Source organism: Thalassophryne amazonica, chromosome 4 (genome assembly GCF_902500255.1).
Source record: "Thalassophryne amazonica chromosome 4, fThaAma1.1, whole genome shotgun sequence".
NCBI lineage: Eukaryota > Metazoa > Chordata > Actinopteri > Batrachoidiformes > Batrachoididae > Thalassophryne > Thalassophryne amazonica.
The window spans coordinates 60,729,826-60,801,914 of NC_047106.1; the positions used below are offsets into that span (position 1 = coordinate 60,729,826).

General features: G+C 41.2%; 1 protein-coding gene across 2 annotated transcripts; it reads right to left on the bottom strand.

Annotated features, from left to right (window-relative positions):
- Positions 1 to 6,079: 6,079 nt before the first annotated feature.
- Positions 6,080 to 58,805, bottom strand: gucy2f (guanylate cyclase 2F, retinal). 2 transcript variants are annotated; one of them, XM_034167974.1, is made up of 19 exons: positions 58,708 to 58,805; positions 57,805 to 58,617; positions 49,762 to 50,063; positions 44,920 to 45,274; positions 44,718 to 44,802; positions 41,287 to 41,383; positions 38,553 to 38,678; positions 35,140 to 35,220; positions 31,459 to 31,635; positions 31,051 to 31,207; positions 30,680 to 30,829; positions 26,617 to 26,765; positions 26,362 to 26,525; positions 26,062 to 26,254; positions 20,628 to 20,802; positions 11,093 to 11,191; positions 10,905 to 10,999; positions 10,697 to 10,782; positions 7,078 to 7,162 (listed from the first exon to the last, which is right to left on the bottom strand). In XM_034167974.1, exons 2-19 carry the CDS (start codon positions 58,544 to 58,546, stop codon positions 7,078 to 7,080), a joined length of 3,318 nt encoding a protein of 1,105 aa, XP_034023865.1. In that variant the 5' UTR covers positions 58,547 to 58,617; positions 58,708 to 58,805. The 2 variants fall into 2 exon arrangements, with proteins under 2 accessions (XP_034023864.1, XP_034023865.1); XM_034167973.1 differs by lacking the exon at positions 58,708 to 58,805 and having other exon boundaries at positions 6,080 to 7,162; positions 57,805 to 58,546.
- Between the last annotated feature and the right edge of the window lie 13,284 nt (positions 58,806 to 72,089).

A 72,089-nucleotide genomic window follows, 5' to 3' on the forward strand; every position in this document is an offset into this window, starting at 1 on the left:
TGACCGAAATTAAACTCATCTGCACACAACGCATGTCTCTTGCTGCAGCCTTCACCCACTTTGCCTCAATTCGGATGACGGACTGCTTCAAGTTTAGTGCACATAAACAATGTCAAATGTACACTCAACAAAAATATGAACGCAACACTTTTGGTTTTGCTCCCATTTTGTATGAGATGAACTCAAAGATCTAAAACTTTTTCCACATACACAATATCACCATTTCCCTCAAATATTGTTCACAAACCAGTCTAAATCTGTGACAGTGAGCACTTCTCCTTTGCTGAGATAATCCATCCCACCTCACAGGTGTGCCATATCAAGATGCTGATTAGACACCATGATTAGTGCACAGGCGTGCCTTAGACTGCCCACAATAAAAGGCCACTCTGAAAGGTGCAGTTTTATCACACAGCACAATGCCATAGATGTTTCAAGATTTGAGGGAGCGTGCAATTGGCATGCTGACAGCAGGAATGTCAACCAGAGCTGTTGCTCGTGTATTGAATGTTCATTTCTCTACCATAAGCCGTCTCCAAAGGCGTTTCAGAGAATTTGGCAGTACATCCAACCAGCCTCACAACCGCAGACCACGTGTAACCAGCCCAGGACCTCCACATACGGGGTCTCGACCTGACTCCAGTTCGTCGTCGTAACCGACTTGAGTGGGCAAATGCTCACATTCGCTGGCGTTTGGCACGTTGGAGAGGTGTTCTCTTCACGGATGAATCCCGGTTCACACTGTCCAGGGCAGATGGCAGACAGCGTGTGTGGCGTCGTGTGGGTAAGCGGTTTCCTGATGTCAATGTTGTGGGTCGAGTGGCCCATGGTGGCGGTGGGGTTATGGTATGGGCAGGTGTCTGTTATGGATGAAGAACACAGGTGCATTTTATTGATGGCATTTTGAATGCACAGAGATACCGTGACGAGATCCTGAGGCCCATTGTTGTGCCATACATCCAAGAACATCACCTCATGTTGCAGCAGGATAATGCACGGCCCCATGTTGCAAGGATCTGTACACAATTCTTGGAAGCTGAAAATGTCCCAGTTCTTGCATGGCCGGCATACTCACCGGACATGTCACCCATTGAACATGTTTGGGATGCTCTGGACCGGCGTATACGACAGCGTGTACCAGTTCCTGCCAATATCCAGCAACTTCGCACAGCCATTGAAGAGGAGTGGACCAACATTCCACAGGCCACAATTGAAAACCTGATCAACTCTATGTGAAGGAGATGTGTTGCACTGCATGAGGCAAATGGTGGTCACACCAGATATTGACTGGTATCCCCCCCCAATAAAACAAAACTGCACCTTTCAGAGTGGCCTTTTATTGTGGACAGTCTAAGGCACACCTGTGCACTAATCATGGTGTCTAATCAGCATCTTGATATGGCACACCTGTGAGGTGAGATGGATTATCTCAGCAAAGGAGAAGTGCTCACTATCACAGATTTAGACTGGTTTGTGAACAATATTTGAGGGAAATGGTGATATTGTGTATGTGGAAAAAGTTTAGATCTTTGAGTTCATCTCATACAAAGTGGGAGCAAAACCAAAAGTGTTGCGTTTATATTTTTGTTGAGTGTGTATGTGTTGTCTTTAATTTTGATGTGTGCCATTATTACGGTAAACAAGTAATTGTGGATTAATTGCTGTATCTTGTCTGAGGTAATTGGAGTGTAAACGTAATTGCTCTTTTAAGGATCATAAAGTTGTCTGAAGTCTGAAGTATTAAATCCACAATAGAATGACCTAAACCTATGGATAATGTGTTTATGCTGCCATATAACATATATGATCCACTGTGCCCTTCAACCTACTGTTTATGTTTCCAATTCACCTAATGACGTGAACATGTGGAGAACATGCAAACTCCACACAGAAAGGCCCAGGTGGGAAGGACCTTTTTGCTGTGAGACAACAGTGCTAACCAGTGTTCTACAGTGTCGCCCAAAATCAACATGCAGATCCATATTGGACCTGCTGTGGTAATTCCAGACACAAAGGGAAAACCAAAACAATTTACAAACCAGGATTTTAATTTTCTGAAAAGCTGGCATGTTGGAAAAAAGCATATTAATTCAACATTCATTTACTCCAGTCATCTTTATGTCACATAATGCATATTATTTTATATTCTCTTACACCTCTGTAAGTAGTAAAGAAATACAGCAGGTTTGGCAGATGTATTACAGGCAGGATATTGTCAGTCATTATTTCGAAAACACCCCCACCTTTCAATTTAAAAAAAAAATTACTTCACAGCTGAAAAAAAATATCATATTGTACACAACTAAAATATAAATGCAAAATTGTCTTCATTCCCATTTTTCATGCATTGAAGTAAAAGATCTTATAGTTCAACTATGCACACAAAAGGCTTATTTAAATTTTTGCTGACAAATTTGTTAAAGTCTGATCAGTTGTGGCATATCAACAGCCGGAACACAGCAGTATATCGTGCCGTGAAGAGATATACAGTCCTCTACAGCCAGTATATGCAGGGGTACGCCTCAGAAGAGCAACGCTCCCCCTGCACACAAAGCGAATCCTTTCAATTTTCAACCAAATTTCTCCAAAGTAAATGGAAATTTAATGAATACATGAAAATCATCAACAGACGTGTTGAAGTAGATGTTAGTGCGCTGGACAAATGTTATCATTTGTAGTAGGCTACTGAGAAACATACTGGATGATAATCATCCTTTTTTATGCATAGTACAAAGGGTTATATCTTATTACTGAGGCATAGTATACAAATAATGTTTATGAGTTCAATGGTACGAATATTTCATGAGGTGAAAGATGGTTTGTTTCAGCTTTCACCAAATTAAAATATTCATTATTTGTTTTATATAATGGCTAAAATACGAGGTCTATTAGAAAAGTATCCGACCTTTTTATTTTTTTCAAAAACTATATGGATTTGAATCACGTGCAATTACATCAGCCAACCTTGAACCCTCGTGCGCATGCGTGAGTTTTTTCACGCCTGTCGGTTGCATCATTCGCCTGTGGGCAGGCTTTGAGTGAGGAGTGGTCCACCCCTCTCGTTGGATTTCTTTTGTCTGGGAACTTCCTGAGAGACTGGTGCTTTGCTTGATCAAAATTTTTTCAGAACCTGTGAGGCACATCGAAGTGGACACCATTCGAGAAATTTAGCTGGTTTTCGGTGAAAATTTTAACGGCTGATGAGAGATTATGGAGTGTTGCTGTCGCTTTAAGGACTTTCCACGGATTGGCGCACTGTAAGGCAGCCGGCGTGGCATGCCGCCACAGAAAAAACACCTCCGTTGGAAGCCTTAACGACAAGTTGGAACATGTCCAGCTGATAAACAATTTCTCAGATACTCAACTGAAAGCCATCAAAAGCCGCCTGGTTTTTACAAATGGTTATCAACATGGAAGTGTTTTTCCTGTGGCGGCGCGCCGCGCCGGCTGCCTGCCGACACGCCAATCCATCCGCATGACTTTCATTACAAAATCTCCTTTAACAGTGGAATGTCCGGATAAACTGCTGATCCCGACCTCTTCTGAAAGTTCTCTGTTCTCTCACGACGTCCTGGGTCAACAGAGGCTTAAATTTGGAGGTTTTGGAGGCCTGGGAGCGCTGCGCGACGTCCCGCTCCGTTCGGAAAAAATTTTGATCAAGCAAAGCGCCAGTCTCTCAGCAAGTTCCCAGACAAAAGAAATCCGACGAGGGGGGTGGACCACTCCTCACTCAAAGCCTGCCCACAGGCAAATGACGCAACCGACAGGCGTGAAAAAACTCACGCATGCGCACGAGGGTTCAAGGTTGGCTTATGTAATCGCATGTGATTCAAATCCATATAGTTTTTGAAAAAAATAAAAAGGTAGGATACTTTTCTAGTAGACCTCGTAGATCCTTGTCATTTGATATTTTATTAATTTATAAACAACAGAAAAGGGATTAATCACACAGGTGATTAACAGTCCAACATGAACTTTAAATTGGAGTCAAAAATTGTGACGTGTAGTCCGTGATGCTGTACACTTACTTTGTGTACTTCCAAAAAAAAACAAAAAAAAACAAAAAGACTTTGTGTAGTTCCTAAGTCCAGTGAAAAATCACATCAGAAAATGGGTCCAGCTTTTCATCCTAACAGCACTTCATGCCTCCAGATGGGTGACTGTAGTTGATTTGTTTGTTTGTTTGTGTGTGTTTGAAGAATTAGCAGCATCAGTTAGCTCCTTCAAATCGTTGTTTGCCAGCAAAACAACTCTGCAATGTTTAGCTAAATGCTGTCCCCACTGTTGCAGACTGAACAGTCCCCCCTAAAAAATGGTCCACCCTGCCTTCACTGCGTATGCGTCATTTCTGTGTGTCAGCCACGGTTCACCGATTATCACCTCGTTTCTGCTTCAAACTACACTCCAGTCATCATCTATCTCAGCGACAGACATCTGAAGCTTTTGTACAACAATCATTTCCACGTAAATTCAGCATTATTTCATCATAAAAGACGGAAGAAGCGATCAAAGCGCCGCAGTCAGACGAGCTGCTAGCTACTGCGTTCACTGTCCCTCCGTCATTTCAAAGCGTCAGTAGCGACTCACTGATTATCGCCTTGTTTTCTGCTTAAAATGGTCTCGTTCCTGTTTAAAACTGACTTTAAAATGATTTAAGAGGTTTTACCTTGTTATCTGATGGTTAATAATCACATTATTCCCTTTGATCGCTTTGGGTGTAGAGACTGAGTCTCAGACGAGCTGCTGTGGTCCCGAATGAGGCATGCACAGTGAAGGCAGGGCGGACCGTTCGGTCTGCGACACCGGTACATTTCACATAGCACCAAAATTGCATGCTAAAAACAAACTATTGCACGGTAAATGAAACACAATGTTGTGAAAGTGTAGGAACACGGACCCACAACAGGGGGCGCAATGAACGGACAATGGAGGAAGGTGAATAACAAGGTTTACTATTGTGAAACGAGCACAATGAATACAACAATCACAATTTGGGGTCGAATCCGCTGGTGTCGTGTGGGCAGGCTCGAAGGTAGGAGACGTCCGTCTCAGTCGAACCGAAACCACCCAGATCTCCTCTGCCACCGAACCCTGGAAATACTGGAACCGCCAAGTCCCAAATTCCCAGGTGGCCACTGCCTCCGCTCGTCGGATCCGGTACTGCTGGCGGGAGAGAGCAACAACACAGGCGTGGATGCGACAGCACCCAGCAACGGAGAGGGGAGAAGCCGCCTCCACCTCCAGTTACAGTATGACAGGCAGGTGAGTACTTATCTAAGCAATTCAGCTGTCCTGAAAAGGTTTAACAAATCTGTTAGCTATTTAGTCAGAATATAAATGCAGAGAACGTTACCTTCGTCTAAAGGCGATATCTCGGCACTGAGGTGGAGACGCTGTCCTCCTGATATACCTCTGTGCTGAGTGGAACAGCTGTGTCCGGTGATGGGTGACAGCTGTCACCCAGGCTGCTCCCATAAGGCGGCAGCGCCCTCTGGTGCCTGGAGCCCGCACTCCAGGCAGGGCGCCCTCTGATGGTGGTGGGCCAGCAGTACCTCCTCTTCAGCGGCCCACACAACACACAACAGCAAATGGTATGAATAATCCATGTCACGTGACATACAACCCACCAATCACATGACAAGGATCCACTCAGCCATTATATAATACCTTATAGTGTTTTCTCTGTTTGTGTTTGTCAAATAAAAAGCATCAGCAGGACCCTAGATGCAATAAAAAGCCTGCATTCTGTGCCACCAGCAGGTGGCAGTGCATTTTCCCTTTCTCTGTTATTTTCAGAAAAAGATATATTGTTGCATTGTTTAATGATGTTGAAGTATTCTGTTGTTGTTGTTCTGATGTTTGCACTTTACCTGAAAATAGATATTTTGTCATAAATTATGTTACGTGTAACGTCATACATCATCCACTTAATAACAGGCACAGAATTTAAGCATCTCAAAGTCACATAAGGGCAGACTTCAGTATCCTTAATATGATGCAAAAATGTTTTGAGTAGCAGTTCCTGCAAATATCTAATCTTACTTTCACCCCTGGATATCAAGATTAGGTTTAAACAGCATGACTGTTGCACAAATGTGCCTCGGACCACCGCATATGGCTTCTTCACCTAATAAAGGTCAACAAGGTCAACTGCACATTTTAGAGTGTGCTTTTATTGTGAGCAGTCCAAGGTGCACCTGTACAACAATCATGCTGTGTAATCAGCATTTTGATATGCAACATCTGTCAGGCGGATCGATGAACTTAGCAAAGATAACCTGCTCACCGACACATATTTAACAAATATGAGTGCAAAATTCAAGGATAATCAACCTTTTGTGTGCACAAAATTCTTCGCTCTTTTAGTTCAACTTGTGAAGAATGAACAAGAATAAAAGTGTTGCCCTTATTATTTTATTGGGTACAAATGGATTTCTGATGTAAAGGATTCTTTGCCGTTCTGCCATAACAATAGTTTAACTTTTATAAATACAGTAAACAGAATAGTGTCATGTTTCATTTGGTAATTATCATATACAGTAGCAGCTTTTAACTTTGGTGGGCTAAAAAAAAAAAAGCCACTAAATAGCAGCGTCAGTCCCACACACCTACTCTGCACATGCGGGAACTTAATGAGCTTTTATGGCAAAACTAAAAAAACAAACAAAAAAAAACCAGACAACATTTAGTACAACAAAAACACATTACATTTCATTTTGAAATAGGCATTCGGGGCATCCGATGGTCAGATGGGTCAATCCCTTGGATGCCTTGTTATAGGTGACCACTCAGTGGCCAGTGAGTGCAGAGAGGAGAGGATCATTAAGGAGCGCGGCATTTCCCTGTGCGCAGGCCGGTAATGCACCAGTGCATTGTGCTGTGCTGGCTGCAGCCAGATTAGACAGTCGATGAACAATCCTCTTAAAGGAGTCTACGTTAAGCCACGGCGAGAGGCCTCGTTACACTGCGCGCCCTCTGCCCACCTCTCCTAGCTCTCTCTGTCTTCGGTTTCCTTTTGACCTCCTTCCTCTGCTCAAGTTTTGTTTCTTTGACATCTCTCTCATCTTGTCTTCTCATTCAGACTTTTTGTTTGTCTATTTGTCTGTTGGCCTTGCCAAAAATAGTCTTGACCTCCTCTGTCACCATCTCCTGCCAGTTGTCCCTATAATGAATAGAGAGAGTGGCGTTAGGAGCATTGTGTTGTACAGTGAGCAATGTGGAAGCAGCCACAATTCAAGAAACACATAAAAGCTGTGAAAGAAGCACGGCACACCAAGGTTAATATAATATTATATATATATATATATATATATATATATATATATATATATATATATATATAATAGCCACACACAGAAATGGAATAAAGTAATGAATGTATGTCAGCAACAATAAAAACAAAATGAAATAAAAATAAGGCTTTCCAAATATCCTTAAAGGGGTCATTTTGTGCAATTTTCTTTTCTTTTTTTTCAATTTTCTTTTTTCAACCTGAGCATTATTATTATTATTATTATTATTATTATTATTATTATTATTATTATTATTATTATTATTATTATTATTATTATTTATTTTTTTTTATGTTTTTGGGCTCAGCATTTCTCTCGAGACAAAAATGTTCATAATTGGTCCAGTTTTGGGTAAAAACTTTAACACCATCAAAGACTAAACAGCACATACAATGGATGCCTATATGGCAAGTGGGAACTTCCCACTAGTCCTAGTATTAAGGAGAGCATGTTGAAGCTATTTTTACATTTATGGGCGGCTATATGTTGCACTAAAGTAGGTTAAGTAATGTTACAAAAGTGTAACAATGAAAAAAAAACATTTAATTGTGGTGGATAGTTCCCTACTGTTTATTCATCCGTCATACATTTTGTTTATTCCTTTGTACTTCCTGTTGGACACCGCCCTGCATCTTAGTTTGGTCTCTTATGATTCTCACCCTGGCACATCGCTTGTATGGATTGCTTTGGTTACTTCTTGATTATGATTGAAATCACAGTGGTTTTGGCAAGTACTTTTTTGTTTCTCTGCTGTCTGCATATTGGGGTTCCTTTTGATTTTGCTTTAGCTCAAATTGTAACATGAAACTTTTTTAAATGAGTCATTATTACAGGTAGAGCAGTACACAGATGTCATAGTTTGATTCACACCATGGTTTGGGCATCACAATTTGGTATGAGTTTGGTACAGTTAAAAAAAAAAGTTTTTTTTTTTCTGCCTAGCTGGCTGATGGTGTCAAATATGCGCTCATTTGTTCGATATGTCATAAGAGTAACATGGCTCCTCTAAGGGCAGTGTGTGTGTAGAACTTTGACGAATGACAGAGAGAACAAGAGAGAGAATGAGCGAGAGACAGCAAGAGAGAGAGAGAGAGAGAGAGAGAGAGAGAGAGAGAGAGAGAGAGAGAGAGAAACAGCGAATGTAGCAGGAAGATTGTGAGCGATGGAAACAACAAAAAGTGATAGATGATTTTGAGTGAGCACTCAAACCTCTACGATCTACCAGTCACTCACCACTGCTATTCTAGCTCACTGGAGACCCTACGTTTTCCTTTCCTGCTGATTTAAAAGAATCAAGCAGGTCTTCTCTAGCTCCTGTGGGTCATTAGTCAGTGAGTGTAACCAAGTCAGAGGTGTCAGAAAAGAACTGGCACGTACAAAATGTGGTTCCTCATTACATATACGAGGTCTGTTAGAAAACTATCCGACCTTTTTATTTTTTGCAAAAACCATATGGATTTGAATCACGTGTGATTGCATCAGCCAAGCTTGAACCTTTGTGCGCATGCGTGAGTTTTTTTTACGCCTGTCGGTTGCGTCATTCGCCTGTGAGCAGGCTTTGAGTGAGCACTGGTCCTCCCCCCTCATCAGATTTTCATTGTGAGGAAAATGTCTGAACGGCTGGAGCAGCAATGCATCAAATTTTTCCAGAAACTGTGAGAGACAGCCAAGTGGAAACCATTCGGAAAATTCAGATGGCTTTCAGGGACGATTTTATGGGCAGCACACAGATTAAGGAGTGTTACAGCCAGTTTAAAGACGGCGCACAATGGCGGAGGGCACGCCGCGCTCCGAGCGGCCATCGACAGGCTGAAACAACCAGATCATTTCCAAACTGAATGCTGTGTTGATCCGGGACGTCTTTAATCCGGTCGCTCAGCCATTTTCCTGACAATGAAAATCCGCCGAGGGGGCTGGATCACTCCTCCCACAAAGCGTGCTCACAGGCGAATTACACAACCGACAGGCGTGAAAAAACTCACGCATGCGCACAAAGGTTCAAGCTTGGCTGATGCAGTCACACGTGATTCAAATCCATATGTTTTTGCAAAAAATAAAAAGGTCGGATAGTTTTCTAACAGACCTCGTACATATATCATTCCACCCCTACAGGCAGCGACTTACCTTAGCCTTTTCATCCTTTGGTAGCTCACTCTCCATTAACTGCCTACAAGTTAATTGTTGATACTCTTATCAACAATTATTTCTTATTGTAAGAGAAACACCAAGTCCCTCATCAACTTGTATGGACCTAGTGGAGATTGGCTTTCATAATCATGTTCCCATCAAGCTCCACCAAGGCAAACTCATCCAGTGATGCCACTGTTTTTTTCTAAGCCAGATTTTATTTTTTATTTTTTTCTAAGATGGACCAGTATCTGATTGTCTATGGGATAATTTGAGTTTTAATATCTGTTTTACAACACTTGCTGACCTATATGAGGGTAGTTTGCTGAAAGGTGTATAACGACCCCTTTAAGAATCAGGTGATGAGTTCAAAACGTGTAGGTACACAGAAGTATGTGTGCATACGATCAAGAGGCACAACTGATCTAAAAGCCACAAGTCACGGTTCACATCAGACAGGAAACGTTTGCACCATTCTCTACCTCTGTCACGTGTACTAAGATCAAGCTTTTTTCTCATCTTTCTTTCGCCTGCATGCAGCTGTGTCCTCAGGGTTCAGCCCGTGATTGTGTTCCCTGAAGTTACATGTGGAGGATTGCAATTTGCATCAGTTGAACATATTTCAGGTACGAGTGGCATTTTGAAAAAGAACTTCATAAACCTGAAGTCTGCAACAAGTCTATACATTTCTTCTTAATGAAGCAGCAGGACCTTCATGGCCGGGACGATGGTGGGGATCGAACCCACGCGGCTCGCACAAAAGACCGTTCCTCTACCAGGTCAGCCAAAGGGGAACTCCCTGTTAGCCAAGCTAGCGGGAACGTCTTTTCAATTGGGACCCGGGACTTTCATCCCGCTACACATCTCCCCACCATTTTTGACTTCGTCCCGAAGTCACAGGTGCATGTTAGCATACTCTGTGACCCACATCCTGTTCATGACGCCAGATTGAAGCAGTAGGACCTTCGTGGCCGAGACAATGGTGGGGATCGAACCCACGTGGCTCGCACAAAAGACCGTTCCTCTACCAGGTCAGCCAAAGGGGAACTCCCCGTTAGCCAAGCTAGCGGGAACATCTTTTCAATTGGGACCCGGGACTTTCATCCCGCTACATTAAGATTTACACAATTACACATCAGGAGAAATGCTAATTTTTAATTTGTTCATTGTCAATTTCATTAATTAGGATAATATGTCAAATTATGTATCCAGAATAGTTCAGGTTTTCAAACCAAACACACCAAACAGTGGCACTAATGGTGGAACTAAGATCTTACCCGTGTTTGATCTCTGGCGGTTTTGGCAAAGGCTTTATGAAATTGTTTTTTCCAACAAGCCAGTATGTTTCTTCAATACCCTTACCCTAAAATAATAATAAAAAAACAACAACAAAAAAAAAAACAGTTGCTGTCATTTAATAGACATTACCAAATGTGGAGGACAAGAATCTTACATCATCTAAATGACTAATGAATGTAATATTACCTTGAGCTCTGTCTTGCCCCTGACCTCTATTTTATAACCTTCGTTAAGAGAATGGAGGATTTTCACCGTGCTCATGTTCACATGGATTCTATAAGCTATGAGATGAGATGAGAAAAGGAACAAAATATACAACACACCCATGAAAGAACACAATAAAACACAGTGAGAGATGTGTGTAGGACACCCACGCAGCCCAGTGGATTCCATACGAGAGGCAGTGTTGACAGTATCTCCAAAAAGGCAGTACCGAGGCATAGTCAGACCCACCACCCCAGCTACGCAAGGCCCTGCAAACATGCACGCACAACATGAAAACTCTTCAGTCAGTCACTTCATAAGCACAATAACAAATACAACAATAATGGTAACTCCCCCCATCCTCTCCATACATTTGACAGAGATTAATGCAAATTATTTGTGATTCAGTGGTACCATCATAAATGGTTCTGTGTGGTCTTGACTTTTCATCAGTTCTGTCCAAAAGTGAACCACTTTATCCTTGGTGAACACACACACCTTCCACCATGTTTAAAACATATTAGCTCCAGAGAGTTTGAGTTAAACAGGTATGACTTGGAGTTTGACAATTGAAAGTGACCCAAGGTCACAGGTCATGTGTCCAAGAGAAAGGTGACATATAACTTCATATTTGTGTTTCATAGTAACCAGAGGCATATCTTTAACAAATTCTTTGGAACAGCCATTCAGAATATACAGGGTGGGCCAATAAAATGTTACCACTTTTTGATCGTACACAAGTTTTTGAAATGAGAACTTATTCAAAAATTTTATTTACAGACTTGTAACAGAAGCATCAAATTAACATTTGATACCAAAGGTTTCCCACTTTGTCTCTTGTTTTCAGCACAGTTCAATAATTGATGACATGTTCAATCCACGCTCCTCTTCTTTGGATTACAGCTGCAACACGCACATTGGAGTTGGTGATGACATTGCCACACATCTCAAGGAGGATTCTCAGTTTCTTTTTCATTTTCAGGAATTGATATTCCTGAAAATGAAAAAGAAATATTTGTTATTTTGGAAATTGTACGAATTAAAAAAGTGGTAACAGTTTATTGGCCCACCCTGTACCTTATTGATCAGCATTGGGCATAAATTTTGACCTTGGCCAAAGGTGCATGACTTTTATCCCATTTATCTGTTGTGTGGGCCGCCAGAAGAGGAGGTACTGCTGGCCCACAACCAGAGGGCGCCCTGCCTGAAGTGCGGGCTTCAGGCACGAGAGGGCGCTGCCGCCACGGACACAACCGGGGGTGACAGCTGTCACTCATTATCTCTTGACAGCTGTCACCCATCTACTCTACATCATCTCACTCCATAAAGACCGGACGTCATCTCCACCTCATTGCCGAGATATCATCTACCTGTGAAGGTAATTCTCTGCTGTACTGAAAATTGTGTCATAGTCTGAACTCTTTTTGCAGCCGCTTTCCTGTTGTGTGCCTCATCTGCTGGATTGGCGTTTGGTGTGAACAGCGACGGCTTCGCTTCACACCCAAACCAGATAAGTGGTTAACAGGAGCTGCACGAGTGTGTGATTAGAGGTGGAGGTGACTTTCCACCTTCTGACTGTTTTTGTTACTGGGTGTGCACACACCCACATCTCACTGTTTGTGCTCCTCGCCAGCGGTACCAGATCCGACAGTCGGGGACGGTGATCACCTGGGAATTCGGGACTTGGCGGCTCCAGTATTCACCAGGTTCGGTGGCGGCGGAAATCGTGTGGTTCCGGCTCTTCTCAGGACAGACGTCTTCTATCCTCGAGCCTGCCCACACGTCACCTTTGTGTATTGACTGCTATCATATTCTGAGATTGTCTGTATAATCGTTGTGCACATTCACAACATTAAATTGTTACCTTTTGGCTCATCTATTGACCGTTCATTTGCGCCCCCTGTTGTGGGTCCGTGTCACTACACTTTCCCCAACAGGATATCTCGGCCAATGTCATGGATCCCGAGGGGCGTCAACCATCTGTTGGACAGCCAATGGAAGAGCAGGGTGCACCGGCGTCGGCTGGAGGCGTGATTGGTGGGTTGCAGCACATCCTCACCACCTTTACCGCTCGGATGGACCTGATGACCGAGCAGCACATCATCCTCAATCACAGGATGGAGGCTCTCACCGCCCAGGTGGAAGCGTGCGCTCAGGGCGCTGCTGCAGCTCCTCCTCCTGCCGACCCGGTGCCGAATACAGACGTTCCACTGGTCATTCAACGACCCCCCCCACCATCCCCTGAAGCATACATAAGCCCCCCAGAGCCGTACGGAGGTTGTGTGGAGACGTGCACGGACTTTCTTATGCAGTGTTCGCTCGTCTTTGCACAGCGTCCCGTGATGTACGCGTCTGATGCCAGCAAGGTGGCTTACGTGATTAATTTGCTTCGAGGTGAGGCACGCGCTTGGGCTACAGTGCTTTGGGAACAGAGTTCACGGCTCCTTGCCTCTTATACTGGGTTTGTGAGGGAGCTCAGAACTGTTTTTGATCACCCTAACAGAGGCGAAACCACGTCTACCGTGCTGCTGTCAATGAGACAGGGGCGCCGAAGCGCAGCCGAATATGCAGTCGACTTCCGCATCACGGCTGCGAGATCCGGCTGGAATATGACTGCGCTCCGCGCCGCCTTCATAAACGGACTGTCGTCGGTCCTGAAGGAGCACCTGGTGGCTAAGGAGGAACCGCGGGATTTGGCTGAGCTTATCGATTTGGTTATACGTTTGGACAATCGGTTAGAAGAACGCCGATGGGAGCGAGGCGAAGGGCGCGGTCAGGCACAAGCCGTCCCTCTTCCTCCCGGGTCCGAAAGGGAGCCGGCTTCCCCACGCTCCACAGCCACAGCACTCTGTGTGGCTACAGCACCCCCTGCTGACGTTGTTAGGGAAACGAGTAGGGCCAAAATTAGATCAGATGACAGATTGAGGAGGCTGGTCCACGGGGAGTGCTTTCTCTGCGGCTCGAGGGAGCATCAGCAGAGAGACTGCCCCAAACGGCCAAAACACAAACGCCCGCCCTTAGAAACTGGGCTGAGGGGGGGGGTCAAAACCTTCATGTGGGTCATACTCATCTTTCAACATGACTCCCAGTTACAATCCTGAGTGGGGATTTAACCCTTCAAGCCCCAGCACTGGTGTACATGGGGTCAGAAGGGAATCTGCTGGATAGCAGATGGGCAAGGGAGGTAGGGCTCCCTCTAGTGGCGCTTTCGTCCCCAGTGAAGGTGCGGGCACTAGATGGCACCCTTCTCCCTTTAATCACACACAAGACACTGCCTGTAACCCTGGTAGTGTCTGGGAATCACCGGGAGGAGATTGAGTTTTTTGTAACTCCCTTCCCATGGATGATCAAACACAATCCCCGGATTGATTGGCCGTCTGGGGTTGTGACTCAGTGGAAAGATGGCGGACTCCGTCCATGCATTGATTACAGGGGGCTGAATCAATCAATCAACTTTTTTCTTATATAGCGCCAAATCACAACAAACAGTTGCCCCAAGGCGCTCTATACTGCAAGGCAAGGCCATACAATAATTATGAAAACCCCAACGGTCAAAACGACCCCCTATGAGCAAGCACTTGGCTACAGTGGGAAGGAAAAACTCCCTTTTAACAGGAAGAAACCTCCAGCAGAACCAGGCTCAGGGAGGGGCAGTCTTCTGCTGAGACTGGTTGGGGCTGAGGGAAAGAACCAGGAAAAAGACATGCTGTGAAGGGGGGCAGAGATCGATCACTAATGATTAAATGCAGAGTGATGCATACGGAGCAAAAAGAGAAAGAAACAGTGCATCATGGGAACCCCCCCACAGTCTACGTCTAAAGCAGCATAACCAAGGGATGGTCCAGGGTCACCTGATCCAGCCCTAACTATAAGCCTTAGCGAAAAGGAAAGTTTTAAGCCTAATCTTAAAAGTAGAGAGGGTATCTGTCTCCCTGATCTGAATTGGGAGCTGGTTCCACAGGAGAGGAGCCTGAAAGCTGAAGGCTCTGCCTCCCATTCTACTCTTACAAACCCTAGGAACTACAAGTAAGCCTGCAGTCTGAGAGCGAAGCGCTCTAATGGGGTAATATGGTACTACGAGGTCCCTAAGATAAGATGGGACCTGATTATTCAAAACCTTATAAGTAAGAAGAAGAATTTTAAATTCTATTCTAGAATTAACAGGAAGCCAATGAAGAGAGGCCAACACGGGTGAGATATGCTCTCTCCTGCTAGTCCCCGTCAGTACTCTAGCTGCAGCATTCTGAACCAACTGAAGGCTTTTTAGGGAACTTTTAGGACAACCTGATAATAATGAATTACAATAGTCCAGCCTAGAGGAAATAAATGCATGAATTAATTTTTCAGCATCACTCTGAGACAAGACCTTTCTGATTTTAGAGATATTGCATAAATGCAAAAAGGCAGTCCTACATATTTGTTTAATATGCGCTTTGAATGACATATCCTGATCAAAAATGACTCCAAGATTTCTCACAGTATTACTAGAGATCAGGGAAATGCCATCCAGAGTAACGATCTGGTTAGACACCATGCTTCTAAGATTTGGGGGGCCAAGTACAATAACTTCAGTTTTATCTGAGTTTAAAAGCAGGAAATTAGAGGTCATCCATGTCTTTATGTCTGTAAGCTGTGTCCTCAGGGTTCAGCCCGTGATTGTGTTCCCTGAAGTTACATGTGGAGGATTGCAATTTGCATCAGTTGAACATATTTCAGGTACGAGTGGCATTTTGAAAAAGAACTTCATAAACCTGAAGTCTGCAACAAGTCTATACATTTCTTCTTAATGAAGCAGCAGGACCTTCATGGCCGGGACGATGGTGGGGATCGAACCCACGCGGCTCGCACAATGACATAACAGTTCGCAATCGATACCCTTTACCCCTGTTGGATTCAGTGTTCACGCCCCTGCATGGAGCCCAACTTTTCACCAAATTGGATCTTAGGAATGCGTATCACCTGGTTCGAATCTGGAAGGGAGACGAATGGAAGACGGCATTTAACACCCCATTAGGTCATTTTGAGTACCTGGTCATGCCGTTCGGCCTCACCAACGCCCCCGCGACGTTCCAAGCTTTGGTAAATGACGTCTTGCGGGACTTCCTGCACCGATTCGTCTTCGTATATCTGGATGACATACTCATCTTTTCCCCGGACCCTGAGACTCATGTCCAGCATGTACGTCAGGTCCTGCAGCGGTTGTTGGAGAACCGGCTGTTTGTGAAGGGCGAGAAGTGTGAGTTTCACCGCACCTCTTTGTCCTTCCTGGGTTCATCATCTCCTCCAACTCCGTCGCCCCTGATCCGGCTAAGGTTGCGGCGGTGAGAGACTGGCCCCAACCAACAAGCCGTAGGAAGCTGCAACAGTTCCTCGGCTTTGCAAATTTCTACAGGAGGTTCATTAAGGGCTACAGTCAGGTAGTTAGCCCCCTGACAGTGCTGACCTCTCCAAAAGTCCCCTTCACCTGGTCGGATCGGTGCAAAGCCGCGTTCAAGGAGTTGAAGCGCCGGTTCTCGTCTGCACCAGTTCTGGTGCAGCCCGACCCTAGCCGCCAGTTTGTGGTTGAAGTGGACGCCTCTGACTCAGGGATAGGAGCCGTGCTATCCCAGAGCGGGGAGACTGATAAGGTTCTTCACCCGTGTGCCTACTTTTCTCGCAGGTTGACCCCGGCTGAACGGAACTATGACGTCGGCAACCGAGAACTCCTTGCGGTGAAAGAGGCTCTTGAGGAGTGGAGACACCTGTTGGAGGGAACGTCTGTGCCGTTCACGGTTTTCACTGACCATCGGAACCTGGAGTATATCAGGACCGCCAAGCGGCTGAACCCCAGGCAAGCCCGCTGGTCACTGTTCTTCGGACGTTTTGACTTCCGGATCACCTATCGCCCCGGGACCAAGAACCAGAGATCGGATGCCTTGTCCCGGGTACACGAAGACGAAGTCAAAACTGTGCTGTCGGATCCACCGGAGCCCATCATTCCGGAGTCCGCTATCGTGGCCACCCTCACCTGGGACGTGGAGAAGACCGTCCAGAAGGCCCTGGCACGGAGCCCAGACCCTGGAACTGGTCCGAAGAATCGTCTGTATGTCCCACCAGAGGCCAGAGCTGCAGTCTTGGACTTCTGTCATGGTTCCAAGCTCTCCTGTCATCCGGGGGTGCGAAGGACCATGGCAGTTGTCCGGCAGCGCTTCTGGTGGGCGTCTATGGAAGCCGACGTCCGGGAGTATATCCAGGCCTGCACCACCTGTGCCAGGGGCAAGGCAGACCACAAAAGGTCCCAAGGACTTCTCCAGCCGCTTCCTGTGCCTCATCGCCCCTGGTCCCATATCGGCCTGGATTTCGTCACGGGCCTCCCGCCGTCCCAGGGCAACACCACCATCTTCACGATAGTGGACCGATTCTCCAAGGCGGCCCACTTCGTGGCCCTCCCGAAGCTCCCAACAGCCCAGGAGACAGCAGATCTCCTAGTCCACCATGTCGTCCGTCTGCATGGGATACCTACCGACATCGTCTCTGATCATGGTCCCCAGTTCTCCTCACATGTCTGGAGGAGCTTCTGCTGGGAACTGGGGGCCACTGTGAGCCTCTCGTCCGGGTATCACCCGCAGACCAATGGACAGGCAGAACGGGCCAATCAGGAATTGGAGCAAGCCCTGCGCTGTGTGACGTCTGCACACCCGATGGCCTGGAGTGAACATCTGGCCTGGATCGAGTATACGCATAACAGCCAGGTGTCCTCTGCCACCGGCCTCTCCCCGTTTGAGGTGTGTTTGGGGTATCAGCCCCCATTGTTTCCCGTGGTGGAGGGAGAGGTCGGTGTGCCCTCAGTCCAGGCCCACCTGCGGAAGTGCCGTCGGGTGTGGCGCTCTGCCCGTTCTGCCTTGTTGAAGGCCCGGACGAGGGCGAAGACCCATGCGGACCGCCGGCGATCCCCGGCCCCTGCTTACCAGCCCGGGCAGGAGGTGTGGCTATCCACGAAGGACATCCCCCTCCAGGTGGACTCCCCGAAACTCAAGGACAGGTATATTGGACCACACAGAATCCTCAAAATCCTCAGTCCTGCCGCAGTGAAGCTCCAACTCCCGGCTTGACTGCGGATCCACCCAGTCTTTCATGTGTCAAGGATCAAGCCTCACCACACCTCACCCCTCTGTGCTCCCGGACCGGCACCGCCTCCTGCCCGGATCATCGACGGGGAGCCGGCTTGGACGGTACGCCGGCTCCTGGACGTCCGTCGGATGGGCCAGGGGTTCCAGTATTTGGTGGACTGGGAGGGGTATGGACCCGAAGAACGCTCCTCGGTGAAGAGGAGCTTCATCCTGGATCCGGCCCTCCTGGCCAATTTCTACCGCCGTCACCCGGACAAGCCTGGTCGGGCGCCAGGAGGCGCCCGTTGAGGGGGGGGTCCTGTTGTGTGGGCCGCCAGAAGAGGAGGTACTGCTGGCCCACCACCAGAGGGCGCACTGCCTGAAGTGCGGGCTTCAGGCACGAGAGGGCGCTGCCGCCACGGACACAACCGGGGGTGACAGCTGTCACTCATTATCTCTTGACAGCTGTCACCCATCTACTCTACATCATCTCACTCCATAAAGACCGGACGTCATCTCCACCTCATTGCCGAGATATCATCTACCTGTGAAGGTAATTCTCTGCTGTACTGAAAATTGTGTCATAGTCTGAACTCTTTTTGCAGCCGCTTTCCTGTTGTGTGCCTCATCTGCTGGATTGGCGTTTGGTGTGAACAGCGACGGCTTCGCTTCACACCCAAACCAGATAAGTGGTTAACAGGAGCTGCACGAGTGTGTGATTAGAGGTGGAGGTGACTTCCCACCTTCTGACTGTTTTTGTTACTGGGTGTGCACACACCCACATCTCACTGTTTGTGCTCCTCACCAGCAGTACCAGATCCGACAGTCGGGGACGGTGATCACCTGGGAATTCGGGACTTGGCGGCTCCAGTATTCACCAGGTTCGGTGGCGGCGGAAATCGTGTGGTTCCGGCTCTTCTCAGGACAGACGTCTTCTATCCTCGAGCCTGCCCACACGTCACCTTTGTGTATTGACTGTTATCATATTCTGAGATTGTCTGTATAGTCGTTGTGCACATTCACAACATTAAATTGTTACCTTTTGGCTCATCTATTGACCGTTCATTTGCGCCCCCTGTTGTGGGTCCGTGTCACTACACTTTCCCCAACATTATCACCCCCCCCCCCCCCCCCAAAAAAAATCACTTAATTCTTGGCTGCCTCATAAACATTCCATCAGGTTTTGACAAATCAGATCAAAATTGTGCTTTTTTTAATGCACAGACAGATGGATGAATGAATGCACAGGACTAAAAAACTGTATGTGCCACTATCCACTGGTTTAACAAAAAAGGTAAAACCGCTCAAGGGCTACTGCGTCTGTCACAAATCTGTGTAAAGATGGTACACATTTTCCTCATCCATAAAGTGTTCTTCAGCATGTCTGTTTAGCTGTTATATGGGCAAAAATAAAATAAAATACTTCCTGGTATTGTCTGTTATAATCAATCGGTTTGTTGTTGCTGTGTCCCAAGGTTCTTGAAGTGGAGCAATACAAAATACCATTAATACCATTAATACAGATACAATTGAATAAATGCAGCTGCAACAAATTTTGAGCAAAAGCTCTATAGTGCTTAAATGTTTTTCATTGTCTTGGAAAAATGTCACACCTTTAAAAATGCTAAATACTTATGAAAAGTAGCTTAGGTAGCTTTGCAGTACTACCAAGCCAACCTACAAAAATAGACATTAAGTGAGAAGATCTGATGGAGATAATGTTTTCTGTGTAACGGGGTGTTTAATTAAGTTTGGCTACTCCTGCATCTCTCCTGGTCACTTCAAAGCACTGATTGCATGTAAATTCAGTAAGGTATGTCTTCTATAATACATTCCAAATCTAAGGTACTGTAGATTGGAAGAGTGGATGTGGAGATGTCCTCCGTGAGGAGTATATGGGATGTGGACAGGTCCTGTTGTTTGCAATCTGTCTGTGAGCAGAATGGACTTTATTTAACACAATCATGAGAGAATTTGAAGTGAGTGAGAAACTGCCTGCAGCCGCAGGCTGTAATGAGCATTTTTTCTTTTCTTTTAATTGTTCACATGTGCTGTTTGAGCGGTATAGTTTTACTGCATTGGTATAAAAAGTTCAACAATCCTGTGTAATTTAGCTCAGCAACAATGGAACATGGCAGGAATCATAAATTGGCATCGGGTGGCATCCAGTCATTTTAACTACCATTACGTTGCCTCAGTTTGTGAGAAAACTACTTCCTTTGCTCAATGCAGAAAAAAAATTAAATATGTTTAATTTTTGGCATCAGTTTCACTTCGCCCTTTGCATCCCTCACGGTGTTGTAGTGTTCAGCTGCATCATCTCGGCACTAGGTGGCATCAACGTGGCGTCGTCGTGACGCCACATGAAGCAACTCGAAGCAGGCCCAGTGTGAAAGGGGCTTTAAGGTCAAATTCCAGCAAATATCTGAAACATTTCTTTTAAAGGCTGAAATGCCACATTTGTGATTCATTTCAACTGAGAAATCTTTAGGCTTCAATGTCCTTTTGCACTTTTGACGTGGTTCATGTTAACTGAAAATATTTGTTCCATTTGATGTCATTAATTTGATATTTTTTGAATGATCATCTGCTCAGAATGAGGAAGACTTTGGCTCACCTGAGTGGATTCCTATTCGTATCCTGACGGGCACCTCTGGCATGTGTCTCATATGGAAGGTTCCCACTGAGCTGAGGATGTTCAGGGACATGTTGGCAATCTCAGCTGCGTGTTTGTTGCCGTTTCTCTTGGGAAGACCTGATGCTACCATGTAGGCATCACCAATGGTCTCCACCTGGACAGCATCAGCACATTCACGTCATTAGGGGTGAACCAGAGGGTGAAAACATACCAAGTCTCTTTGCAAATCTGTTTATTTACACTGAAAAAAAAAAAAAAATGCTACTTTGGATCAACTTGAAAAAATTGATGTAATTTGTTACAGCTAATTTTTTTTAGTTTCTCACAATGTATATTTATGATTTTGTAAAGTGATTCCAGCAGATTTAAACTGGAAACCACAATTCTCCATTAGACCAATGTAAATACTTACTTTGAGTCTCTTGCTTGCCTCTACTGGTGGTTGGCTCTCACTGCGGTATTGTATCACTTCCTGTTCTGGAGCACAGCGGTGTTTTGCTGTATCTGTTAGCTGTTTAATCTGCGTAGTTAGATTGATCTAGATAACTAGATAACGATTTGTTTCCCAGTGTAATCTTCACGTGCCTTAATTAAAGCACTCCCTCTGCTGAATCACCTCTAAATTATTTACACATTATTCACTTTGTGTGTTTTTAGGAATCCGCTAGCATAGCACAGCTACTAGCTCTTAGCCGGTTTAGCATGGCGGCTTCTCCTGTCTCTCCCGCACTTTTCTGCTCTGGGTGTGAAATGTTTAGTTATTCCTTGGCCTCCTATAGCAGTAATGGTACTTGTAATAAGTGTAGCTTATTCGTAGCTTTGGAGGCCAGGCTGGGCGAATTGGAGACTCGGCTCTGCACCTTGGAAAATCCTACAGCTAGCCAGGCCCCTGCAGTTGGTGCAGACCAAGGTAGCTTAGCCGCCGTTAGCTGTCCCCCAGCAGATCCCGGCTGCGTGACTGTGAGGAGGAAGCGTAGTCCTAAACAGAAGCCCCCTGTACACCACCAACCCGTTCACATCTCTGTTTTTCCCCACTCGGCGACACACCCGCCGAGGAACAAACTCTGGCGACTTTGTTTTGATAAATGTGAAGTTAGCGACACCAGCAACCATAGTCAATTGTCTTCCGGGGGCCAGAGCAGGCGACATTGAAGGAAATTTGAAACTGCTGGCTAAGGCTAAGCGTAAATTTGGTAAGATTGTAATTCACATCGGCAGTAATGACACCCGGTTACGCCTTTTACTTCAACTAAAATTAACATTGAATCGGTGTGTAACTTTGCAAAAATAATGTCGGACTCTGTAGCTTTCTCTGAGCCCCTCCCCAATCGGACCGGGAGTGACATGTTTAGCCGCATGTTCTCCCTGAATTGCTGGCTGTCTGAGTGGTGTCCAAAAAATGAGGTGGGCTTCATAGATAATTGGCAAAGCTTCTAGGGAAAACCTGGTCTTGTTAGGAGAGACGGCATCCATCCCACTTTGGATGGAGCAGCTCTCATCTCTAGAAATCTGGCCAATTTTATTAAACCCTCCAAATCATGACTATCCAGGGTTGGGACCAGGAAGCAGAGTTGTAGTCTTACACACCTCTCTGCAGCTTCTCTCCCCCTGCCATCACCCCAATACCCCATCCCCGTAGAGACGGTGCCTGCTCCCAGACCACCAACTACCAGTAAAAATCTATTTAAGCATAAAAATTCAAAAAGAAAAAATAATATAGCACCTTCAACTGCACCACAGACTAAAACAGTTAAATGTGGTTTATTAAACATTAGGTCTCTCTCTTCTAAGTCCCTGTTAGTAAATGATATAATAATTGATCAACATATTGATTTATTCTGCTTTACATAAACCTGGTTACAGCAGGATGAATATGTTAGTTTAAATGAGTCAACACCCCCGAGTCACACTAACTGTCAGAATGCTCGTAGCACGGGCCGAGGGGGAGGATTAGCAGCAATCTTCCCCTCCAGCTTATTAATTAATCAAAAACCCAGACAGAGCTTTAATTCATTTGAAAGCTTGACTCTTAGTCTTGTCCATCCAAATTGGAAGTCCCAAAAACCAGTTTTATTTGTTGTTATCTATCATTCACCTGGTCGTTACTGTGAGTTTCTCTGTGAATTTTCAGACCTTTTGTCTGACTTAGTGCTTAGCTCAGATAAGATAATTATAATGGGCAATTTTAACATCCACATAGATGCTGAGAATGACAGCCTCAACACTGCATTTAACCTATTATTAGACTTAATTGGCTTCGCTCAAAATGTAAATGAGTCCACCCACCACTTTAACCATACTTTAGATCTTGTTCTGACTTATGGTATGGAAATTGAAGACTTAACAGTATTCCCTGAAAGCCCCCTTCTGTCTGATCATTTCTTAATAACATTTACATTTACTTTAATGGACTACCCAGCAGTGGGGAATAAGTTTCATTACAGTAGAAGTCTTTCGGAAAGTGCTGTAACTAGGTTTAAGGATATGATTCCTTCTTTGTTATGTTCTCCAATGCCATATACCAACACAGTGCAGAGTAGCTACCTAAACTCTGTGAGTGAGATAGATTATCTCGTCAATAGTTTTACATCCTCACTGAGCACAACTTTGGATGCTGTAGCTCCTCTGAAAAAGAGAGCCTTAAATCAGAAGTGCCTGACTCCATGGTATAACTCACAAACGTGCAGCTTAAAGCAGATAACCCATAAGTTGGAGAGGAAATGGGGTCTCACTAATTTAGAAGATCTTCACTTAACCTGGAAAAAGAGTCTGTTGCTCTATAAAAAAGCTCTCCGTAAAGCTATGACATCTTACTACTCATCACTAATTGAAGAAAATAAGAACCCCAGGTTTCTTTTCAGCACTGTAGCCAGGCTGACAAAGAGTCAGAGCTCTATTGAGCCGAGTATTCCGTTATCTTTGGCTGCTTTCAGTAATGCTGGTATTTGGTTAGACTCTTTCTCTCCGATTGTTCTGTCTGAGTTATTTTCATTAGTTACTTCCTCCAAACCATCAACATGTCTATTAGACCCCATTCCTACCAGGCTGCTCAAGGAAGCCCTACCATTAATTAATACTTCGATCTTAAATATGATCAATCTATCTTTCTTAGTTGGCTATGTACCACAGGCTTTTAAGGTGGCAGTAATTAAACCATTACTTAAAAAGCCATCACTTGACCCAGCTATCTTAGCTAATTATAGGCCAATCTCCAACCTTCCTTTTCTCTCAAAAATTCTTGAAAGGGTAGTTGTAAAACAGCTAACTGATCATCTGCAGAGGAATGGTCTATTTGAAGAGTTTCAGTCAGGTTTTAGAATCCATCATAGTACAGAAACAGCATTAGTGAAGGTTACAAATGATCTTCTTATGGCCTCAGACAGTGGACTCATCTCTGTGCTTGTTCTGTTAGACCTCAGTGCTGTTTTTGGTACTGTTGACCATAACATTTTATTACAGAGTTTAGAGCATGCATAGGTATTAAAGGCACTGCACTGCGGTGGTTTGAATCATATTTATCTAATAGATTACGATTTGTTCATGTAAATGGGGAATCTTCTTCACAGACTAAGGTTAATTATGGAGTTCCACAAGGTTCTGTGCTAGGACCAATTTTATTCACTTTATACATGTTTCCCTTAGGCAGTATTATTAGACAGCATTGCTTAAATTTCTCCCAATTCAGATCAGGGAGACAGACACCCTCTCTACTTTTAAGATTAGGCTTAAAACGTTCCTTTTTGCTAAAGCTTATAGTTAGAGCTGGATCAGGTGACCCTGAACCATCCCTTAGTTATGCTGCTATAGACTTAGACTGCTGGGGGGTTCCCATGATGCACTGAGTGTTTCTTTCTCTTTTTGCTCTGTATGCACCACTCTGCATTTAATCATTAGTGATTGATCTCTGCTTCCCTCCACAGCATGTCTTTTTCCTGGTTCTCTCCCTCAGCCCCAACCAGTCCCAGCAGAAGACTGCCCCTCCCTGAGCCTGGTTCTGCTGGAGGTTTCTTCCTGTTAAAAGGGAGTTTTTCCTTCCCACTGTCGCCAAGTGCTTGCTCACAGGGGGTCGGTTTGACCGTTGGGGTTTTTCCGTAATTATTGTATGGCCTTGCCTTACAATATAAAGCGCCTTGGGGCAACTGTTTGTTGTGATTTGGCGCTATATAAATAAAATTGATTTGATTTGATTTAAATAAGTACTTTGAATGAAGTGTACTGTGTTTCACTTTTTTCAGTGTATAATAATAATAATAATAATAATAATAATAATAATAATAGCAATAAACACAGATCAACCTTTTTATTAAAGTATCACAGGCTTAATCACTGGCACATTTCTACAGTCACCTGTCAGTACTGTCTGTACCACTGCTTGCCTTGAATCAGATAGGATAAGATTAGGATAATCATTTTTTAAATATTTACTTGTACATAATGCACATGGTGAGGTCAGGTCTGGGAGCATGCACTGGTGCTGCTTGTCACAGCATCTACAACACTATGGAATCACCTTTGTTCCTGCATGACAGCCATACATCCCTACCTCTCAGAAATAAGCATCGATCCATCATAGCCAGGTGAAATGTGTATGCTTCCTTGTTTTTTTCCAATTGCTGGAGTCCTTTACACTGAGGCACCCGCATGATGGATCATGCCAAAAACAATGAGCCACATTTCCAAAATGTTGAAGTTGACTTTTGCTTACAATGCAGGTATTACTCCTGATTTTAGTCTCTTTCAGGGTTTGACACAAAGCCTTTTTAGTGGTACCCAAGAATTCTTTGACATGACATAGTACCAAAGTCATCATCACCTCAGCTCACTGGTTAGAGTCCAAGTATCACAACCATGCAATAAGACAAGATGCACCAAGACTCTAAAGACTTGGACTTTTGTTTCGCGATAACACTATGGCCAAATACCTTTGTCAAGTAACCTCATTACTCCATAAATTCTTCACAGATCTCAAAGGTTGAGAACCCAGTGGTCATTCACTCACCATGGCAGTGCTATTTATTTTTGTAATGCATCTCTATTTAATAACAAAGCACTCGAGTCCAAATCAATAGAGGTGAACAAACTTTCAGTGTCAACACATCAGAAATCTGTGTGTGGATAGAAGATCGATTGATCTACACTGAAAAAAGAAAATAGTTGAACCAACTCAAAAAAGCGTTACAATCGGTAAAAGCTGAATGAATTAAGTTGTTTGAATGCAAGTTTGTAAGTTAGAGTTGATCTTCCTTGCTAACTTAAATTCAAACAACTTAATTCATTCAGGTTTTACCGAATTGTAACACTTTTTTAAGTTGGTTCTTTTTTAATATCGCTCACACATTAACCCCACACAGTAAACTCCATTTCCAACCACAGTGATGAAAGTGAAAATGTTTAATGGGACGTGCACTCTGACCTTGTAGACATCGTGGCTACTTAGCACGGCATCAAACAGCGAGTAGAGGTCATTTAGAAGGTCAACCACCTCAATGGGATCACTGAGCGAGGAGATTGTTGTGAAACCCACAATGTCACTGAAGTAGATGGTCACCTGGTCAAAGTACTCCGGCTCCACTGTGGCACCAGTTTTCAGAGCTTCGGCCACAGAACTGAAGGACAGAAGACAGGATGAGAATCAAACAATAAAAGTAACCTGTTGCAGCAAAAAATAAGTCTCATGTTATTGTTAAAATGATATATGTGTGTTCTGACTCACGGCGGCAGCATCTCAGCAAGTAGCTTCTCTGTTCGTTGCTTCTCCACCTCCAGCTCCTCCGTCCTCTCTCTGATTAGGTCCTCCAGGTTGGAGCTGTACTGCTCCAGCATCCTCAGCATTGAATCAATGATGTTAGTCTTCTTTCCTTTGTTGATTATTTTAAACTGTTTTCAGAAAACACAAAGAACACTTTAAAAAAAGTGCCTTTTCTGTCTTCAACATGAGCTTGAAAACTCAGTGGTGTGTGAAATGTACCCTGTCAAAGATCTCGTCAAAGTCCGGTCTGCGTTCTGGTTGTTCGCTCCAGCACTGCTTCATTAGCTGGATGCATTCCAGAGGGGCCTGATCCGGGGCCACGGTGGGACGGCACATAGGAGGCGGCTTCTTCACCTTACGGATAATCTCTGGTGAGAGGGTGGGGCAGATGAGATATGGTAGTCTTGGATAAAACTAGAACAAGCACCAGCACCAGTGGTTAGAAGTAACATTTAAACAAGCTGTTCTTAATGAGCGATTCCCAGTGTTGCCAAATCCTCAGTACAAAAAGTAGCCATTGGCTGTCCTAAACGTCACTAGAAGTCACTATGATGTCAAGGTCTAATTTGCATATTGTTTTCATAATACAATGTCATAACAGATGCTGGATAAAAAAATAATTACGTCGTGGGAGAGACAAAAAAGTGAGTAAAAACACCATGTTTAGAACTACAAATAAACTTGATTCTTGGTTTGTTTATTTATTTTGCTATTAAAATTGGCCATCACTTGTTTTAGATCCCACTCTGAAACAGGGCAGGATCAACTGTGGTGGCATTGAGCGTGCGTGTTCAGAGGAGATTCATACTTTGCATGATTCACACTTTGTACAACCCCAATTCCAATGATGTTTGGACGTTGTGTAGTTCAAAAGCCAGCATCTGTGATGGTATGGGGGTGTGTTAGTGCCCATGGCATGGGCAACTTACACATCTGTGATGGCACCATCAATACTGAAAGGTACATCCAGGTTTTGGAGCAACACATGCTGCCATCCAAGCAACGTCTGTTTCAGGGACGTCCCTGCTTATTTCAGCAAGACAATGCCAAGCCACATTCTGCACATGTTACAACAGTGGCTTTGTAGTAAAAGAGTGCAGGTACTAGACTGACCTGCCTGCAGTCGAGACCTGTCACCCACTGAAAATGTGTGGCACATTATGAAGTGCAAAATACGACAACGGAGACCCCGGACTGTTGAGCAACTGAAGTCGTACATCAAGCAAGAATGGGAAAGAATTCCACCTACAAAGCTTCAACAATTAGTGTCCTCAGTTCCCAAACGCTTATTGAGTGTTGTTAGAAGGAAAGGTGATGTAACACTGTGGTAAACATACCACTGTCCCAGCTTTTTTGAAATGTGTTGCAGGCATCTATTTCAAAATGAGCAAATATTTGCACAAAAATAAAGTTTATCAGTTTGAACATTAAATATTTTGTCTTTGTGGTGTATTCAGTTTTATTTATATTTTACACAACATCCCAACTTCATTGGAATTGGGGTTGTAGATCTCCATCTGCTCTGCTCCCAGTGGTTTGTAGCTGGCGCGGCGCACACTGTGTACTGACCACTTGTGACTGCTTTGGGGTAGTGTTGCTGTGAGGTGAGAACAGAGACCATAGATCACTACGTGCTTTCACTTTTGTGTTGCCAAACACCAGAAATGTCTACGATGACGGCAGGAAAAGTAGCTAGATTTGTCACTTGTCGCTTCTGTGAAAATAAGTCGCCAAGAGGATTTGGAAAGTTGCCAAATTTAGCGAGAAAGTCGCCAAGTTTGCAAACACTAGCAATTCCAATTGTGCTCACGTCTAATCAACTGGATCACGTTTGAACATGTTTTAAATCAGTTGGTGATGTATTGAGGCCCCATTCAGCACAACTCATGATGTCTTCCTTTTGCGAAGCGCTAACAGCATGTCCACATGTCAAATAAACTACATGTGTGTTTCAACCAGAAATGTACATAATTTCTATTTATTTGGTGTCCACTAAACTGTCTATAACTTGTTCGGTGACCTTTGTGAAAGAATGTGCCTCTACTAAACATCCAGCAGGTGGCAGCACCTCTACGGGGTAGTATGATGATGATAGGATAGTGTTTTTGGTTCTGTTCACTTTGTACAGTTATAAAGCTTTGTTTTTAGTTCAACAATATTAAAACAACAATAACAACGGTGCGGCAATAGCTCAGCTGACAGAATGAACCATCTTATGACCGAAGGGTTGGAGGTTTGAATCCAGCTTCCAACCATTTAAAAATCTGCATATTGCCTTTGGGCAAGACACTTAACTCAGCTTGCCTGTGTATGAATGAGGTGGTGATCAGAATGGCAGCCACACTTCTGCAGTGTTGTATAAAATACCGGAAAATCACACTTAAGTAAAAGTACAGATACCCATTAAAAAAATGACTTTGGTAGAAGTTCAAGTCACTGATTGAAATGCTGCTCAACTAAAAGTCTTAAAGTATCTAATATTTATTGTACTTAAGTATGACAAGTAATGTACAACTAAATGTACTCAAGTACTGAAAGTAAAATTACAAGTAAATGTTAATAATCAAAAACGGACTGATTTTTTTTTTTTTTAATATATATTACAAAGTTTATCTAGGCTTGTAAATGACTGGTAGTATTAGTCAAAATACTGAAAATTATGCACATCACACAAAAACACTTCAGAAACAAGGTTTCAAAAACTAAACGAGAGTAGGCTACTCACTGGGTGTTCACAGGAAACAGTTATTTCTTTCTATAAGTATTTATTTATTTTCATTGTTACATGGTTTTATCTTTTCTGTTGTGTTTTGTTTCATTAGGTTCTTTTTGTCTCTTTCTCTAAAATTGTATTCTAACATTATTAGTCTATTATTATTGACTATTATTGTCATTGCTATTATTATTAATATATGAATAAAAAAAATAAAAAAAAATTACAATTGGACTCTTTTACGACAATGAACGCTGAGCCATTAATTATACAGAAAACAACACAAACGTGCTGATGCAAACAGCTTAATGCTAACTTTAACACTGAAAACCCATAGACATGCTAACGCATTAGCATTGCTCCCGTTTTTAACTTAGAAAATACATCTATCAACTGTTTCAGAAGACCATAACAGGTCGGTTTAACATAAAAATATTAAATATTATTCACAGACATATTCTCTTCAGGGTTTTAGCAGGGAAAAATTAGGATAAAGTGAAATAAAACAAACGATCCACGAATCGTAGATCAAAGCACTGCTTCGATCTGCGAATCACTGCTTCGATTGGTTCAAGGTTCAAAGCAAAGCCGTGCAGCAGAAAAGTTGATTACAGACCCGCTGCAGATCTGTAATCAATGTAGAGAAACTATCATTTTCCTGACAAACAAGTGGGCAAGTGTGCAACTGCAAAAAAGCCTACCGGACATGCCTCATGACAAATCGGCCTGACTTCGTTGCAGTCACTAGTAATTAGTGGCATCTCTGGGTGAAAACAGGACTTTTTTCGTGTGTGTGTGTTTTTTTTTTGTAACGAGTAACGGCAAATGTATCGGAGTAGAAGTATGCAATTAAGGTTGGAAATGTAGTGAAGTAAAAGTGAAAGTAAGCTGAATTAAAAAAAAAACTCAAGTAAAGTACAAAGTCTCCCAAAACGTACTTAAGTACAGTAGTGAAGTATTTTTACTTTGTTACTATACAACACTGCACTTCTGTCAGGTTGCCCCAGGGCAGCTGTGGCTACACTACTAGTTTACCACCACCAGTGTGTAAATGTGCGAGTGATTGAATAATGCAACTTGTAAAGCACTTTGGGGGTCTTGAAAAGCGCTCTATAAATCCAAGTCATTATTATTAAATACAGTCGGCAAAATAAAGTTGGTCATTTGATTGATTTGGTGCATCAAAGTTCAACAAATATAAAGAAGTTCATCGTCATTATATGTTCTTTGAATTTGGTGTCTGATACCATTCATTGTTTGTTAATTATGCTCCACACTAGCTGGCTAGAATGGACTCACTCACTCACTCACTCATCTACATTTTGGCACTACAAGGCCTATGCTGTTACCTGTGCTGGGAATAACAAGAAAGACAGTAAAAAAAACAAGTCCTTTCAGCTTCTCCCTTTTATACTCAGGTTCAGCACAGCAGATTCGAGCTGGATCTTGATTTGGCACAGATTTTACACCGGATGCCCTTCTTGACACAACCGCTTGATCACGGAAATTGAATGTGTGCGGGACAGATGGTCTCTGTTGTTGAGACTCTTTCTTGGTGATGGATCTTACCCTCTGGTGGCAGACCAAGCATGCAGTATGGTGGACCTCTGACCACTACTTCTTGGAGTATAATAGAAAAGCTGTACACATCTCCTTTGTAGGTCCCTTTGCGTGGATTTGCAGCATCTCTCAGGAATTCTGGAGCGGTCCAAAAAAGATCTGAGTGGGAAAAATCAAAAATTTTAATCAAGCTACAAACAACCATTATACATCTAAGCTATTCCTTCTCCATGTCACTGGATACTTTGAACAGCAACGAAATCTTTAATTTTTAACATTCATTTGTCAAATGTACGATATGTTTGACACTATTTGTGTGCTACCAACCTAAAATTTTAATTTAATTTCACTATAATTCAGTTTGTGAATTTTGATTTTACCTTCAGGTGGGAACTCTTCCACAGGAGCTTTCTGAGATTCCAACAACTCGTTAAATCCATAATCTGTAATCTTGAGGACAAAGCGCCCATCTACGACGCAGTTTCGAGATTTTAGTCTGCCGTGGGGGAATTCCCTGTGATGAAGGTACTTCATACCCTGGAAGCATCATGGTTTAGTTATTCTCAAAGCAAACGGACTGTATTTCTGCAGCACTTTTCAATCTGATGCACACACTCAATGCATTTTACAGTGATGCCTCACATTCACCAGTTCACATCCACATTCACGCAGCAATGTCTCGCCTCCTTCGCCTGGGCACCAGCAGAAAACATACAGTAAAAAGTTCCTCCACATTGATCATAAGTGGAGCAGGAAGGTTTCCTTAACCTCCTGAATGTCCTTGTTACCTTGATGAGGTCCAGCAAAAGTGAGGATTTGAACATCCAGTCTAATTTAACATCTTCATTCCTCAGCAGGTCCTGTAGGCTGCCCCGAGAGCAGTGCTCCGTCACCACAGCAAACACCCAGCTTTCTGAAAAGAAGCCCAGGAACGGGTTCACGTTCTCGTGTCTCAGGTCTTTCATCTGTGGAGCAGCCACATACAGATTTTAAGCACTTTATTACAGGAAAGACTACAAGAACTCATTATTTGATGTCCACACACAGCTGTAACTTTAAAGGTTTGCATGTTCATATTTTCATTTTCCTGCAAGAATAGTTTAGTTTTTCAGTTTCAAAAGGAAAAGCTCAACATCATCATTCTGAATTGCTCGGCTGCATTTGTGGAGAGAGACAAGATTTTTCTTATTTCATGAAAGAGTGAAAAGTTTAATTAATTTATTTAATTAACTATTTAATTCTTTTACATTTGTTTTTTTTATTTTCCTCTCTGCAGTGCCCTTTAAATGTAACTTCTCTTCACCCGTCCTCGCCCAGGTGAAGCGTAGTTACCAAGTTGTGAGCATCTTTTGTAAAAAACATTCACACCCACTCCCACACCTACGGACAATTTAAAGATTCCAATCCACCTAACCCACATGTCTTTGGATGTGGGAGGAAACCGGAGCACCCGACGGAAACCCACGCAAACACGGGGACAGTGGTGGGCACAGCTAACCAAAAGGTTAGCTTCGATAACTGGTAATCAGCTAACTGAAAAGTTATCTTTTTTAACGCTAAACCGATAAACTGCCTAAAAACTTATGGGAAGCTACAGATAACCGATAACTTTAAATTTTGCCTCCCATAGGCTCTCAGCTACTAAGAAGACTTTAAGAAGCAACCTGGGCTTCTTCTGGCATTTTTACATAAAACAAACACAGTAACATCTATAAACCCAGAGAATATATTAATGAGAGTTTTAGGTACAATATACAAATAGTTTAATGCTGTTGTCCATGTGGAGCCTGATCAGAGCATCTCAAATGCATTTCTTCTGTTGTGAATACCCATAATGCACTGGGCACAGCTGCATGTCCACACTAAAACCTTCAAAATTAGTGCATTACTTTAAAACTAAAACATACAGTAGTGTTCAGAATAATAGTAGTGCTATGTGACTAAAAAGATTAATCCAGGTTTTGAGTATATTTCTTATTGTTACATGGGAAACAAGATACCAGTAGATTCAGTAGATTCTCACAAATCCAACAACACCAAGCATTCATGATATGCACACTCTTAAGGCTATGAAATTGGGCTATTAATAAAAAAAAGTAGAAAAGGGGGTGTTCACAATAATAGTAGTGTGGCATTCAGTCAGTGAGTTCGTCAATTTTGTGGAACAAACAGGTGTGAATCAGGTGTCCCCTATATAAGGATGAAGCCAGCACCTGTTGAACATGCTTTTCTCTTTGAAAGTCTGAGGAAAATGAGACTTTCAAGACATTGTTCAGAAGAACAGAGTAGTTTGATTAAAAAGTTGATTGGAGAGGGGAAAACTTATACCTAGGTGCAAAAAATTATAGGCTGTTCATCTACAACGATCTCCAATGCTTTAAAATGGACAAGACAAAAAAAAAAAAAAAAAAAAAAAAAAAACAGAGATGCATGGAAGAAAATGGAAAACAACCATTAAAATGGATAGAAGAATAACCAGAATGGCAAAGGCTCACCCATTGATCAGATAAAATTGTTCTTTTTGGGTCCAAGGGCCGCAGACAGTTTGTGAGACAACCCCCAAACTCTGAATTCAAGCCACAGTTCACAGTGAAGACAGTGAATCATGGTGGTGTAAGCATCATGATATGGGCATGTTTCTCCTACTATGGTGTTGGGTCTATATATCGCATACCAGGTATCACAGATCAGTTTGGATATGTCAAAATACTTGAAGAGGTCATGTTGCCTTATGCTGAAGAGGACATGCCCTTGAAATGGATGTTTCAACAAGACAATGACCCCAACCACACTAGTAAATGAGCAAAATCTTGGTTCCAAACCAACAAAATTAATGCCTCGCAGATGTGAAGAAATCATGAAAAACTGTAGTTATACAACTAAATACTAGTTTAGTGATTCACAGGATTGCTAAAAAAGCAGTTTGAACATAATAGTTTTGAGTTTGTAGCATCAACAGCAGATGCTACTATTATTGTGAACACCCCCTTTTCTACTTTTTTAACTAATAGCCCAATTTCATAGCCTTAAGAGTGTGCATATCATGAATGCTTGGTCTTGTTGGATTTTTGACAATCTACTGAATCTACTGGTACCTTGTTTCCCATGTAACAATAAGAAATATACTCAAAACCTGGATTAATCTTTTTAGTCACATAGCACTACTATTATTCTGAACACTACTGTATATATCTGACATTTTCACTTTAGAAAACTTCAGACGTGACGTTAATTTAAATAACTTGTCCGAAATTAGTTTGGTTAAAATTTTAACCATAAGTTAAAACTGTATGCCTCTGGATGACTTGGGTGCTATTGGCAGGGTATTAGTACGGGGTCAAAAGAAATGAGTTTTTTTTCTTTTCTATGACCAGTTCTCCTTTGCCTGCAGAGGATAGAGCGGTTTCTTCTTGAACCAGCTCTTCTCTGTTTGTAGAGGATAGAACTGCGCATCTACTACAAAAAGTTACGTCTGCAAAAATGTTAGCAGTTTAAAAATTATCGGACCAAAACTTTCGGAAGATAATTTTGTCCGATGATGGCTTTCCAAGTTATCAGAAAAGCTAATCCGATAATGAAAACATTATCTTCGATAATTAGCGGATTAGCGGAACTGTGCCCACCACTGCACGGGGAGAACATGCAAACTCCACACAGAAAGGCCACAAGCAGGAACTGAACCCGTGACCTTCTCGCTGTGAGGCAACAGTGCTAACCACTAAGCCATCGTGCTGCCCTATTTCCAGATTATGCCTGATAATATGACCAAGGTGCACGCCTTAAAACACTGATTCATGGTGGATGCTAAGGGATAATGGTAACCACGACAGAATGGTGAGAGCATTTTATGGCAAATATTTGTAATATTATGGGTTGTTGCACTTTTTTTTTTTTTTGGATCCTGTGTAAGAAGCGTGCGCTGCAGTTTTTCTGTTGAGCGAGGTGACGTCAACCAAGACATGCAAAACAACTCTGAAGGATTGAGAAGCTTCTGTGGCCATGATGGGTCCAACTGTGCATTGTGCAACATTTATGACAGTGTATTACATTGTAAATTATAAATGTGTTTTTATGCTTGTTAAATGCTCTTGTGTATTACATTTTATGTCTGGGGACTACGGATGGAAACTAGCATTGCGCTAAATCTGGCATATTTACAGTACGCTAAATTGTGTGGCCCCCCCCCCCACACACACACATACATACATACATACATACATACATACATACATATATATATATATATATATATACCGTCTATAAACAATTGTACATTCATTAATATGCACTGTCCCTGTTAAATAAACCAATAATGAAATGAAATACAACTTTATGGTGACGTGCCACACAAATCCTGTTTGTCAGTCTGTCCAGGTACTTATGCACCTGACTGTCAGCATTAAAACAGCTTTTAAGAACAAGTGGAGTTTTTCAAACTACAGCAGCAGGATAAAGACATGTCGTTCTACCTTTGCAAAAATCCTTGTGGTGCTTTGCTTGATCTCCTTGAACTGTCTCTCCTCAAATTTCTTCAGCCACACCCAGTCACCCTGCAAACACAACCATTGGCTGTTATGCTTACATCAAATTTTGCCACTCAGTTTAATGCGTATTGCAAATTACAAACAAAACAAGAGTGCTCATTGAGCACAGTATCCTCCGCTGGCAAATGTCACTTTGGTACAAGTGCTTGCTACATTCTGATAACATTTCAAGGCATCTAATAACATTTGCTTTGTGAACACACCTCAGCTATTTGCACTTCTAGCAAAAAGTGTAAAATGAGATCATTTTAGTGAATAATTTATTTAATAAATCAAGAGAAACATTTTTTGCTAATGAATCACAGGGGAGGAGGAGTAGCAGGAAGACAGAGGTTGGGAATGAGAGGACCAGTAGTAGCCAGTAAACTAGTATTGATCAGTATGTCTGATATTTATATTGTGTATTTATATTGCAACTGTTTTTCTTTTTTACTTTCACCTTTGATACTCTGTGTGCTTCTTACCCTGTATGCTGCTATACAATGCTGTTGGAACCTCAATTACTTTGAGGGAGTCTTCCCAAGGGATCAATAAAGTTCTATCTAATCTAATCTGGTAACTATATCAAATAATAGTATAATAATAAAATAATCAACATATATCAAGGACTTGTACCAGGTTTCATGAAATTCCTCCTCCATGATTTTAGAATGCAGACATCCACTCATGAAACTGATGGAGTCTAGATTTGTTAATCAAGGGCCACAATGCTGGTAAAACGGGCCCAACCCAAATGAATGAATGAATTTATTTGGCACACAAATCAACAACAAAAACTCATAACAAAACAACTCTACAATGAACTTTTGTGACCGAAAGGGTGAGGGCAGAAGCAAAGCTTATAAATACCCAACCCTAAAAAAAAATAAAATAAAAAAAATAAAAAAATAAACTTCTGCCAGGGTATGTAAACTTTTGAGCACAACTGTATATGACATTTTTCAAGGGTGGTAATAAAGTAAGCAAAGTTTCTATAATGATTTTTAATTGAAAGTGCTGGAAATTAAAATGTGAATGTTTTGTGAATAATTGTATTTATTACTGGGCACATTTAGTTCATGTCATGTTTTACACCTGGCAAGGTTGAAATATTTCCTTTAGTCCTATCAACTTTCTGTTTTTGCGCCATTCATCCTTGATCCAGATCCTTAGACCAGACAGTATGTGCCAATTACAGGGTCATCACACCATTCAGCCTCCCTGGTAAAGTCTACTCCAGGGTGCTGGAAAGGAGGGTTCAGCCGGTAGTGGAACTTTTGATTGAAGAGGAACAATTTGCGTTCCGTCTTGGTTGTGGAAAACCAACCAGCTCTTCACTCTCAGAAGGATCCTGGAGGGTTCCTGGGAGTATGCCCACCCAGTCTACATGTGTTTTCTGGACTTGGAGAAGGTGTATGATCGGGTACCCCGGGAGATACTGTGGGAGGTGCTGCAGGAGTATTGAGTGAGGGGGTCTCTTCTCAGGGCCATCCAATCTCTATACTCACAAAGCGAGAGTGGCAGTAAGTCGGACTCTTTTCCGGTGGAGGTTGGCCTCTGCCAGGGCTGCGCCTTGTCACCAATCCTATGATATTCATGGACAAGATATCGAGGTGTAGTCGGGGGGATGAGGGTTTCCAGTTTGGTGGACTCAGGGTCTCATCACTGCTTTTTGCAGATGATGTGGTCCTGTTGGCTTCATCGCCCTATGACCTCCAGCACTCACTGGATCGGTTTGCAGCCGAGTATGAAGCGGCTGGGATGAGGTTCAGCACCTCTGAATCTGAGGCCATGGTTCTCAGCAGGAAACCGATGGATTGCCTACTCCGGGTAGGGAATGAGGTCTTGCCCCAAGTGAAGGAGTTCAACTACCTCAGAGTCTTGTTCATGAGTGAGGAGACAATGGAGCATGAGATTGCCCGGAGAATCGGTGCACCAGGGACGGTGTTGCATTCGCTCTGCCGTACTATTGTGACGAAAAGGGAGCTGAGCCAAAAGGTGAAGCTCTCGATCTAGTGGTTAATCTGCGTTCCTACTCTCAGGGTTGGGACATGACCAAGAGAACTAGACCGCGGGTACAAGCGGCCGAAATGGGCTTCCTTAGGAGGGTGGCTGATGTCTCCCTTAGAGATAAGGTGAGAAGCTTGGCCATCCGTGGGGAGCTTGGAGTAGAGCCGCTGCTCCTTCGTGTTGAAAGGAGCCAGCTGAGGTGGCTCGAGAATTTGGTAAGGATGCTCCCTTGGCGCCTTCCTAGGGAGCTGTTCCAGGCATGTCCATTTTGGAGGAGACCCAGGACTAGGTGGAGAGATTATATCTCACCACTGGCCTGGGAACGCCTTGGGATCCCCCAGTCAGAGGTGGTCAATGTGGCACGGGAAAGGGAAGTCTGGGGTCCCCTGCTGGAGCTGTGGCCCCCGTGACCCAATCCCGGATAAGTGGTTGAAGATGAGTGATGAGATGAGAGATGAGTCATCCTTGATCCAAAATACATAGGCATACCAAACGGCAAATTTCAGCTCTCTCCAGTTTCTCCATGATCAAAGTTACACACATGTATACTTGGGCTTTAATATATAGATGATTTAATGCCCTGGTGGAATGGCGTGTGAGTCCAGGATTTAATTATCAACATCCATTGTTCACTGTTGCCACTTAATATCCCTATTTCTCCAAAAATATTAGTCCTATCAACTTTCTGTTTTGCAGCATTCATCCTTGATCCAAAATACATAAGTATGCCAAACGGCAAACATCAGCTCTCAACAGTTTCTTCGTGATCAAAGTCACACACACACACACACACACACACACACACACACACACACACACACACACACACACACACACACACACACACACACACACACACACACACACACACACACACACACACAAAACATAGTTATGGTCAGCATGGTGGTTGTACTTTGATAATGTGGTGATGTGGGGAGGCTTTGCTACTTCACAATTCGGGGCCCCTTGAATTCTGTTGTGTACTTCAAAATCATGGAGGCAACATTTTGATCCAAAACATATCACAGAAGAGTTCAAAAGAACTACAATTAAAGTTTGTGAGTGGCCTAAATAAAATTGTGAGTGGAACCACTTTGAGATGCTGTGACAGGATCTTAAATGGGTGGCACATGTTTTATTTAGTCTGGCTGAACTCGAAGCAGTTCTGCAAAGATGTGTGGGCCAAAATTCCAAGTGGTGTGAAACACTGGTCTCCAATTATCAGATGGGTTTGATATATATTTGCTAAAAGTGATATATACAAAAATAGAAGAAAAAAAGCACAGGGAAAATAGATTGGGATAGCACCAAGGCTAAATGCCGAGGACTCTTTCATTGCAACATACCTCAAAAACAGCCACATTTGTGGTCTCATGAGTTGCCTCCTGCATGCTGTTCACAGAATGGGAGGGGTCTGTTGATTTTTCGTCCAGACCACATCTGGAGTCAGTCAGATCCTCTAAAGTGATTTTCTGTTGGATGGCAAACAAGCTCAGGATTAACCTCTTCAGCCTGTATAACAAATAGGTGGGTTACACCACAATTTAGCCACACATTTAAAGAAAATTAATATATGGTAGTGTTCAGAATAATAGTAGTGCTATGTGACTAAAAAGATTAATCCAGGTTTTGAGTATATTTCTTATTGTTACATGGGAAACAAGGTACCAGTAGATTTTCACCAATCCAACAAGACCAAGCATTCATGATATGCACACTCTTAAGGCTATGAAATTGGGCTATTATTTAAAAAAGTACAAAAGGGGGTGTTCACAATAATAGTAGCATCTGCTGTTGACGCTACAAACTCAAAACTATTATGTTCAAACTGCTTTTTTAGCAATCCTGTGAATCACTAAACTAGTATTTAGTTGTATAACCACAGTTTTTCATGATTTCTTCACATCTGCGAGGCATCAATTTTGTTGGTTTGGAACCAAGATTTTGCTCATTTACTAGTGTGCTTGGGGTCATTGTCTTGTTGAAACACCCATTTCAAGGGCATGTCCACTTCAGCATAAGGCAACATGACCTCTTCAAGTACTTTGACATATCCAAATTGATCCATGATACCTGGTATGCAATATATAGGCCCAACACCATAGTAGGAGAAACATGCCCATATCATGATGCTTGCACCACCATGCTTCACTGTCTTCACTGTGATCTGTGGCTTGAATTCAGAGTTTGGGAGTCATCTCACAAACTCTCTGCGGCCCTTGGACCCAAAAAGAACAATTTTACTCTCATCAGTCCAGAAAATATTCCTCCATTTCTCTTTAGGCCAGTTGATGTGTTCTTTGGCAAAATGTAACCTCTTCTGCATGTCTTTTATTTAACAGAGGGACTTTGTGGAGGATTCTTGCAAATAAATTAGCTTCACACAGGCATCTTCTAACTGTCACAGCACTTACAGGTAACTCCAGACTGTCTTTGATCATCCTGGAGGTGATCAGTGGGTGAGCCTTTGCCATTCTGGTTATTCTTCTATCCATTTTGATGGTTGTTTTCCTTTTTCTTCCACGCATCTCAGTTTTTTTTTTTGTCCATTTTAAAGCATTGGAGATCATTGTAGATGAACAGCCTATAATTTTTTGCACCTGCGTATAAGTTTTCCCCTCTCCAATCAACTTTTTAATCAAACTACGCTGTTCTTCTGAACAATGTCTTGAACGTCCCATTTTCCTCAGACTTTCAAAGAGAAAAGCATGTTCAACAGGTGCTGGCTTCATCCTTAAATAGGGGACACCTGATTCACACCTGTTTGTTCCACAAAATTGACGAACTCACAGACTGAATGCCACACTACTATTATTGTGAACACCCCCTTTTCTACCTTTTTTTTTTACTAATAGCCCAATTTCATAGCCTTAAGAGTGTGCATATCATGAATGCTTGGTCTTGTTGGATTTGTGAGAATCTACTGAATCTACTGGTACCTTGTTTCCCATGTAACAATAAGAAATATACTCAAAACCTGGATTAATCTTTTTAGTCACATAGCACTACTATTATTCTGAACTCTACTGTACGTATAAGCAGTATTAATCACATAAATGTGTTGATATCATGATACGTATCAGAGGTCCAACGATATGTATCGTATCATATCATACTGGGATTTGAGAAATGACACAAAGCCCTAGCTCCCTGAGGTGAAGCAGTTGAGCTCCTCGTTCCTACAATACCTCCTCCTCCCTTCATGTCCATTCACCCATTTTCTAGACAGCTTCTACCATGGCCAGTTTTGTGTTGGTGCTCCCTGACAGGGAACCCCAGAGAAAACCAATGTAAAAATATTGCTCAACCCAGAATTATTAAGGTTTTGCATTTTCCATTAATTTTACCTTTATTATTATTATTATTATTATTATTATTATTATTATTATTTTTTTTTTTTTTTTTTTTTACTGTTTGTTTTCATTGCAGTTTGAAGCATCATGAACTCTGTGCTCGACTTGAGACCATCTTTTTTTGGTGCTCGTTTTCTGCTGCCTCACAAAAATAAAACACTAGTACTGGGTCCAACCCCACGTTATTTTAAGTTCAACATAACCATGGGCACACAGAAGAATGCATGTACATTTGGTATTTAAAGAATATTGGAGCTAGACATGAAAATGAGAACTATGTTGGTTTGAAACGAGCAATGATGCTTAATTATTTGTGCTATGACCAAGGAACCCAGGCAATATATTTGCTGTGATTAGCAGCAGGGCATGCAGGATGAACCTCACAAAAATTATTATATTCAGATCTGAAATTTTGTGTTCTGATAGATACAAATGAGGACCAGGGTATCTCTTAATTTGGACCACGTTGATGTCTTTGAACATACAAAAACAATAAAGACAGACAAGCCCATCAAGTACTGATCACAGGGTCCTGGTGGCCACTAGATGCCACTTTTGTTTGCTTTACATTAACCGTTTCATCATATAAATTAATATATAACAAACTGGCCCTGTGACACACTGGTGTCCTGTCCAGGGTGCACCCTGCCTCATGCGCAATGACTTCTGGGATAAGCTCCAGAGTAAGTGGGTATATGGATGGATGTAATGGAGTAAAGCTGCCTACCTTCTTGCTAAGCTGAGGGTTAATAAAAGTGAGATCCTCTAGGGTCAGCAGGATACGATTGGGGCCTTTGACCAGTTGGATCTGCTGGAGTCTCCGCCTGCAACAAAATTATGATTCAGTCAGAGACACCTGTTGTTGATTATCTAAAATCAGTCGATATGCAGTTATAGTTGTTGGAAAGTACTTTCCTCTTATAGCATGTAGATTTTTAAAGATCTGTCAAAGAATCCATCAGGGATTCTGCTGAACTAGCTAAATGTTCATCCCACAAATAACTACACTAAAGCAAGGAGAGTCTTCGACCAATTTGGATTTGATAGTGTATCCATTTATGCCATTACTGATCATATGCACATTGAACAGAGAGCATCAATACATGTAATTGGAATTTGTCAATCAGCTGACCTTATAAAAATATGAATGAATTATTGATTTCTAATATAATTACAAAGTATACTCAACAAAAATATAAACGCAACACTTTTGGTTTTGCTCCCATTTTGTATGAGATGAACTCAAAGATCTAAAACTTTTTCCACATACACAATATCACCATTTCCCTCAAATATTGTTCACAAACCAGTCTAAATCTGTGATAGTGAGCACTTCTCCTTTGCTGAGATAATCCATCCCACCTCACAGGTGTGCCATATCAAGATGCTGATTAGACACCATGATTAGTGCACAGATGTGCCTTAGACTGCCCACAATAAAAGGCCACTCTGAAAGATGCAGTTTTGTTTTACTGGGGGGGGATACCAGTCAGTATCTGGTGTGACCACCATTTGCCTCATGCAGTGCAACACATCTCCTTCTCATCATCCATGAAGAGAACACCTCTCCAACGTGCCAAACGCCAGCGAATGTGAGCATTTTCCCACTCAAGTCGGTTGCGACGACGAACTGGAGTCAGGACGAGACCCCGATGAGGACGACAAGCATGCAGATGAGCTTCCCTGAGACGGTTTCTGACAGTTTGTGCAGAAATTCTTTGGTTATGCAAACCGATTGTTTCAGCAGCTGTCCGAGTGGCTGGTCTCAGACAATCTTGGAGGTGAACATGCTGGATGTGGAGGTCCTGGGCTGGTGTGGTTACACGTGGTCTGCGGTTGTGAGGCTGGTTGGATGTACTGCCAAATTCTCTGAAACGCCTTTGGAGACGGATTATGGTAGAGAAATGAACATTCAATACACGAGCAACAGCTCTGGTTGACATTCCTGCTGTCAGCATGCCAAATGCACGCTCCCTCAAATCTTGCGACATCTGTGGCATTGTGCTGTGTGATAAAACTGCACCTTTCAGAGTGGCCTTTTATTGTGGGCAGTCTAAGGCACACCTGTGCACTAATCATGGTGTCTAATCAGCATCTTGATATGGCACACCTGTGAGGTGGGATGGATTATCTCAACAAAGGAGAAGTGCTCACTATCAGAGATTTAGACTGGTTTGTGAACAATATTTGAGGGAAATGGTGATATTGTGTATGTGGAAAAAGTTTTAGATCTTTGAGTTCATCTCATACAAAATGGGAGCAAAACCAAAAGTGTTGCATTTATATTTTTGTTGAGTGTAGTTATTGTACCTGATTACGAATCATCTGGCCATGTCACCCCCTCCCTACACACACACCACCAGTAAATGAGCCCTTCCTCTAAACATATGTCCAAAACACCAGAATGACTGTTTTTTTTCAATATTTTATGTTCCCATTCTCTTAACAAAAGAAATAACAAAAAGGTTCTGCGTTCTGTTAATCTGTAATCTGTAGTGATCTTTATACCAAAAATGACATCTGTTATTCCTCAACCTTTTTTTTTTTGTCACATTCTTAGTGATTTCAGCAGTGCTACACAGGAAAATCACCAGTGTTAAATTAAGAGACCAGAGTAGGACCATATGTACACTGATAGTGATAATTTAACACTGTCAATGTTAGTTTTACACTGGTGATTTTACTGTGTACTGAGTAAATGCATCTTGGGTAACTCTTTGTATTAAGGTATTTCTAATACGCATTAGTTAATTAGTAATAAAGCCGTAATAAGTCATTATAAGATGCTTATTAACATTAGCATGTGTTAACAACAGTATAATAAATATCTTTATTCTTCCATAATAAGACACTCATATGCACATATTTACAACAGGCTTAAGCACATGATGACTTTCTTATAATTGTTTATAATACCATTATAAACATTTGTTTCTGTGTTATCAGTCCTATGGGCAAGCGATATCTAAAAGTTCAGAATTAATTTCTTGTTGGTCTTCAAGCCATTTTTCCACTTGGATGAGGTAATTATTGTTGAGTTATTATTAATTTAACCATTATGTAATATTTAGTTTAACTATGGCAGTTTAGTTTAACTTTTGGCAGCACGGTGGCTTAGTGGGTAGCACTGTTGCCTCACAGCAAGAAGGTCATGGGTTTGATTCCCACCTGTGGCTTTTCTGTGTGGAGTTTACATGTTCTCCCCATGCTTGCGTGGGTTTCCTCAGGGTGCTCCAGTTTCCTCCCACATTTGAAGACATGCAGGTTAGGTGAATTGGAAACTCTGTAATTGTCCAGGTCTCCCTTGCAAAAGAGGTTTTGAGCTCAGTAGGACTAACCTGGTTAAATAAAGTTTAAATCAAACTAATTTACCTGTTAAGTAATTGCTTTAATTCAATTTGAATTATTTTATTTATATAGCACCAAATCACAACAAAGCTGCCTCAAGGCACTTCACACGAGTTAGGTCTAACCTTACCTGACCCTTAGAACAACCGTACAGGTGACGCCGGTAAGGAAAAACTCCATCTGATGATGATGAGGAAGAAACCTCAAGCAGACCAGACTCAGAGGGGTGACCCACTGCTTAGGCCATTCTAACAGTTACAAGGCTTTTACAAAGTTTTTACCAAGCTGAAGAAACGGGAAATAGAAAAACCAGAATGGTATCAAAAACAAGGTTCATTATTGAGATGAGAACGCAGTCATTGACGCCACAGGCAGGGTGTCGTGAGTCCAGCACCATGGGATGCATGGCCAGTGTCTGCCCATCATGTCATCAGTCTGGCTCCAAGTTCAACTGTAGTTGTGGAGTCGATGTGTCTCAGTGGTGATTAATACCTAATTAATTACATATTTATTAGCAACGTATTATGCACTTGTTAACATTTGACTATGATTTTTACAGCTGTCAGACCTAAAGCAAAAGCAATGCCTTATGATCTAATAGCAAATGTATTTATGATGCTATTACTAGCACCTATATAGTCTTATTAACGCATAATCACTTTAATAAGTATTATATAAAACTTTTAAAGCCTTATTACCCATTAACCTACACTTATTACAAGAACCTTTACTTCAAGTGTTACTGCTCCTAGTCTAATATAAAACAGCAGTCTTTGTTGCCGGTAACATAGTTGTGTTTTCAGGTAGTACCTTACAAAAAGACTGACAGCAATCCCTCCGAGAGCCAGAGCAAAGACCACAGTGAACACCACTATGATGTAGGTGATCTCCACACCTGACGACAACAAGAGGAAATGGGGAAAGTGATGAAATGATAAATAAGAGGAAATGCTTTGGAACTAATCCAACAGACATGCATTAAGTATAGATATACCAAAGTGATGTATCTCACCACCAGTGCAGATGCTGTTATTTTCAAACCAGCAACTGGAGTCAGATGGTGGAGGGGACCCCCCTGGAAAGTGAATGGATCTCCCAGCAAAAAGCAGCCTTTCAGACATTAGATCCACTATAAAGGTCTGATAGAGTTGGCTTCCCCTCGTGTCAGAGTCCAGGATGACATAGTTGGTCTTGACATTGCCAGCAATATCCACCCTGACCTTCTGGTTGAAGCCATTGAAAGTCATATTCCTTGTGAAGTATGCCAGATTTGATCCTGAAAGCCTCATGCCTGCTCTCCTCGCATTGTTTATGGACTTAGCCAGCAAATATATACTGTTATAAATGGTCCCAAATAGAGGGTTAACCTGCAAGAAACATTCAGGGTTGTTATCAGGTCCACAAAAAGATGGCACAATTTAAAATGCATTCTGAGGCTTTGGCAAAAGCTGAGACATAACTCCTGTAAAATGCAATGAGTGAATGAATAAACAGACAAACAAAAGTCTCTACTCCAGTTTGGTATCATGATAATTTAAAAACAGTAAATGTTATTATGTTGTAAGTCTTCCAACTGAAAGGGCATATGGTAAACTGATTCAACTTTGGTTATTTGCAATGCCTAAATCACTAGAAAAAACAAGTTTGTTTTGTTAATTTAATATACCATACGGTATATGTGTCTTCACCAGGACATGTCTGGACTTCCTGCAGGGTATAACCTTGTCATTTCATGCAAGATGGAAACTAGGAGCAGATCGTGTTCCTATGTTTTCAACATATGTGCGCTTTTGAAGTTACATGCAGCTTGAAATGAGCTTGTCAGTTTCTTTCATTTCCAAAACCTAGGTCTAGTGGCCATGAGTGCATCTTCAAATATACCTTCCAGCATATGAGCATTAACTAAAAAGTAATGAATTTAAAATGTCTTATTTTATATGAGCAGCATCCACAAACAAATTTGTTTTTGTAGAAAGACAACATTCTGCAAAAAGTCTAAAGCTATCTAAATATATTTGGATATTGGCAAACATTTTGATATTAGAATTGACTATTGCAGCAAATTAAATCACAAATATTAGGGCCCCTTCACACATAGAACGAATAAGTACGAATCACGGCGAAACAGCCCGAATGAGTGAACCCCGGAAACATCGAGCCGACGTCGGGCAGGTGTGAATGATGCTGTGATGGCTTTGTGCATGCTTGTGCATGTGCACGAACACAGCGCGAGCAGCTGGAGCATGTGACACCACATCGTGCCGCTGCTGCATCTCATCGAGCAGACAATCCAAGTATGATCCCTCTGTTCCTCTGTATTTGACCCCGGGGTCATAGACATCAAGTCATGAAATGACATGAATGAAGCAGTGCGCTCTTATTATGTCTTATTTTATCTTATGCCACGTCACCCACACGTGAGCTTGACATTCAGATCACCAGCTGAGTGTACACATGATCTGACCGTCAGTTTCACCTGGCACAGCCTGTTGAGGTGCGCTCTGTGTACTCACTGCAGCCCGTCACAAAGCCGATATATGTTTTATGTATGTCCATGTGAGGACAGCAAGCACACACACGTGCCTCACGGAGGACAGTTGTAAGGTCATGTCCTTCAAAACACAATACGTGTTCTCAAGCTGTGACACGCCCATCTGTCCATTCAGCCCACAGAACAAAGTGTCACTCTCTTTCTGTGTTGTGTGATTATTTATTTTAGTTATTTCTTAAGTAATTATGTATGTACCTGTCCTGGCTGTGTTTTCTGTGTTTTTAATGTAACACGTCATGTGCACTGAGCTGTCATTTCCAGTTGTCAGTGTGTGGCTGGGCAGCGATCAGCTTTGAGGTGCCTTGCTGTGCTTTGTGCGCTCAGGCATGGCTGGTCGGTCCCCATGTGATCATTTGTCTGTACATACACATACAAATCAGCATTTCATGCAAGTGTGCCCTCCCCCTCCTCCACACACCTCATGTGTTGCAGGCGGGTGTGTGTGTGTGTGTGTGTGACACACGTGCACACTCATGATACACACATGTCTCATGTGTTGAGGGGGGGTTGCTGACACTCTGGCACGCCACATGTGTGTTGCTTGGAACAACTTTCATAGCCAGTTTGAAAGTGGTCGCCTGCTCTCTATTTTCGTGCTGGCTGTGCGAATGGCACCACATTTTCTAAGTGCTCTGCGAGTGGTACTGGATGTTCGTGTGTGGTACCTGGAATTTGGCTGACACCTGCCGAGAAAGGGATCTAATAGGCACTCACAGGGCACATTTTGTCTTTCGGCCGCTGGTGTGTGCAAATGGTTGTGGCGACAGGTGTACGAGGCGTAAGAGGTGGCTTTGATTTTTCATGAATGGCATACAATTCCTCCTTAGTGTGCCATTCGGCCTCATTCGTGCTATATGTGAAGGTGCCTTAAGCTTGTTCATTGTCAAATGGCATCAAAATTAAGTTCCATGACAGGGAGACTGTGTATATGACAACATTTGCCTCATTTTTTCCATTCATCACAGTTTCATTTTGTCTGCTTCTCCATTGATTTTGCAACTTCCCATATTGCACACTCAGTAATTCTGGGGCAGTGGTTTGATTGAAAAAACTTGAAACATGATTGTGCTATTTCTAACTGTGAAGGGGACATTCCTCGATTCACACGATTCCTCGAATTTCAGTGGCTAATGGGGATCTTAATAATAAACTAACTAACACCAAGAGCGGTTGACTGCTGACAAGTCCACACTGTTTACAGTGCAGAAATAGCCAGTTATTATGTCCTTCCAGTGTGAAAGAGCTAAGCAGGTGGAAAAAACACATCAGGGGAATACCTGGCCTGTTGTCCAGGGTGTACCCTGCCTCACGCCCTATGACTGCTGGGATAGCAGCTCCCCCATGACCCTTGATTGGAGTAAGTGGTTATAGGAAAGGAATGAATGAATGATACTGGACATGCAAAGGCCTACCTAATGGACAAGCCGCCAGTCTATCACAGGGCTGACGCATATAGATAAAGACATTTACACTTTCACTCACTGTCACTCGTCCTCTCTCACTCTTAGGGTCAATTTAGAGGAACCAATTCACCAAATCTGCATTGCTTTGGAAATGGGATGAAGCTGGAGCACCTGTAGGGAACCCATGTGAATATGTAGAAAACATCCAAGTTCCACACAGAAAGGACCCAAGACTTTATTCAGGACCGGTGAGGCAACAGTGCTAACTACTAAGACACAGTGGCGCCCTCTCTTTCAGTTTCATACACAATTAGACAAGAAATGTTGTTGAACATGTTGAACATGGTTTGAGATTATATCAAATTACACATATGTCAGTGTTATTTTTGCAACCCAGTCTCACGGCAGTTTGTGATGGCATTACGAAAAGTCAGTTAATCACTGGGTTTGTGATATCGTCCCACATATATGGGGCGCTTTTCATGACGGGGGCACAAATTTATTTTGTGACAGAGGCATGAAATGCAGGGTGGTTGGGGGGGTGGGGGAAGGGAAACACTTAAGTTGTGGTTAGAGTTAAGAGAAGGGGGGAGGATTATAAATAGTAAAATAAAATACTGTGTCATGAAAAGCACCCCATTTGGAAAAAAGAAGAGGAATAAGGTCAATATTATGAACATAACACTAACAAAGTGTTCACTATTGTCCCTCGAATGCTTTTGGGGAATCCAAGGTGTCCTTCCGGCCTCATTCCTGTGGATTACTTTTAAACCTCCAGGGTCCAGAAACATAAAGACCCATTGATTTGGACTCACTGACAAGTCCTTGGACCCCAGAGTATGAACCAAAGGTTGTTTTGATGCTCATTACTGCGAAATCTGTCGAACGTTACCTCCTTTTCTTGCACCAAACATTTCATTCATGAATTGCAGCACTGAGACACAGAACAAAACAAAAGCTGTGTCCCAAGCTTTTTTTACCTGATGTTTTCAGCAATTTATTTAGACTAACTCCAGTATTCTATTTATTATTTGCCATCGATTCTGCTATAAACAAACAAACCAATGAAAGAGTGTCTGCCGCACAGCAACTACTGTGTGTACAAGGCATTGTGGGATGTTGTGAAACACTGAGATTCTGTGAACTCCCCCACGGGCAGGACAGTCATCTGAAGCAAGGCCCAGTTATAGCTGGGTGGACTGGGACAATGCAGATGAAGTGTCTTGTTCAAGGACATAGGCAGGTAACCTGACCGGGAATTGAACACAGGTCTACATATTGATTGCCAAACTCCTGTCCCACTGAGCTCAACAATTAGTGACAAATTAATGAACTGGAATGATGTCATCAGGGGAGGTGATGGTCTAGTGGTTTAGGCGTTGGGCTTGAGACCAGAAAATCCTCGGTTCAAATCCCAGCCTGACTGGAAAATCACTAAGGGCCCTTGGGCAAGGTCTTTAATCCCCTATTGCTCTCAGTGTGTAGTGAGCACCTTGTATGGCAGCACCCTGACATCGGGGTGAATGTGAGGCATTATTGTAAAACCCTTTGAGAGTCTGATGCAGATGGAAAAGTGCTATATAAATGCAGTCCATTTACCATTTACCATTTATGTCTGGTGTCTCCTCAGCATAAAATGGATCTCTTCAGAAGATATTCTTTTGATATTTTGATAGTGCTGGGGACAGCATGCTGGGTTCAAATCTAATGCTCATTCTCATTCAGTGAACCTTCTTGCACTGCACGGAAAGAGTTATTCTCCTCACAGGTTCACCCTCGTTATTTGGGTATTTCAGTTTTCCTTTAAAAAAAATGTGTAATCTCAAATCAAAGCCCCACAAGCCGTCACCTAAAAGGCAAAAGGTGACATTAGAACAGGTGACATTAGAACAGGTGCTACCTTCTCTGGCTGCATAGGCAGCATCACTTCCTCGGCTCTCTTTGCGGCAGCGAACGCCTCGTTGAAGGACAAAGTCTCCGAGGCCACAGTAATGGTGAGCACGGCATCATAGGCCTCCCTCAGCCAGCTGTTGTTTTGCAGGGGGACGTAGGACACGTTGGCGTAGGGTACGCTGTAAAGGAGAGCATCGTAGGGCACAAACACATATTGCCCCCGAGTCAGGCCCATTTCCTGTGCTTTTAGAAGAAACGTCGCCTGTTGTTCCCCTCCAATCAGGAGAGAGTGCATGCACATGATGATGACTGAAAAAAAAAAAAAAAAAATAAGGAAATAGAAAAAACACAGTAAGAACTAAAATATCTCCTCATGAATAAAATCACTGTTATCATCATTCAGTTAGCATTATGTCAGTGGTTCCCAATTGTAGTCCTCAAGGACACCGAACCTACATTTTCTGTCTCTGCATGCTGTACTCACAGCTGATTGGTTCAGCCATAGTCAGGTGACTGGCAAACGCTTGACTGGCTGAGCACATGAGATAATCTGGCTTTGTCAGAGCAGGGAAAGTTGAACAGGACTGGAACCACTGTGTTTGATGACTATAAAACAGACACTCATTGGTGCGATGTAAGCAGTGCTAAGGTACAGTACATTTAATGAGTATAGCTGAAGTATTTCTTTATCTTAATTTTGTGGTAAACCTACAAAGATTAGATATAACTCTCAAAAAGTGGTATGATAGCAATTGAGTTTAGTTTAACAAAGAAGATAAACATACATAAAAAAGGTTTAAGTTCAGAATAGAGTAACAAAATCAGTGTTCAGTATTGTGAAGTTGTTTTTTTTATGATTAAAAAAAAAATCACAAACAAATGCTGAAAAAGAAAAACATGATTAAAATAATTTCTGAAAAAGAGTGTCCAGCAGAAAAGACAAAATAAAACAAATACATTAAAAAAACACTTTGGTTAAAATACTTCACACTTTTGCAAGAGCATTATATTGATTGTTATTAATTGAATATTATTCCCTGTTTATCTTAGTAGAATCACACGGTTCTCCTGAAAAGTCCTGGCCATTAAAATAAATAAATAAATAAATAACTAGGCAGATCTGTATTTATTTGGACATTGAGACATTTTTTGAAACTTTGCCTCTCTGCACCCCCACAATGGAGCTGAAATGAAATTTTGAACTTTAATTCAAGGGTTTCACAAAATAACTGCATTACTCATTTAGGAATTACAGCCACAGTTCTTCTATTTCAGAGGCCACAAGTAATTGGACAAACTAAATATGACAATTATTGTGAATAAACATCACTTTTACAGTCAACTTTCTTTACACAAGTCAGGAATGGATACATGATCATTTGTTAGTCATTGAATACATATTTGATTGGAGAAACTGCTTTGTGCAACTTTTGTCTATTGCACCACAAGTTACACGGTTTCATAGTTGAATGGAAGAGAAATAAAATATAAATTAAATATCCATTAAATTAAATCAAATTTAAAACCAATTTAAATATAATATAGTGCAACCAGAAAATATTCACAGCTCTTCACTTGTTATACATTTTGTTATATTACAGCCTTATTGCAAAATGGACTAAATTAATTTTCCCCCTCAAAATTCTACTCACAACACCCCATAATGACAACATGAAATTTTTTTAATGGCAAAGAAAAAAACAAATCCTGCCAGGGTATGTAAACTTTTGAGCATAACTGTATCTCTGTACATTGCCGTATTAATCTTTTCCTCAATCCTGACTAGTCTCTCAGTTCCTGCCACTGAAAAACATCTCCACAGCATGATGCTGCCAACATCAAGCTTCACTGTAGGGATGGTGCTTGGGAGCACTGACAGAGTGACCATTGGGTTCTTAATCACCTCCATGATGAAGACCCTTTTCTCCGATCGCTCAGTTTAGATGGGTGGCCAGCTGGTGGTTCAGATCCTGGTGGATCTGAACCTCTTCCATTTATGGATGATAGAGACCACTGTGCTCATTGGGACCTTCAAAACAGCATAAATGTTTCTGTACCCTTCCCCAGATGTGTGCCTTCAGACAATCCTGTCAGAGGTCTACAGATAATTCCTTTGACTTCATTCTTGGTTTGTGCTCTGACATTCACTATCAACTGTGGGACATTATATGTAGACAGGTGTGTGTCTTTCCAAATCATGTCCAATCAATTGAATTTACCCCAGGTGGACTTCAATTAAGTTGTAGAACCATCTCAAGGATGATCAGTGGAAACAGGATGCACCTGAGCTCAATTTTGAGCTTCACAGCAAAGGCTGTGAATACTTATGTACGAGGTCTATTAGAAAAGTATCCAACCTTATTATTTTTTTCAAAAACCATATGGATTTGAATCACGTGTGATTACATCAGATATGCTTGAACCCCCGTGGGCATGCAAGAGTTTTTTCACGCCTGTCGGTTACGTCATTCACCTGTGGGCAGTCTTTGAGTGAGGAGTCGCCCACCCTCTCGTCGATTTTTTCATTGTTTAGGAATGGCTCATAGACTGCTGCTTTGTTTGATCAAAATTTTTTCAAAGCTGTAAGGCACAACTGAGTGGACACCATTCGATAAATTCAGCTGGTTTTGGTCTGGTAGTGTCGCCTGACGGCGATCTGCGCTTCGAGGTGGCAGCGTCTCGCCGTTTCAAGATGAAAACTTCAACATTTCAGGCTCTGTTGACCCAGGAAGTCGTCAGAGAACAGAGAACTTTCAGAAGAAGTCGGCATGAGGAGTTTATTCGGACATTCCATTGTTAACGGACATTTTGTAATGAAAGAACGTGCGGGCAGAGTCGCATGTCGGGCCGGACCCGACCGCGGGGGGTCGCAACAGGAAAAACACCTCCGTTGGAAACCTTAACGGGCAAGTTGGAACATGCCCAAGCTGTTAAACAATTTCTCAGTTACTGACTTGTTGAAAGCCATCAAAAGCCGCCTGAATTTTACAAATGGTTTTCAACACGGAGGTGTTTTTCCTGTCGCAGCGCACACAGATTTGCCGAGTCGTCACGGAAACGACTCGGCGAATTTGCGTGCACGTCTTTCATTAAAAAATGTCCTTAAACAGTGGAATGTCTGCATAAAGTCCTCATGCCGGCCTCTTCTGAATCTTCTCTGTTCTCTCACGATGTCCTGGGTGAATTAAGCCTTAAATTAGGATGTTTTCAGGTTGAAACAGGCCGACGACGGCGCCTGGAAGCGCTGCAGGATGTCCCGCTCTGTGGGAAGTCCTTACAGTGACAGAAACACCCCATAATCTCTCATCAGCCATTAAACTTTTCACCGAAAACCAGCTTAATTTCTCGAATAGTATCCACTCGGATATTCCTCACAGGTCCAGAAAAAATTTTGATAAAGCAACGCGCGCCGTCTCAAGCAGCGTGTGAAACAAAGGAATTCAGCCAAGAGGGCGGGACCACATCTCACTCAAGGCCTGCCCACAGGGAAATGACATCACCGACACGTGTGAAAAAACTCACGCATGCGCACGAGGGTTCAAGCATGATTGGTGGAATCGCACATCATTCAAATCCATATAGTTAAAAAAAAAATAAAAGGGTCGGTTTATTGTCTAATAGACGTTGTATATGCGATTTCTTAGGTTTTTGTTTTTTGTTTTTTTAGAAATATGCAAAAATCTAAAAAAAACAAAAAAACAACTTTTTCACATTGTCATTATGGGGTATTGTGAGTAGAATTTTGGAATAAGAGTGTAACATAACAAAATGTGGAAAAAGTGAAGCGCTGTGAATACTTTCCAGATGCACCATATGACTACGAATTCATGCTTATTTTTGCCAAAAAGTAAAACCAATTATGCTCTTTCATGTCTCATTGAAATATAAAGATAAATTATAAAATAATGCACTGCATCAGAACTAATCTGTTACTTTTCCACAACAACAACCTGTTACAGCCTGGCAGCCCATCCAGGGTGTACACCGCATCTGGCCTGATGACCTCTGGGATAGGTTCCAGCCCCCCATGATCTTTAATTGGAATAAGCTGGTTTAGAAAATAGATGGATGGACAGACAACAGTAACAACAAAACATGCAAAAGCACAAATGTATTGTGCCCTCCAAATGTATTGTAACACTTGGTATTTCACACATTTTAATTTGTTTATGCCATTTCAAATACAAAAAATACAAATATATAAATTTGTAAAATGATCTTTCTTAAACAAGAACTGAAAACATATTTCTACAATGTGATATAAATTAATTAAAAATATCAAAGCCAAGATGATGGGTTGCACAAGTAATAGAATGCTTTGGTATAATACCTGTAAATAATAAACGATTATTAACTGAGTGCGAGGTCTGATATTCCTGTACAGACTGAACAAGCGAGGTTAATAATTTGTTTATTATATGGCACTCAACAAAAATATAAACGCAACACTTTTGGTTTTGCTCCTATTTTGTATGAGATGAACTCAAAGATCTAAAACTTTTTCCACATACACAATATCACCATTTCCCTCAAATATTGTTCACAAACCAGTCTAAATCTGTGATAGTGAGCACTTCTCCTTTGCTGAGATAATCCATCCCACCTCACAGGTGTGCCATATCAGGATGCTGATTAGACACCATGATTAGTGCACAGGTGTGCTTTAGACTGTCCACAATAAAAGGCCACTCTGAAAGGTGTACAGTACATCCAACCAGCCTCACAACCGCAGACCACGTGTAACCACACCAGCCCAGGACCTCCACATCCAGCATGTTCACCTCCAAGATCGTCTGAGACCAGCCACTCGGACAGCTGCTGAAACAATCAGTTTGCATAACCAAAGAATTTCTGCACAAACTGTCAGAAACCATCTCAGGGAAGCTCATCTGCATGCTTGTCGTCCTCATCGGGGTCTCGACCTGACTCCAGTTCATCGTCGTAACCGACTTGAGTGGGCAAATGCTCACATTCGCTGGCGTTTGGCACGTTGGAGAGGTGTTCTCTTCACGGATGAATCCCGGTTCACACTGTTCAGGGCAGATGGCAGACAGCGTGTGTGGCGTCGTGTGGGTGAGCGGTTTTCTGATGTCAATGTTGTGGATCGAGTGGCCCATGGTGGCGGTGGGGTTATGGTATGGGCAGGCGTCTGTTATGGACGAAGAACACAGGTGCATTTTATTGATGGCATTTTGAATGCACAGAGATACCGTGACGAGATCCTGAGGCCCATTGTTGTGCCATACATCCAAGAACATCACCTCATGTTGCAGCAGGATAATGCACGGCCCCATGTTGCAAGGATCTGTACACAATTCTTGGAAGCTGAAAATGTCCCAGTTCTTGCATGGCCGGCATACTCACCGGACATGTCACCCATTGAGCATGTTTGGGATGCTCTGGACCGGCGTATACAACAGCGTGTACCAGTTCCTGCCAATATCCAGCAACTTCGCACAGCCATTGAAGAGGAGTGGACCAACATTCCACAGGCCACAATTGACAACCTGATCAACTCTATGCGAAGGAGATATGTTGAACTGCATGAGGCAAATGGTGGTCACACCAGATACTGACTGGTATCCCCCCCAATAAAACAAAACTGCATCTTTCACACCTGTGCACTAATCATGGTGTCTAATCAGCATCCTGATATGGCACACCTGTGAGGTGGGATGGATTATCTCAGCAAAGGAGAAGTGCTCACTATCACAGATTTAGACTGGTTTGTGAACAATATTTGAGGGAAATGGTGATATTGTGTATGTGGGAAAAGTTTTAGATCTTTGAGTTCATCTCATACAAAATGGGAGCAAAACCAAAAGTGTTGCATTTATATTTTTGTTGAGTGTATAAACATGTAAACGTCTAGCATCGCCCAAATATGAAAGCTGCTGACAGTGTTGGGCTTGTAGTCAGAGCCGTTCGCTTTCTTCACCTCCATGAAAAACTTGCTAACAGATGGTCCGGTCGTTAGATGCTTTCAATCGGTGTGTTTTTTCCGATGCTGTTTAGATATTTATGGAGTATGTTCTTGTCTGACTTGGTTTTTCTGATTGTATTTTTAGCTTTCTGGTTTGTAATGAAGTTTTCAATCTGTTCTTGGCTGTTCAGAGCTGTGTTTTCATCTTATTGGTCTTCATTTCATTTTGCATGTCCACTCTGAGCTTGTTTGCTGTTAATTCCTCATTTTCTTTGTTCACTTTTTGTTTTGTTTTATTTTGTGCCATGAAAATGGTAAACAAAGTCAGTTTTCATCAGACAAGTCAGGGGATGGATACATGAACATTTCCAAGTCACTGAATATGTCTTGGATTTTATTGACATTAATTATGAAGAAATACAAACAGTATGACACTCTATGGTAAATCTGTGTGGAGTAGACAGTTCTCAAAAACTGACTGACTGTGCAAGAAGGAGAAGAGTGAGCAAAGACCCTAAAACACCCAGATAACCCAGAAGAATTTATAGGCTTCTCTGGCTGTGATTTGAAAAATTGTGCATAGTGCATGTTTCGCATTTTGCATCCCCAGTTATTCAGCTTCATGATGAAGTGGTACAGAGGAGGATTTTCTTAAAAAAAAAAGACCTGAAAGTTCAGCGACAATATGCCAGAAGGTACATCTGAGATGCAATCAGGGAGCAAATGTTATATATGGGAGGGACATATTCAGTGAAAGTATGACCAGAGGAAGATCCAGTGGGATTGAAATGTTGTCACATTAAAGGCAGTAACAAAGGAGTAAGTGTGCTGGTTTTTTTTATTATTATACAGTGAAGAAAATAAGTATTTGAACACCCTGCGATTTTGCAAGTTCTTCCACTTAGAAATCATGGAGGGGTCTGAAAATTTCATCTTAGGTGCATGTCCACTATGAGAGACATAATCTAAAAAAAAAAAAAAAATCCAGAAATCCCAATGTATGATTTTTTAAATAGTTTTTTGTATGTTACTGCTGCAAATAAGTATTTGAACACCTGTGCAAATCAATGTTAATATTTGGTACAGTAGCCTTTGCTTGCAATTACAGAGGTCAAATATTTCCTGTAGTTTTTCACCAGGTTTTCACTCACTGCAGCAAGGATTTTGGTCCACTCCTCCATACAGATCTTCTCTAGATCTTCCAGGTTTGGAGTTTCAGCTCCCTCCAAAGATTTTCTATTGGCTTCAGGTCTGGAGACTGGCCAGGCCACTCCAGGACCTTGAAATACTTCTTACGGAGCCCCTTCTTAGTTGTCCTGGCTGTGTGTTTGGGGTCATTGTCATGCTGGAAGACCCAGCCATGACCCATCTTCAATGCTTGGACAGTGAAGTTTTAAGTGCCATTTGTGAATGTACCTCTGTATTGCAGTGCTTGACAAAGTTTCCCCAAGGTTTCCCCTTGCCCATGTGGTTATATCAGCTATTGATGAATGAAGGTTCTTGCTGCAGTGTTGTCTGAGGGATTGGAGCTCACAGGTGGTCATTTTAGGATTGCACTCTTGTCCTTTATGCACTGAAATTCCTCTAGGTTATTTGAATCATTTAATGATATTATACATGGTACAGGGAGAAATATGCAAATCCTTTCAAATATTTCTTTGAGGAGCATTGTTTTAAAACATTTCAAAAATTTTCTCAGTCATCTGTTAAACTGGAGATCCTCTGCCCAGCTTTGCTTATCACAGACTCAGTTGTTTATGGGTACTGATTTTATACCAAATCATTACTTGTTGACATCTCCTGTTTGAAATGACATCACTATTTTTTCCTCATTAGCCATAAACTGCATCTGTCCCAACTTTTTGGCTCTAAATGCAGCAATGGATGTATATTAACAAATAAAACAAAGTTGATTGCACAAAACATGAAATATCTTTGATTCATAATGTCTGAAATGAAACATAAATCCAAGTAAATTTAATAATCTTTTTCCCCATTTTCTGAACTTTGCAGACTTTTTCTGATTTGGGGTTGTAATAGATTGTTATATGTTGCTCAGTGTTGGGTTTATGTGGAGCACTTTCAACCTTCTAGGGACTTTTCCTATTCAAGAATTTGAGTACTTACCTCTGATTTCTCCTGCAGCCTGGATTTTCCTCAGTGTTTTCATCATCTCAGTCTCATTTACACCAATAGATGAAACCACACTTATGGGAAGTCTCCTGTTCCTCAGAGCACTTGCCACCTTCCTGGCAGTTTCTATCCAGATGTCCTCATTTGATGAAACCACTGCAATATTGGCCCACCTAAAGTGTTTCAACACAGTGAACAACACATCTGAGGGAAATGGTAGAGTTCTTGCCAAAGTAGCATATCCTGTGATGCGATCCAGTTCATAGTTAACACACCCATAAGAGAAAATGACTTTATCCCAATTCTTGGCCAGCAGTGAAGCTGCAGTACAGTATCCTGGGTTGGTGGGGCCCACAAACACATCTGCACTTTTCTCATAGTAGATAAATGAGGTGAGTGCATTGGAGGTTTCACATGGCTCCTCAAGGATAATAAAGTCCATTTTCAGTCCCAGATCCAAATTCAGGTCTCCATTTATCCTGCTTACAGCCAGCCTTGCAGCTGCAGCAGGTATGGCCTTGTAGTACACAGGGTCGCAGTTCCAAGGCCCTAGGACCCCAACTTTGAATATTAAACACCGGACACAACAAGGGAACGCCAACACTCCAAGAAAAATCCATAATATGAAGTTGTACAAAGGCAGTGCTGTTAACGTCTGTCTGCTTTTAAATATGGGAATACATGGCTGGTTGGACTCCCATAGTGCCCCTCTATCATTTGGAGGAATATGTTGCATTGTCCTGCTTGAGTATCTGAGACGGTGAATCTTTATGCTCACCACTGCATTGTCAATCAGACCTGTGACACCTGTGAAACAAGTAAAACAAATAATATTTCTGACTACAAAATAAAAGTTACTGCAAGAAATGACTAAATTGGAGCAAGTGGATCACTTACCAGTTCTTAGATGTCATTTTAGGACACCTTCATGTTGCTAAGGAGAAAATCCTGTGTCCTGCATGCCTTTGCCTAAACTGCCAACCATACCAAAATCTCAGCGACTGTGTTGGCACGGTGAGGACACAGCCAAGTCATTGTGTTGGGATTTAGGCTGCAACTGACAATCGGAGCTGCATCTGCCGTGTTTGGAGACACGTTCAGCACCCTCGAGAGCTACTTACATCTCGCAATCAGCTCCTCTAACGGCTCCTCTACGTTTCCACAAAAAGGCTCTGTTTGCAGACATCATATCCAACCCAAGGCTTATAACAACAAAAAAACAAACCCACCAAAACAATAATAACAACAAAACCCTCCTAAGGGTCCTTGAAAAAACAAGACACAGTCTAATGCAGGTAATGGAACTTGTTTTCAATAAAACAAAACCTGCAAAAAAGGATCACTTGTAAACATGAAAAAACTAATTTAAAAAAATGATTTGATCTATTAGCAGGATAGGAGAAGAGTGTCAGCTGCAGGCCCATTGAATTAAATCCCTCCAAAGTGACCCGAGACCAAAACATAGGTGTTGCTTACTAATCCATTTTCAATGAGGCACAGTATAAGAGGATTGACAGCGAGCCTTAGTGTACGCTAAAAGCCTTGTTATCAGGCTGGTGTAGCACTTTGCCTTGTTTTTTCATCATCTTCTCACCAATTTTTATGAAGAAAATTTATTGTTGCATTGAATGATTGACATTTTGATTAGTGCATTAACTAGAGTTGAACTAGCAAAAACAACAGAAAAAAAGAGTCCAAGAGATATTTATAGAAATGCTGTGTAGAGCCATTTTTTTCCTCACCATAGTGACATTCGTATTGGACCTGAACACTGACTTGTGTCAGCAGGTCCCACAGATTAAATGAATTTGAACCTTAGTGGAGTGGGACTAATTAAAATAATGAAGCACTCTATCTTTGCATCCCCTGAGCTCATGTTGTGCCAACGTCAGTCATTTCAGACCTTTTTCTTTTTTTTATAACGCTCTACCAATGACATCAGTGCAGGTTAGAACAACATTTCTAAATGCACCGCACTGTACAGTGGCAGCGCAAAATTAAAACTTGATTATTATTATGACTTCAGCTAGGTGATTATCAAGGTGAACAGCAACCAAAATTATTAATGTAAAAAATAAAAAAGTTTAGTATAGGAAAAACCACCCCATTTATGAGACCTCTGTCATATACATTTTTTTGTGATTTAGTCTGCAAAGCTAATTTTTTAAGGCTTAGTCTCCATTGGTTTATTGATATTGTGGTTTGTTTGCATTAAATCTTAAATTGCACATCAAAATAACACTGTGTCTGCTGTAATTTGGCTGCCTTAACATGACCTTGAACATTTCAAAAGTCACCAACACTAAAATGTGTTATTATTACTGTTGTTATTATTATTGGTTTTTCAGTTAGCTTTATATTCAGTCTGTTTCAAATTTTCCCTGTGATTTGTAGGACATATGTCAACATAGTCATAGCATGTGAGTGAGTTCCCAAAATTTCCATCAGTAACACCATAAAACCTCCTGCATTTTCAGATCTGAAAATTTGGATTCTGATAGATATGGCTTTGGACGAGTACAGTTCCTATTTTGGGCCATGTTTGTATCGTTTAAGATTATAATTTGTGGTTATTCTTCTATATATTTATAAATCTAGGAACACTGCCTCAGTGGGACGTGTCTGGGCTTGTTCAGGCAGCCATGTGTAAAATAGGCCTTTTGTTTGCACACGATTTCTGAAGCCTCGTTGCTCATCACAGGACGCTATTGTCCATGAAGGCCACTGCTGCTTGTAACTAACCAGTTGTATATTAATCTGCTGAGCAGCATACTCTTGGACTTTTCCTTCACAGTAAGAAGGTTGTGGTTTGGTTCCACCAAAGTCCAGATCCTTTGATGTGTGGAGGTTACATGCACTACCAGTTTGTGTGTGTGTGTGTGTGTGTGTGTGTGTGTGTGTGTGTGTGTGTGTGTGTGTGTGTGTGTGTGTGTGTGTGTGTGTGTGTGTGTGTGTGTGTGTGTGTGTGTGTGTGTGTGTTTCCTATCGCCATCAAAAACATCCACCTTAGCGAATTCATTTCCCAGCAGAGGCTGGTGATGGAAAACCATCACCATCTAAAAAGCAACATGCACAATTGGAGCATGCAGTCTAAGAACTGAAACACAGGGGTTTTAAATGTAATTAATACTATTATTTTCAATATACTTGCAATTGTTAATTTTAGGGATTTAAGTAATAATGTTTCATTTGATTTAATTAATTTCAACTACAATATTGTTTTGCACTTAATTGACAATGTTTTGTGAAAAAAGGTAAATAACTTTATCAATTAAATTCAATGTTTTATTTCTTAGAGTGTGCACTCTCATAAATCTGAATATTAGTGTCATGATTATTACTATTTTACCCACACACCTGTGTGTGGGTGCATGGGCATGTGTGTGCGAGTGTGCATGCACGTGTGTGTGTGTCTGTGTGTGTTCACCTCTTCTGTCTGGTTCTGTTTGTTCAGAAAGTCTAATTCTGTCCTTCGAAACTAAACCCACTCTTTTCACCACTGAGACAAAAGGAAGCACAAAGGGACTCGACAGAAACACTGCCAGCATATTGCACTGTGGTACAGAGCTCGAGCCCGGCAGGAGGAGAAAGTGACTCCAGCTTTGTTGACCCGTATCCCACATAAGCCGATGAGCCTCTTAAATGTAACACCTTGACGCCGTTGTCCTGCATCCAGGAATAGAGGACAGAAGTGATGACCCAGCACGAGCTACGCAGTGAGCAGTGAGCACCGAACACCTCCTACCAAGACGAACTCAGTGAAGACTGAAATGAAACAAGTGGAAAGAGAAATTTGTCATCTCACCAGGAGCGCTCTCTCCATGCCAGATGACAAATACTGCAAACACAGCAGCACAGAGAGAAAATTAAAAATATAACGCAATGCTAAAATACCCTCGGCCATATGTGCATTAAAATAGGAAACAGAATGTGACTGTTTGACCTCTTAAAATAGGTCAAGGTTAGTCATCTTTAAACTTGTCAAAGGTCTGTGTCTCAAGAACATTCCCTGTGAATTTGAAGACTCTGGTAGTAATAGTCAGTGTTGCCACAGTTACTTTGAAAAAGTAATCCAATTACAGATTACTGATTACTCCTTGAAAAGGTAACTTAGTTACTTTAATGGTTAGTCAATTTTAAAAGTAACTAAGTTAGGTTACTAGTTAATTTATCAGTTACGTTCAGCAGCTGCAGACACCACCCCCCCCCCCCCCCCCCCCCCCTGCGCGCCACCTCAACATGAAAATGATAACACGTTTTGCCAATACTCACTTTATAGTCACCCTTTCTTGGCTTCAGTAAACCAAAATACTTGTTTTACGACAAACACATCTTTCGTGATCTTCTCATACAGAACTGTTGACAGCACTGTAATGGTAAAACTTGCAATTTCTAACCAACATTGTTTACAAATGTAACTATTTAATTATTTCTAACATTTTTCTAACATTTAAATTCTTTTTAAACATTTTAGTTGTTGAAATTATTATTATTGTTATTATTATTATTATTATTATTATTATTATTATTATTATTATTATTATTATAAGTAGTAGTAATAGTATGAAAAAATGTCTTCAAAAGTGGACCTTTAATCTCAGGCTGTTGTGGAGAACCGCATCCTCCCCTACCTATAAACATGGATTCGCCACTAGTTTGCTGTTTGAGCACACGAATGGATAACGTTTATTTATGCATAAAACATGACTAGACTGACAGGTAAGAACGTTTTATCAACATTTTTTACGTTATGTCATCCTCAGGAAGAGACGAGGTGCATTTGGGCGAAAAAAAAAAATCGCATTAGTATTTGCACGTCACAGATCAGCTGTTTTTAACAAGGGGATGCACAGAGTTTAAAGAAAAAAAAAGCGTAAGTGTCTTTGCAAAACCATAGCTCTAAGTGTCACCGCACATTGAGAGACAACTGTTTTTTAACTCGGAGCTGCTGCACAGTGGATATGGTTCTGTGCTCACAGTTCGCTGAAAGTGGGGAAGTGGACAGTAACCGAACCCCGACCTCCCCCTGCTCACAGGCCAGTATTAATGCTGCGATCGACCCGCTATACAAAAATAATAGTAATGCACAGTGACTTGGAGAAGTAACTTTAATCTGATTACTGATTTGGAAAGATTAACGTCACGTGTTAGATTACTCATTACTGAAAAAAGCGATCAGATTAGAGTAATGCGTTACTAAGTAATTACTAAGTAACGCAACACGGGCATCACTGGTAATAGGACTGGACTTATGCTGAGCACAGACAGGTGCACCCATGCAAGGCCTTTGCAATATCTGATGGCCATGTTTTGGCCTTGGGTAATCAGCAAAAATAAAATCACATCTACCGCAACAGCCCCAAAACAAAGAGCACTAAAAGGATGATCCCAAGTACATATGAATGAGCAAACAGACTTCACTTCACTGCCCTTAATTATCTAATAATAATTATTTAATATTAAAATTGTGATCATATAAATGCACTGTGTGTGGAGTTTGCATCTTCTCCCTGTGTTTGTGTGGGTTCTGTCCATGTGCTCCCACTTCCTCCTACTTCCAAAGACATGCAGGTTAGGTGAACTGGTGACTAAATTGACTGTAGGCTGTGAGTGAGAGTGTGAAAATCTTCGTCTGCTTATATGTGGCAAAATGAATGAATGAATCACATTTATAATTAATAACTGCTAATTACATGAAATTACATCAACTTCAACAACACTTTCATGGTCACTGTGAATGTAAGGCATCATTGTAAAGTGCTTTGAGCATTTGCTTCAGACAAAAAAGTCCAGTTACCACATGGTTTGCTCACGCCTCTGATAACTTTGTGACTTCTGCAACAAGCAATATTTCCTACATTTACATTTAGTTTATTCAGTTATTCATATGTAGAAATATTCACATTTAGAAGAAAGACTGCAGTGCATGTTTGTAAGGCTTTTATGTTGGTGACTTTGGGATTCTGCTGTCTGAACATTTATCAGCTGCATTTGTCAGTTTCCTGTTACAGACTGTCTTGGGTTTTGGCGCCATCTATGGGTAGGTAGTATTTATTGCAATTTGTGTGTGGTCAAAAGAGAATTTTATCCTTGATGGAATTTCACAGTTCAGACTCTAAACGCTTGACAAACGTATCATCACATTAAAATTATTAGTGAGATTATCATAATCCTGTTAATTTAATTCAATGCCACCAATCAAATAATTCAATTCAATTTCTATTCAATCCATTTATATAAAGACAAATCACAGGACAAGTTACACCAAAGCATGAGTAAGGTTTAAACCTTACCCACCCCACAGTTGTAAGGAAAAACATCCTCAGGTGTTTTTTTTTTTTTAATACAGGAAGAAGCCTCTAGTAGACCAGACTCAGTCGGGTGACCATCTGCATTGGCCATTCATTAATTTTCTATACCTGCATATGCCAATCAACGGTCACATAGGGGGGGGCAAAACAAACCCTGCAAGCGGTCTCACACACACACACACACACACACACACACACACACACACACACACACACACACACACACACACACACACACACACACACACACACACACACACATTGATGACATATCAGGACGTATGACAGAAATGTGGAAAAAAAGGGAACATGCCTTTCCCAAGGTCCTAGAGGCCTGGGAATCAAACTCATTCTGAACCATGCTTACAGGAATATGTCCATCTGTTGAGATTTTAGCTCAGGCTATATTTTGGCCAAACCTGATTTTTATGCTACATATGAGGACACTGTCAGGTTTATGCGATTTAGGAGTACAATAACATCACACTGAAAGTAGGTGAAAAGTGTGTTAAGTTCTAAAACTGGCTACTAGGCAGTGAAATTGAAGATGAACAAAAATGATAAACACACTTACACACTTATTTTCCAAAAATTGTGATATTTTAGGACATCAGAGATTTTTGGTCTGGGAGCATGTTGGGACAGGGGCTTCCAGAATGCTTATGAGTGCTTAGAAAAATGAGGATGTGGAAAATGTCCTTGTTTTTTTTCCAGTGGCCTGATATTGAAGGTGTGTTATAAAAATAAAAAAAAAAATGTCCTGAATTGTCATGATAACAAGTGCACAGATACACACAAGTGGGAGGAAGCCGGAGGACCCAGAGAGAACCCACATGAACATGGGAAGGACATGCCAAGTCCACCCAGAAAGGTCCAGGTGGGAAGTGATCCCACAAACGTATTGCTGTGAGGCAGCAGTGCAAACCACTAAACCACTGTACCGCCCCATACTACCAAAAACACAATAATAACACAAAACAAAAGCACCAGAAGGAATTTTTAACATTTTGTGCCAAAAATGTTGCAGCTAAGCAACCACTGATGTAGAGCCCAGTGATCACAATGACCAATGGCTCAAGGGACAGAGAAAAATGTCATGAGCAGTGTATTGTGCTATTGTGTATTGTACTGTAGAGTCAGTTTTCACCCAAAGTGGCCACGCCCCTAATGTGTTAGCATAACTGTTGTTACCAGTGTTGCCACAGTTACTTTGAAAAAGTAATCCAATTACTGATTACTCCTTGAAAAAGTAAGTTTCTGTACTGATTACTCAGTTTCACTCACTTCATCGTCACCCTTTATTGACTTCAATGAACATAAATACTTGTTTTATAAAAAATAAAATGAAAACATCTTTCTTGACCTCATATCTAACTGTTGACAGCACTGTAATGCTAAAACTTGCCATTTGTAACCACCATTGTTTATAAATGTAACTATTTAATTCTTTCTAACATTTTTCTAATATTTAAATTCTTTCTTAATTCTTTCTTTTAGTTGTTGAAATGATTAATATTATTATTAAGTAGCAATAGTAGTAGTAATAGTATAAAAAATGTATTCAAAAGTGGACCTTTAATCTACAGTAATCCCAATTCAAATGTGTGACCTAATAGCGGCACTAGAGGGAAGGTTCTAGGGTTGCCAAAATCAATAGACTCAGGGGGCCATGAATGTTTCCAGATAATATGAAAAGAATCAGATGAAAGCTCTTGGAGTTAATGCACTAATGTGAAAACTCTGCAGTGGCGGACACGGTGGCGGTCCACAAAAAACCATAATATCCCTCCCTGACTCACCGTTTGGGGACATAAATAGTACCACAGTTTCTCATCCTTAAAAAATGTAGGACTAGGCACCAGGATCAAGACCTTTAGAGCCTGAGCTACTAATAAAACAATGTTTGGCGGCCATCTTGGAAAATGGCCAACTCTGCGATGCCCCGATAGCCAAACATTATCTTTAGGGTATGCTTGAACACTGTGCCAAATTTCATGCTTTTACTGTCAAAGTCACAATTCATCCACATATCTGCTCCGCTAATGGTTCTCTCATGTCCTTATTTTTGTTCTCCAGATAATGGTAATAATGGTACAATGAGGCTGGATTCTAAGCGTTGTTTCGTCACCTGCCGATTAGGTCAAAATTGATGACTGGCTCATAGACTACAATTGAAAATAAAGTACTCAGGTAGGTGCTATAAAAGGCAGCAGTACACTGGCATTTGGGACAATGTATATTTCCATTGATCTGCTCTGGTTCCATGAGCACCCTGAATTTGAAGTCTTATACCTTCCACCATACTTCCCCTTCATTAATCCAACATAGATTTTTCTGCATGGCAGTGGAAGTTATACGACCTTCGGCCCTACGACTGTTTGCCCCTCATTCAGGTCATGGAGAAGGCCTGTGATCTTATTGAAGCAGGTTCTGTGCAGGGGTTGATTCGTCACACAAGGTGATTCTTCCAATGGTACCTTTCCAATGAAGACAGCCTGTGATGTGGATGAAATCCTATGGCCTGATCCAGCCAGATGGAGAGAGCAGTGTTATTGTTGCTTTAGTTTTTCTTCAGAGTTGCTGTAAGTGTATATTCTTCATGGAGTAATTTTTTTATTTGTGTACAGATTTTTATTTGTCTACACTTTACAGTAATAAGAAAAACTACTATTTTGTTCAGATTTTGATTGATATGTTACTGTAACTGTGTATAGTAAGAAATAAAAATTTTCAGTCTGCAGCATCAGTGTTGTGCAGTGCTTGGTTAGTTTATAGTACAACCCCAATTCCAATGAAGTTGGGACATTGTGTAAAATGTAAATAAAAACAGAATACAATGATTTGAAAATTCCTCTTCAACCTATATTCAATTGAATACGCCACAAAGACAAGATATTTAAATGTAGAAGAAATGACAACTGTGGATGACATCATAGAAATTGTAACAGTGGAACTTGTACATGAAACATCTAAAAATATTTTAATCAGTTGTGTATACAGAGCACCAGACACTTGTGTTGTGAAATTTACAGATAGAATAATAGAGCTATTCCATCAAATTCAAAACAAAACGCTTTTTATATGTGGAGACTTTAACATTAACATAAAGAGCTCCAGTTGCCAAAGAATAAGTGATTTTGGGAATTCAATGTATAGTTTGGGGTTATTCCCCTTGATAACAAAACCAACCAGAATCACATCGCAAAGTGCAACGGTAATCGACAATATATTTACAAATAGAACAGATGAAATTATCAGGAATGGGATCTTGATGACAGATGTTAGTGATCATTTACCAGTCTTTTCATATTTAAATATAAAAATAGGTACAAGAAAAAAACTGTTATAAAGTTTAAAAGAGACAAGTCAGTAAAAGCCTTAGAGGCATTAAAATATGATCTTAAAAATCAAAATTGGGAAGAAGTTTATGTCAGTGATGTTAATGTAGCATATAACTCATTTATGAAAATATTGATGAAATCATATAATAAAAACTGTAAATTAATAGAAATTAGTAAGAAAAGAGTAAATAAACCATGGCTGACAAAGGGAATAAAAAATGCTTGTGCAAAGAAAAACTATTTATACAGGTGCTTTTTAAAAATGCAAACAAAGGAAACAGAACACAGATACAAAAAATATAAAAATAAACTATTGACAATAATTAGGAAACAAAAAAAAGATTATTATAGTGAACAATTAAATAAGAATAAAGATAATATGAGGGCAACATGGGGAATTATAAAAAGTGTGATTAAAAGTGATGGAGCGAAAGCAACTTTTCCAAATTACTTTGTCAAAGAAAATAAAGAGATATATGACATAAAAGAAGTGGCAAATGGGTTTAATGATTATTTTTCAAATGTAGGATCAAGTCTGGTGGGAAATAAACCAATAGTAGAAGATAAATTACATACACTTGTAAATACGGTCAATAGTATTTTCCTGGACAATGTGGAAAAAGATGAAATAAGAAATATTGTAAAAAACTGTGTAAGCAAAAGATCAACTGACCATGAAGATTTAGACATGATGACTGTAAAAAGTATAATAGAAACTGTTATTGAACCATTTACTTATATTTGCAATCTGTCTCTGTCAACAGGGATTTTTCCAGATGAAATGAAAATTGCCAAGGTAGTCCCATTATATAAAAATGGAGACAAACATAAATTCTCTAATTACAGGCCAGTATCATTGCTTCCACAGTTTTCTAAAATTATGGAAAAAGTTTTTGTGACAAGGTTGGATAAATTCACTGAGAAACATCATATTTTAAAAAATGCTCAGTATGGATTCAGAACAAAACATTCGACAGCTATGGCAATTATGGAATTAATAGAGAAAATATCAACAACAATAGAAAATAAGGATTATTTTGTAAGTATTTTTATTGACTTGAAAAAAGCTTTTGATGTTATTGACCACTCAAGATTGCTTCACAAGTTACAACAATATGGAATAAGAGGTATTGCACATCAGTGGGTAAAAAGCTACTTAGAAAACAGAAAACAGTTTGTTCAGATAAATAATATCAAATCAGAATTGTGTAATATTGCTTATGGAGTACCACAAGGATCAGTACTTGGACCCAAACTGTTTATTTTGTATATCAATGATTTTGTGAATGTATCTAATGTGCTTGGTAGCATTTTATTTGCTGATGATACAACGCTGTTTTACTCTGGATCAGATATACAGGAAGTAGCACAAGTGATAAAAACAGAATTGGAAAAGGTTAAGCATTGGTTTGATATAAACAGACTGTCACTAAATATTAATAAGACAAATTTCATATTGTTTAATGACAGAGCAAAAAAAAATAACGTGTCATTACAAATAGATGGAATGGATATACAAAGGGTAAAAGAAATGAAATTTTTAGGAGTCATAATTGATGAAGATCTTACATGGAAGTCACATAAATTACATAAAAGGAAAAATAGCGAAAGCCATTGCTGTTTTGCATAAAGTAAAATATTCATTAAATAGTTATGGTTTATTAACATTGTACAATTCATTGATTTTCCCATATTTAACTTATTGTGTAGAAGTCTGGGGATCAACATATACAACTTATATACAACCTTTGTTTATTCTGCAGAAAAGGGCTTTAAGGGTGATTAGCAACAGTGGTTTTAGAGATCCATCTAATCCATTGTTCATTAAGTACAGGGTACTTAAATTTCGTGATTTGGTCGATTTGAAAATATTACAAACAATGTACCAAGCAAATAAAAATACTTTACCAACAAACATTCAAAATATGTTTGAGAAAAGAGTAAGTAGTTATAAACTGAAAGGAATAGAAGTCTTTAGAAAACCAAGATACAGAACCAGAGTAAAAGAACGGAGTATTGCAGTAAATGGTGTAAAATTATGGAACAATCTCAACAAAGAAATTAAAGAATTAAGGTCGCTTAAATTATTTTAAAAACGCATTAAACTAGATGTATTAAGTAAGTATGAAACTATAAAATAAGTTAGTGGGCTGTAAGGAAGTTAAAAAAAATGTAATTTGTTAATAATGTATAAAATGTTTTAAGTTTAAAAATGTAACCTGTCAGAGATGTAATCTATTTAATAATGGTCATAATTATGAAATAAGTCAGTGGTATGTGACAAGTTAAAGAAATACAATCTGTTAAATAATGTTGAAAAATGACGCTGGATATTGAAAGATTGTATTGTAAAAAGGGGCAGAAAATATAAGACTTGTTCTTCTCTCTGCTCCTTTTCATTCTGGTAATGGAGATGCTTTATTTCTGCTTTTCTGTTTTTTTCTTTTAAATGAATGAAATAAATAAATAAATGAAATGAAATGAAATGAAATGTTCAAACTGATAGACATTGTTGTTTTTGTGCAAATATTTGCTCATTTTGAAATGGATGCCTGCAACACATTTCAAAAAAGTTGGGACAAGGCACAAAAGACTGGAAAAGTTGATGAATGCTCAAAGAACACCTGTCTGGAAACAGGTGAGTGTCATGGCTGAGCATAAAAGGAGCATCCCCAAAAGTCTCAGCCGTTCACAAGCAAAGATGGGGTGAAGATCACCACTTTGTGAACAGCTGCATGAAAAAAATAGTCCAACAGTTTAAGAACAATGTTTCTCAACATTCAATTGCAAGGAATTTAGGGATTCCATCATCTACAGTCCATAATATAATCAGAAGATTCAGAGAATCTGGAGAACTTTCTACACATAAGTGGCAAGGCCAAAAAACATCATTGAATGCCCTTGACCTTCGATCCCTCAGGCAGCACTGCATTAAAAACCAACATCATTGTGGAAAGGATCTTACCGCGTGGGCTCAGGAACACTTCAGAAAACCATTGTCAGTTAACACAGTTCGTCGCTACATCTACAAGTGCAAGTTAAAACTCTGCCATGCAAAGTGAAAGCCATACATCAACAACATCCAGAAACGCCGCCAGCCTTCTCTGGGAACGAGTTCATTTGAAATGGACAGACGCAAAGTGTAAAAGTGTGCTGTGGTCTGATGAGTCCACGTTGTTTTTGGAAATCGTGGACGTTGTGTCCTCTGGACAAAAGAGGAAAAAGAGCATCCAGATTGTTACCAGTGCAAAGTTCAAATGTCAGCATTTGTGATGGTATGGGGGTGTGTTAGTGCCCATGGCACGGGCAACTTACACATCTGTGATGGCACCATCAATGCTGAAAGGTACATCCAGGTTTTGGAACAACACATGCTGCCATCCAAGCAACATCTTTTTCAGGGATGTCCCTGCTTATTTCAGCAAGACAATGCCAAGCCACATTCTGCACGTTACAACAGTGTGGCTTCATAGAAAAAGAGTGCGGGTACTAGACTGGCCTGCCTGCAGTCCAGACATATGAATACGACAGCGGAGACCCCGGACTGTTGAACAACTGAAGTCGTACATCAAGCAAGAATGGGAACAAATTCCACCTACAAAGCTTCAACAATTAGTGTCCTCAGTTCCCAAACACTTGAGTGTTGTTAGAAGGAAAGGTGATGTAACACAGTGGTAAACATACCACTGTCCCAGCTTTTTGAAACGTGTTGCAGGCATGCATTTCAAAGTGAGCAAATATTTGCACAAAAACAATAAACTTTATTAGTTTGAACATTAAATATCTTGTCTTTGTGGTGTATTCAATTGAATATAGGTTGAAGAGGATTTGCAAATCATTGTATTCTGTTATTTACATTTTACACAACGTCCCAACTTCATTGGAATTAGGGTTGTATTTGTGTACTATCTCTGTATACGTCATTGTAATCATGAAGAATGTTGTGGGTTTGTCAACATCTTTATCTCATCCAAATTATTCCTTACATAAAAATGTCTGGCAAAAAAGTCTAGCATATGCTATTTCCTACAGTTTTTCTGAATTGTTTACACTTTCTGAAAGCATGCCTCATACTCTCAGAACTCTACACACAAATCAACACACACACACACACACACACACGGCAACACCCATCCATTCTCCAACAAAATGAAACTTTACATTCAAAACAGTTATTTCTTCTCAAAATAGGATTTTGTTTTCAAATGACACACACAAACCCTCATATAAAGAATGAATGAATGAATTTATTTATTTATTCAGTACACAGATGAACAATAACAAAAACTCATAAAAAGAACAATGTAACAGTGAACCCGTGTGGCCGAAAGGGTGAAGGCAGAAGTGAAGCTTATAAATACAAATATAAAAAAGAATGTATACACATATAAATATATATACTCATAACAACAATACAAAAGAAATGTGCATAAACCATATCATTTAATCAATGCACTAAAATTTCAAAACACAACCAAACAAGCAATAGTGCACAATGGGTAAATCTAATTCTTCAAATTATAACAAGTAATTATATTACTTTTGTAAAGCCTTTTACAGTAAAGACAACTAAGATACCAAGTAATTTAATATTATTGTTGGGAAAGTGTAGGAACACGGACCCACA

Bases quoted from the DNA above. Each gene is read 5' to 3' on its own strand.
- gucy2f (XM_034167973.1), bottom strand. From the start codon at position 58,546: ATGCAACATATTCCTCCAAATGATAGAGGGGCACTATGGGAGTCCAAC. The intron at 44,803-44,919 runs GTGAGATACATC...TGTTGTCGTCAG, and splicing joins TAACAGCATCTGCACTGGTG to GTGTGGAGATCACCTACATC. The intron at 11,192-20,627 runs GTGAGCCAAAGT...GCATGTTTGCAG, and splicing joins ACGAATAGGAATCCACTCAG to GGCCTTGCGTAGCTGGGGTG.